This window comes from Erigeron canadensis, chromosome 3 (assembly GCF_010389155.1).
Source record: "Erigeron canadensis isolate Cc75 chromosome 3, C_canadensis_v1, whole genome shotgun sequence".
In the NCBI taxonomy this organism is placed as follows: Eukaryota; Viridiplantae; Streptophyta; class Magnoliopsida; order Asterales; family Asteraceae; genus Erigeron; species Erigeron canadensis.
In genome coordinates, this window is record NC_057763.1 from 21,251,041 (window position 1) to 21,302,573 (window position 51,533).

The 51,533-nt window shown below is 32.5% G+C and overlaps 4 protein-coding genes and 1 pseudogene across 4 annotated transcripts in view; 2 read left to right on the top strand and 3 right to left on the bottom strand.

Annotated features, from left to right (window-relative positions):
• LOC122592787 (putative tRNA (cytidine(32)/guanosine(34)-2'-O)-methyltransferase) overlaps window positions 1-770 on the top strand; it is a 5,443-nt gene extending 4,673 nt beyond the window's left edge. The window contains exons 11-12 of the mRNA XM_043765099.1: window positions 141-248; window positions 347-770. Coding sequence (XP_043621034.1) covers window positions 141-248; window positions 347-552 — 314 coding nt within the window. The 3' untranslated portion in view covers window positions 553-770. The remainder of the gene's footprint in view (window positions 1-140; window positions 249-346) is intronic.
• A 2,712-nt stretch (window positions 771-3,482) lies between these two features.
• On the bottom strand, window positions 3,483-6,226 carry LOC122591666 (probable disease resistance protein At4g27220). The gene is made up of 2 exons (XM_043763919.1): window positions 3,599-6,226; window positions 3,483-3,548 (listed from the first exon to the last, which is right to left on the bottom strand). Exons 1-2 carry the CDS (start codon window positions 6,224-6,226, stop codon window positions 3,483-3,485), a joined length of 2,694 nt encoding a protein of 897 aa, XP_043619854.1.
• A 10,359-nt stretch (window positions 6,227-16,585) lies between these two features.
• On the top strand, window positions 16,586-22,394 carry LOC122593568 (protein NRT1/ PTR FAMILY 5.5-like). The gene is made up of 5 exons (XM_043765994.1): window positions 16,586-16,656; window positions 16,732-16,798; window positions 18,980-19,194; window positions 19,941-20,452; window positions 21,117-22,394. The coding sequence occupies exons 2-5, from the start codon at window positions 16,774-16,776 to the stop codon at window positions 22,045-22,047; spliced, it is 1,683 nt and encodes a 560-aa protein (XP_043621929.1). The 5' UTR covers window positions 16,586-16,656; window positions 16,732-16,773; the 3' UTR covers window positions 22,048-22,394.
• An 11,196-nt stretch (window positions 22,395-33,590) lies between these two features.
• On the bottom strand, window positions 33,591-35,069 carry LOC122594247 (polygalacturonase-like). The gene is made up of 3 exons (XM_043766718.1): window positions 34,632-35,069; window positions 34,140-34,429; window positions 33,591-34,050 (listed from the first exon to the last, which is right to left on the bottom strand). The coding sequence occupies exons 1-3, from the start codon at window positions 35,067-35,069 to the stop codon at window positions 33,591-33,593; spliced, it is 1,188 nt and encodes a 395-aa protein (XP_043622653.1).
• A 1,043-nt stretch (window positions 35,070-36,112) lies between these two features.
• LOC122591667 lies at window positions 36,113-39,799 on the bottom strand (annotated as a pseudogene).
• Window positions 39,800-51,533: the final 11,734 nt, after the last annotated feature.

Below are 51,533 nucleotides of genomic sequence, written 5' to 3' on the forward strand. Positions count from 1 at the left end.
CAAAAGAAAATGATATATGTTTGGAAACAAAACTGTTTGATGTCGTTCAAATCTGCATTACATTATGTGGGCACTGGATTAAGCAATTTGCAGTTGTGACGCCATAAACGAATTATAACAACTTCAATATATTTGAGCAGAGGCATTTGCTGTTTGTGAAAACTATTCACCTCCCGAAGGGTTTAACGAGAAAGATTTGCATCACCTTCTTGAGAAAGTAGGAACTCCATCTGGTGCAGACGACTTAGGTATCTTAATTTACCACTTCTATACTTCATGATTGAATACTCTCTTGAAATTATTGTTTTAAAACTGCATTGATACGTTGATCTTTGTTAAATTACAGATTGTAGTAGTGGGTGGTTGGAAGGTCCAAACAAGGTTTATATACCTTTTCTGGCTTGTGGGGACCTTAGTGGTTATGACTCTGACCGTTCATATCCGCTCTCTAAAGCCCCTGATGGCTCATACAAGATATTGGATCCTGTTCAGCCTCCAATAGACCCTCCTTATAAAAGAGCTCTAGAGATGAAGAAAGCTTCTAACCATTGAGTTTGAAATGCTTTCCATTCATCCTTGAGTTTTCTAATCATACTACTGCATGCTACTATCCGATTATTGTTGCCATTTTGTACCTTGGTTAAACTTTTTGATCATCCAAGCCAATAGGACTAGAAGCTAAAAATTGTAGTTGCACAATTTGTTGGATACAACTTGGTGAATATTCTTAAAGACAAGTTATTAAATTTCGATCCGCTTCTACTTGTAAATAGTTCTTTTTTATCTTTCTTTATGCTCATGTGTAAATTGTCTATGATAAGCGCAATTTATTTTTAGAATATGTTAAATTATAGTCGCTTCATTATTGGGATGCCGATAGTCCTTAGAGGCGTCACTAAGATGTTATTACATACTTAAAAAGTTGTATCATATCGTTAAAGAATTCAGATGCTTGACATAGGTAATAACACTTTTCAGACGCTTGACATAGGTAATAACACTTTCCTTTTGTGAATTTAACCTGTTATAAGGCTCTAATCGGGCTTAATATTCAATATTTGAGTACCTTGGTAAATATCTGTCAAAGTCGATAAATTGGTTACATCATATCAAAATCTATAGGGTTTAAGGACTAGGAATGCAAATTTTTATGTTGTGTAATGAAATTCTCTATTGTTCATTGTATCTGATATATTTTCAAATCCCGGTTATCTAAAGTATATGACCAATCAAAACCTTGGAAACTAACAATGTAACGTTGGACGTGACAACTAGAATAATCAATACAAAGTGATTGGCTTAACATCTGAGTATACATATAGATTAAATTTTAACAGAGACTTGATCATGATAATGCTTAACAAGTGAATCTGATGGGATCTCAACTAGAATAATCAATACAAAGTGATTGGCTTAACATCTGAGTATACATATAGATTAAATTTTAACAGAGACTTGATCATGATAATGCTTTACAAGTGAATCTGATGGGATCTTACTAAATGGTAGAGTGAATATAACTAGGATCTCTACTAATTTGGTAAAGTAGATATAGCTAGGAACTGAACGGTAAAAAAGTCATCCAATGGTCCGACATTAAATTTAGGGCAAATAAACTGTCGTTATGCAATTTCCAAACAAATATATTTCTAATATTGTAGTTCTTGTCTAAAAGTAATTAACCAAACCACTTGTGCTTTGGCACAGTGGCCACCGTGTCGCCAAATTCTTCGACTGGTCCCAAAGGGTGCAAGTTCGATCCCCACAAGGGGTTAATTTGGTAGTTTACCTTGACGCTACCCCAACACGGGCTCTATGCGGGTGCCTTAGGCACATGGGACTAAGGGGTTCCTATCAACTTACCTTATAAAAGTAGTTAACCAGTCAAGTGTCTTGTAGACTAGCGGTTACGGCCTTTAATTTACTTTTACTTTTTATGTTATATGGTTTAATTAAAATCATGACAACTCACAACCGCTTTAAAATTACACACTTTACTAGATTAATCACTTCACAACGTCTTTAAGAAATGATCTTGGACTTACCTACTAACTATACCGTAAATGAACGGGTTCTCTGCTCGTACAACTTTATACATTACGGGAAGAATGTAAACTAATGTGTTTTGCTCTCACATAGAAAATAAAAGTTTGTCTCAAAGATTAACAATGGCATGCATTTTACTTTACTACAAACTTAGTCAATAAACATGTGGTGAATGTAGGCTATAACACATTTTTTGACCAAGTTTAAAACATGTGTTAAATGTTGTTGTGTTATGGTAAGTTTATATTTTGTCAATTTGGATGGTATGTATTTTGGCATGCATAACAATTAACAAGTAGAAGAAAAAAAACAACAAAATCACCATGTTTTTAGAAAAACAAAACATATCAACTTTCATATTTTTTATACTACTTTCTTTTGTAGTAACTTCATTTTTATATCCAAAGTTTGCAAAATTTTAGTCTACAAATTTTATTCAACAAATATTTTCATCATTTCCAACAAGACTACCTCGCATCTTTTTTGGAATTGTGCTTGCACGAGCTGCCTGTGAACTACTGTCTTTGGTGGGTGGAGAAAAACAATTCATGTTATTGATTCATCTTCATCCCTGAAAAAGACTAAGATTTTCCGTGACGGGGTTACCCGTACCACCCTTTGGACAATGTGGATATAAAGTAATACTTCACTCTTTTAAAATTTAAACGAGCCAAACTCGAGACCAAATTTGGCCCAATTGTTTATAGATTTGCTAATACATAAAACAAATCTTCTCTCGGTACTTACATCCTTCAATGAATAGTAAATTAAATACTGGGCCAAGACACAATTGAAAGTTAGTTAAAAAGGCTTAAGATGCAACTAGTAAGCGAGTGATTCATTTAGACATTTCACTAAACAATGTCCTCAAATTCGAATCCGTAATTCTCACTACACAAAGCTTGGAAAATACTATATATGAAAAAAAAAAAAAAAAAAAAAAAAAAAGCAGAAAATCCATGTTACTAAAATGGTTCATACAAACCTTCAGTTCAAGATAAAGAATTAACCTTAAAGCTAAAAAGTCGTATTCATTCTTATTCACTCTTCATCATCATTATTAATGTCTTCCAACTCTTTCTCATCTTCTTCTACTTTATGCCCTCTCTTTCACATCATTTATGAAGTTCTGCTTGTTGCTGAAAAGGAGAAAAAAAAAACATAAAAATAAAAAACAACAGAATATGGTATGAATTTCCATAAATTGTTAGAACTTAATTAGAAGTTAGAACTTTGCACTTAATTAATGAGATGATAATTAAACATGTCACCTTTCTCTTGTCAAGTCTCTTGCTTTTGCAATAGCATCATTGATGGGGTTAGGTCCATCCAGTAATCTTTCCACATCATTATGGCGATTCACAACCAATGTTTTGAGGTTGGGTGTTTCATGGATTCCAGGTCCCCATATATCCATGCTTCTACAAAGTTGGATTTTAACATCCACCAAAGATGGATATTTGATGCGACAATTCTCGCTCCCTGAGTAGAAGCTTTTGAGTCTATATAAATTGAAAAAGGATATCACGGTAAGGGAAGGGAATCCAATAACATTTTGAGACCCATCATCTCCACCATCACCACCCCAAATCACTTCCTCTAAATCTTCACAACTTTCAATTTTTAGTTCATTGAGATTGACAAGGCTTTTTGCTACACTCACCGTGAACACTCTTTCTAACTTATTACATCGGAAAATGCTGAGAATGACTAGGTTAGTAAGACTAATATATTCATCCCGGCATCTCCATAACACCTCCAACTTATTAAGATCTTTAAGTGTAAGGGCTTTAAGTTCCTTGAAAAACTTTTCCTTAGTTTTCCCTTCATCCCCAACACACCTTGTGCCATCATCCACTAAGCATGACACATTAGGGCAATCCTCCAACTGAATATGCTCTAAATTATTGAAACTTTCATCATATAGGGTTGGCATCATATTATTTATATTTTTAATTTCATTTAAAATTGTAACAAGACGACTACTCTCCATCAGTTTCTTTAACCTCTTCACTAACAAATTCTGAAGATGTCTTCTTGAAAGAACTAGATAACGACCTGACCATGAGAAGGAGCTGATGTTCGAAGCATTTCGATTGTATTTTCCTATTTGAATCACAAATTCTTTCAATTTTCCGAAATTGAAATCTTGTCCTTGAGGAGGAATATAACGGATACTTGGAACGGTTAAGTCCAAGTATGCCAGCTTTGGCAAGCTCATTATCTCAATAATACTTTCAGAACCTCCTTTGAACTTCAACTTAAATTCAATACGTAACTCCTCCAATTTCGACAGCGCTAATATAATACCCTGCTTTATGCGAGATAGATAGTTACAATGTCTAACATGAAGCACCCTTAAGTTTACTAAATGGGCAATCTCCTTAGGAATTTCATTGATTTTGGTTTTATCTAGAATCAGAATCTCAAGATCCTTTAAATCCCCAAGTATCGAAATTTCATGAAGAGATTTATTTCTACAAAGATTGAGCATACGAAGTTTTGTGAGGAGTTGAAATGATTGTGGCAAGGATGAGATATTATTCAACGAAATATCTAAAACCTTTACTTTTTTCATGCACCCAATGAATTTATTAGAAATCTTTGACAATTTACGATTGCCAAATACAAGGAAAATCTCAAGGTGTGGTACGTTCACCTTATAATTAGGGAGCTTGATGATGTGATTTTGCATGAGTGCAATTCCTTTGTAGCTTTTTAAGCTAGTGCCTGTTGGTAGCCATTTAGTTAAACCTTTCTGAGCTTTCACCAGAAATTTGTTATTGCTTTGAGATGCAATTATCAATGCCACATCACGAACAACATCATGCATTTTGGTACATCCTTTTCGTTTGCTATTTAATAACAAGCCAGAAGAAGTGAGGATATTAACAGCATTTTTAACCCTGCCTCTTGCATCCTCTATGCTATCCAGGTCATCAAATTTTTCTAAACCCACCCCATAACGTACCAAGTATTCCAATGAAATATCTTCAGGGAACATGCTACAGAGCAAGAAGCACGACTTGGGATCTTCACTTTTAAGATAGTCATAGCTTAGCTTTAACTGAGTATATGATTTTCGTATCTCCTCATCGATATTCGATGGTGCATGTTCTTGCAGTTGAGTAAGAGCTGATTCCCATGATTTGATGCTTTCATCTTTCAAAGCATTTCCGACTGCTTGAATAAGTAGTGGCAATCCATCACATCCTTTAACAACCTCTAAAGCAACTGGTTTCAAGTTGGAATCCGTCTCCAATCTTTCACCGACCACATGGTTGAAAAGAATCCATGCTTCTTCTAGTGGCAACGAGTTTAAACAAATACTTTGAGCATTCATTTCCTGGCACAATTTTTCGCTTCTACATATCAATAATATCTTACAATTCATGTAATTATTCCCACATGGAATACACAAGTTTTCCAAATTTAATCTTTCCCAAACGTCATCTAATATGATTAGAATCTTTTCCCCTTTCTTTATTCGCTTCCTTGCTTCTCCAATATCTTTTTTAATCTTCTTAACATCTACGTTTTGTGAGACGGTTGTAAACGCAACATGAGCAAACATATTATTCTTAACTACTCTAGCAACAATTTTCATGGCTAATGTCGTTTTCCCTACGCCTCCCAACCCATAGATTCCAGTGATCTGTATGCTCTCATCTTCAAGAGACTTAATGATATCCCCCAAAGCTGAATTGTGGGTATGAAGATCATCAAGATATTTGTTTTGATAAACATCTAGTGATCCGGGTGTAGGAGTATAAACAGAGAAGGACCTTTCATAAGTGTTGCCACTTTTTAGGAGCTGTCGTAGAGAAGGAGCCATCTTTGTTGCATTCTTACCATAATGATGAAGAGTTCCCCAATTACCACACAAACCAACTTTGCAATGCATCTTCTTCACATTAGGTTCCTGTTCAAGAAATTCCCCAACCTTGGATATTTCAGTGTCTGCATCCTTCATCCAATCTTCCACTTCACACGAGAATTGATCTCCTGTACGGATATTTATCTGTTCTTGAACCCTCTCCCTAATACATTTGAGTTTTTCAGCTTCGCGTCTGATCTTTCTAACATTTTTTGAGCAGTTCCACATGTAACCAATCTCTTTTCTAGCCACGACAAACAATAACCGCATCACTTTGACAGCCACTGCACTGTTCTTTGCCATTCCAGCCAGATTCCTATTTCTTTTTAGTGGGTTGGATAAACAAGTGACAGATCGATGATGATGATGGACCCGTGACGTGGTAAAAAAAACAAAACACTATGAAGATAGAATGATGCAGGGGATCAAAGAAAAAGAGTTACGAAGTGTAACAGCGAAAGCGTACAATGGTGGTGGTGGTTGTTTTGTTGATGATGGTGGTGGATGATTAATTCTTTGTCTTAGAGAAATGAAAGACAAAGTATATTATGGGATGGGTTTAGTTCTTGAGAAACAAAAACCAGTTTCCTTACTACAAAGGAGAAGGTTACTCTCTCTCTCTCTCTCTATATATATATATAATATATATAGCGAAGTCAGTATGGGGTTGTCCTCCATCTAAGCTTATCTAAGCTTAGATGGGGAACCGCTCACATTTGGTTTTTATAATCATGAAAATCATGGGGGTCATGTATTTGTTTTAAATTCAAACAAATAATAAAATATTTGTATGTGAGAGGTTCCTTATCTAAGCTTAGATGGGGAACAACCCCATACTCATTTTTCCCTATATATATATATATATATATAGGGAATGAGAATATAAGATTGTTAGGTACTCAAGCTTAGATGCCGGATACTCATATATTAATTTTTTAAACCATAAAAATCATGAGGACCCAGATATTTATTCATTAAATAATAAATAATAAAATATTAGTATGTGAGGGGTTCCACACATAAGGTTAGTGAAAACAGTTTATGTCCTTTAGATGATATAAATTAAAGGCCAGGATGATTAAGGGTGTTTTTGAAATAATAAAATAAACTAAAGGCAAATATGTCATTTTAAATGAGTTTAAGGATATAAGGGTAATTTTAAAAAGGGAAAAATGAATAAAAAGGTAACATTTTTATCCAAGATTCCTAATAAGGGAAACCTATTTAGGTTTCGTCTATTAAAATGATTTCATTTTTAAAAAGTTTCCAATAAAGGTAATGTCGTTAATTTTCATCGTTAGTCATCCGTTAAATCTTACATTATCGTGTCATCTCATTAAAAGAATCCACGTATGCATCTGACCTGTATATACTATGTATATGTAGTATGCATATATACTTGCATCTCCATCTATCTTCATCAACACCAAGCTTTCTTTTACCCATAAAAATGTTTTCAAAATAGGCTCCATGACGGGTAAAATCATCGCAGAATTATCATCATCAAATTATTCTAAATCTTCTCATTTTTCCACTTACGTGTACAAACAAAAAAACACCAAAACACCATAACATAAAATTTTCTAATTACCATGATGAGAATCAAACTAAAACAAAATCATAATATATATACATATACATATTTATGTATTATAAATTTATGAATTTTTATTTATAGATATTGTAATTTGCTCTTAGAAATAAAATTGGGGTAGCCAAAATAACTTCCGCCAATGTAAAATTAGTCTCATCTTATAGGTCAGTCGTAATAGCTCTCCCATGGTGGCTGGGTTGAAGACTGGTGGCGCCGATGGTAAAGTGAAGGTTGCTCGACTTGCTTGTGGTAAAGGTAAGTGGCGAATGTACGGTGGTGGTGTTGATATATGAGAGAGATGGTACAGATGTGGAATGTACGGTGGCGGTGCGAAAATGGGGACGACGGATGGCGATGAACGGGAGTGGTGATTGTGCGTCATGGATTTTAATTTCAAAGAATATTATGATTGAAAGTAAAATTTACGACCAAAATATGTAAAGATTAACAATAATTAAATGAATTTGGATGGATGGTCGAGAGAAGTTCATTTGAAGAATGTATGTATTATTAGATTGAAAATCTAGAAAATGGAAAAGAAACATACTTTTGGGAAAGAATATAAAAATATATTTTATATATTTTAGTGACGTGACAATCTACGTAGTACTTAACGGTTGATTAACGATAAAAACTAACGATATTACCTTTATTGAGAACTTTTTAGAAATGTAATCCTTTAAATAGACGAAAACAAAATGGGTTTCCCTTATTAGGAATTTTAGATAAAAATGTTACCATTTTATGGATTTTTCTCTTTTAAAAAAGCATCTAAAAAATAAAATAAAAATTTATTCAACAATTAAACGCGATGTTGGCTTGAGAAAAATGGAAAGGTTAGATAAAATTCTCAAAGTATGCATCCTTTTAAGAATTCGCTCTAAGATAAGAACTATTTCGTTATACCACGGATATTGATTAGTTAATAAAACGTCAAAGAATAATTTTTTTTTAATATATACATAGAAACAAAATATTATAAATATTAATATTTATAAATTAAGTATTTAGTAAGGTTAAAAGATTTAAATTATTAATGCAAAACCAAAAATATATAAATTAGTAAGACTTTTTTATAAACTAATATAAATATTAAGAGTACATTACACGGATGGTATAGGGATGAGATCGGTATGAGACCGATACCAAGCGGTACCAAAACCGAGAAATCCCGAAACTAAATATAGCCAAAATGAAATCTCGACACCATACTGAATTCATTTAACCGGTACCGGATTTTCGGTTCCATACCATATTTGTACCGAATTTTATATATGACTTTGTTTGCCAAACTCATATGTACAATATGATATGTAGACTAAAGACTTCTTTTAAAAAGGCACTCTTATCAAAAGTCTTTATGGAAGTGAAGAGCAAACAATGTCCAATTGCCTACCATTCTTAACTTTTATATATGTGTAGTTAGTACAGTGCACCTCAACTAAAAACACAAAAAGGGCATATAGTATACAATTAATGGAAGAAATTTCCACATTAGCCAAGGCTCATCACGAAGCTAGCTCAGATGATATACGAAATTATATATAGATATAGCTGCAGCAGTACACATACTTGCAATTATGCAGCAACTGAAATACTTGTAGCAACACTAATAACATGACTTGAAATCTAAAATTAGTTGCAGCAAAACAAAAATATATAAATAAAAACTTGCACCAAAATCAGTTTTGTCAACAGATTTTAAAATACAAATAAAACCCTTAATACTTAGCTTATTCCGTACTCTTATTTGGTTTTCCCGGTACTATATCTCAAATTACCTTTTTGGTACAAACTTTTGCGACTCTACTCGGACCATATCCCAAGTTATGTTACACTTTTTGTCCTTGGGGTAAGAAAATGACAAAAACAGTCCTCACGTGCACGACATGTGACTGACTTAATGAACTAATAGACGACCGTCAGAAATAGGTACCGTCCGAGTAGGATTTTGCAACTTGAGGTACCTTCCGAGTGGAAATACAAAAGTTTGTACCAAAATAGTAATTTCATGTAAAATTCAGATACCATCCTCGCCACATCATTTTTTTTTATATGTTGTTGGTCTATAATTCCACCTATGCATAGGTATATATCATCTCTGACTCTATTTAATAGAGAGAAACAAAGAAAAGGACTCGAACCTCGTCCCCTTTACTTTTAAAAAAACATGTAACACTCTACCTAACTTATCAAAATTAATTGTTGTTTATTTCTTCATATCTTTAATATAAGAAGCTAATGAGTTAACTTCTTTAATTGACAAGATCAACTGACTAGAGTCATCCTTTGTTTTACTTCAGATCATGGGTTCGACTTTCTAGAGTGACATGTCTTGAGGATTTTTTCTTTGAATCACTTGTAACGGCTTATGGTGTACATCTCGTAAGGGTTTCACCATTATACGGTGAGATGTCCCCTGATGTCAAATACTGACTGACGATTCATAAAAACAAACTTCTTTAATTTATAAATTATATATTTTATATTTTCCAAATCACATGTATCTATGCCTAATTAATAAATAGAAATTATAGGTAGATAAATTATTTCTTAACTAATTCAGTTTTTTTATAATTTTATTTTTTAAGGTTTGACAACGCCTTAAAGGGTTTGTTATCCAATATATATATGTATATAGCGTTGTTAAGACTACTCACCACATTTGCATTTGCATGTGGCAATATTTGAACTCTTCACCCTAAAAAAGTATCACAAAGTAAAAAACTCTTTAACCACTGAGCTATCATCCCTTATGGCAAACTTTTTTGTTATCATTTTTGTTATTGTATACTATCTACATGACTAATCGCTATCTTCAAGTGATAATTTGACATATTTTAGATCTCGTCACACTATCTTTTTTCTATGTGGCGTCTACACGTTGAACGTCTCTTAAAACTTGACAAATCATCATCCAGTCAACAACCACATAGACATCTCTTATGTTTAAATAGAAAATTAAAGAATCGGTAACAAGATTAGAACCTATGACTTCTAACATCTAGTGCTAGACACAAACCACTTGATGTATTAATATTGCTGTCTGCCTTTGATTATCCGAAAAAGTTAATTTTAGTTATTAATTATAATTTCATTAGTTGTTCCATCGCATCATATAAAATAATAAAAATGATGTTATACTCATTTTTATTATATCAACGATTATATAAAATTAAAAAAAGTAAAAATCGAAATAGTAATTACCGTCAAAAAGTTTTATGTTTGTATAAATATTCTTAAAAACTCTTTTAGATATATTTATTTTTATCTTTATCACAAAAAAGTTTTTATTTTTATATAGATACTAGTGTCCAGGCCCGTCTAATGAACGAGTAGTCTCAAAATATATTAATCAAAACTAAAAAATTGGAATTCAAATATATTCAATAGATATACCGAAATCAACTTGAAAATTCGCTAGCTAGCTGAATAGTCACTCCATCGGTCAAAATACTCCTAAAATTTGCTCATTCACCATTGACCGAGCCATGTATGATAGTGCCATGCAAATACCAAAAAAAAATAAATGAAAAAACAGGTAAGTTTTCTTGGTATGTATCTATATATTTAATTCAATTTTAAAAAATAAACTTCAAACAAATTAACCATAAGAATCGAATAAACATCTTTGCATACAAATCCAGGAAAATTATTCAGGATAAAAAAGGAACCCAACCAAGGAAATTCCAAACGTGGATCAAATGATTTTATCGGCTATTGCAAAAAAGTTAGGGAAACAAATTCTTGATAAAAAAAAGAAGAGTCGAGCCAAAAACCTTGCAAAACCATCTCCTGTTGTGTTAAATCCTAAACATAACGTGTTTCAAAGGGTTTTATCTAAAGGTATTATTTAAAATTGATATCATTATTTTCATAATATCCAAAGTATATCTGTTATAAACAAACTAAAATGATGAATTGTTCCACCATGCTAAATAATCATACTAAAACATTCAACACCATCTCAATATGTAGTATTTTTCCCTGATAGAATAACGACGTCTAAAAAATTACACCATTAATGAGCTAGTTTCAAAACAGATTAAAAATAATCATAGTCGATATATTAAAGTAATCATAATCTTACTCATAGCAAAATTCGACTTTTTATCTAAAAGCTTATAGAAAGATATAATCGTAAATCTTAAGTATACACCATTAATGAGCTACTTTCAAAATAATATCAAAATAATCAAAGTTAATAAATTAAAGTAATCAGAACTCTATTCATAGCAAATTTAGACTTTATATCTAAAAGGTTATAGAAAGATATAATCGTAAATCATAAGAGTTAATATAGCTTACAAATAAAATATTTAATATATAATATTTAGATTAGTTAAGTCATACATCACAACTTAATCAATACGAAAGCTAAAGAAGAAACATATGAAAATTAATTCCATATAAATATTGATTCCAGTTTACCTTTTTTTTTTCCAACTTTATTTAAACAAAAAATTTACAGTTTCTTATATTCTAAAAGTGTAAACTATATAATTTGAAAAATATATATCAATTCATCAACAAAGATCATCTCAAACGTTTTGACTTTCTTTGAGTTTAGTTACCATACCTATCAACCGAAAAAAACATAAGAAGATATACATGTTTGCCACTTATCATACTTTAGCGCATGTACTACAATACATATACATATACATATAATAGCACCACATTAAAAACACACACACACACACACACATATATATATATATATATGTATATTACAAGAGTATGAATTCTAGTCTTTTAAAAGCCTCTTTAAAACTAAAGTTATGTTAAGACTTCATCTTATGTGTCAATTTCATTTTATTTTACAATATATTAAATTAAATAAACACTTTATATACACAAAGTTAAAAAAAAAAATTAACAAAAACATATCCCATATCAAAATTAAATCCCGTACAAACTTAACACATATTTTTAAATTTGAAAAATATATATATTTATCAAATATTTATACATTTTATATCAAATATACATCTCATTGATAATTTGGTATATTAATTAGTGATTTACCTAAATATATTTATCTTATAAAACCTAAAATTTGTTTTTACTATTTTTTTTTTTGTGAACTCAACCTCATATTCCAATCCAAAACAAAGCAATGTAAAATTTTGATCTTTCATTCAATTAATTCTAAGTATTTTTCTTATTCGGTGTAATCTTTGATTTTTCATTCAAACTAATTTTTGATCCCAGTATTTTTTTTTTATTCTGTGGGTGAGCTAAAAACAATTTTCTTTTTATGTTTTAATGGGGTTTTCTATGTTAAAAATATTTACAATTTTTTAAATTTTTTTTCTAAATAGCCGCACATCAATGCAACATGCGATATAAAAACAACCCAGCCAACAAACATAAGGAAGAAAATGTTTCCAGAAAGTTACCAATAAATATAAACGATTTTATGTTGCACTTTCTGATATAGACGGGCAACAATGATAAACTCAAACTTTCGGGTTAACCACCATGGCGTTTCATACTTTCCATTTCGCGATCCCCATTTCTAAGCCCAATTTATTTAACAAAACACAATGTGAATACTTTTTGGCATATTTGTGGTAACTGGTAAGGACATCTCTCATCCTAACTTCCTAAGGCCAAACCCATTAGGCCTCCTCGACCATCATCCATCCTCGTCGACGAGGAAGATGTCATAATGTTTAGTAGCGTAATATTGTTTCTTGAGTAACATCATTTTTATTTAGTAGCGTGACTTTTTTTAGCAATGTCGTTTTTATTTAGTACTATAATCGTTTAATTATTAATGTAAGTAAGTAACTCCCAATGCCGTCTTCCACGGGTTTTGGGTCCCAATACCGTCTTCCACGGGTTTTGGGTCTCAATACCGTCTTCCACGGTGTATGAGGGAGGTTGAGATGTAAACAGTCTTACCCCTACCAAAGGTAGAGAGGCTGCTTCCATGTTCTAATATAGGTAGAAAAGGCCCTCCAGCCCTGCTGGGCATGAGGATCGAACCCTTGACCTCTGTCTCCAGAGGCAAGAGTTCCAACCACTGATCCAACCCAGCTGGTTTATTTATTAATGTCATATCTTAAATTATTAATGTTAATGTCATATCTTAAATTTAAAAAATAATAGTTTTGCCTAGTTTTGAGTTAAAATAAAATGAGTATAAAAAAGTGGAAGATGAAATGATAATGGATTGATAAACATTTACTATAGAGAGTTCTTGAATGTCTCATGAATGATTTGACGATAACTTAACATCTCGTTAGGGATGACAAAACTTTGGAGTTTTTCCCTCTAAATACTTGTAACGGCTCATGGTCAGCATCTCGTTGTCCAGGGTACGTGCAAGGCTTCACCATTATACGTGAGATTTCCCCGATGTCGTGTACCGACTGAATGTTCGAAAAAAACTTAACAATGAAGATGAGGTTAACATAATCATAGTTTTCAAACTCGAAAAGTCACGAGCCAATTTGTATGAGTTGAATAAAAACAAAGTGAAAACGAGGGGATTCGGTGGATAACTCGACGAGTCAACGTTTCTCTAGATTCGTCCGAGTCGATACGATTCATGTTCCGAGTGGATACGAGTCCTATGATTATTATATCAAAAGATAATTCTTTTGTGTGGTTTTAAATTAGATTTGATTTCAATAGTATTTTTTCATTTTTCTATTAATATATGATTATTATATCATATTTGTACCATAAATACTTATGTGTTATCATAAAAATATATGTTATCTAATATCATGACTCTTATGATTCAAGTTATATTGTGAGTCACGAGTAAAAAATAAACTTTTGAATCGAGTTTAAACTACAAGTCAACCATTATGAACATAATGTGTTTATTGGGAGAGACCTAATAGAATAGAAAGAAGATGGAGCTTATATTTCCACCTATTTTTCCCATATATACGTCCCTTAAGTATGATAATTGATTCCTATTATACAATGTATTATACAGTGAAAAATGTATATGAGATAAAAGAAGAAAAACTGAAAAATACCTCCTTAAGGAGCATGTTTAGATCAGTGGTTAATACTTTGGTTTTTGGAGACAGAGGTTAGAGATTCAATCTTCATCTCATGTAAAGACCAGAGGTCTTTTTCTACCATTTAGGTGGAATTTGGAAACAACCTCTCTGTCTAGTAAAGTAAGATCTGTCTACATATTAACATCTCTCATACATCGTCATATTATTGGGGCCCAAGACCCATAATAGACACCAATAGACAGTTCCCTTACCTTTATAGGAGAAGTGGTTGCTTTATGAAGCATGAGTCTGGGTTAATATATATGGTGTTTGATTATGATTTTATTACATAATTGCTACTAGGGGATGAGAATAAAGACATGTCTGACACTTAAATAAATGAAACAACTATATATTAATTGTTTTAATCCATAAAAAAAATATATGAACTAAAAATTTATTTATTAAAAAAGCTTTTAAAGAATTAATATGTTAAGGATTTCACACCTAAAATATTAACTTTTTTTTAATACATCACATATTTAAACAGCTACGTATTAGCAATTTATTCATATAGCTAAATTACCCCAAATATTTCGGATAGAGATCCTCTAAAGTTCCTTCAACTTTATTGGTAAAGTCGGAGCAACTTGAATCATTGGATTAAAATAAATGATTGATATTGAAAATTTAAGTTTGAATCTTGATCATTAATTTTAATCCAAACTTGAACATCTATCGAATGAGCTAATACCACCTTGGCTAATAGTCTAATACATTACTTATAGAGTTAATTATAGAAAGTGTCCTTGTCATGGACCTTTGTTTGCAGTTTTCATCCATAAGTTTAATAAATTACAATTTTAATCCAAAAATCTTTACTTAGTCAACACTTTTGGTCCTGGGCATTAACGTCTGTTTTATATGCCATCACTTGTTAGTCACGTGATGAGTAATTTCGTCTTTTACCACAGGACCAAAAATGTAAATATCATCATTGTCATCATCATCTATGTCTTTAGGGGACGACTTAGATGATGTTGATGTTGCTTTCACCAACCATAAATTAATGGGGGGTTTTTTGATATGTGTAAAAATGGATGTAAATGAGTTTGTGAAAACAACATCATTCAACTTAAATAATGTTAACATCATCTAACATTTTCTCATGTCTTTATCACCATCATTACATCTTTCTAGATCTTCAAAATTTGTCCAAATCTTCAATTTATAAAAATCAACAGTTTTTTTCTTACTTTTTTTTACCCAAAACATTATCATCAACAACAATACTAATATGCATCATCTATAAAATAAAACCTATAAATATACAAACTTAAAAATCTATAAAGAAATATTATCATTTTCAAACCTAAAAAAAAACATAGAAATCCAAACATATACATACAAAAAATGAAAAACCAAATCTTCAAACTTTTTCATCATCATCATCATCATCATCAGCATCTTAATTTCTTTTTCTTGGAAAAGAGATAAAGTTGATTATAGAAACTTATATATATATATAATATATATATATATATATATTATATATAATGCATGTATTTTATTGAGAGTTTTTAGGATTTTAAAAGAATTTTAAGGAATTTGGATTTGAGATGTTGTTCATGGTGTTGTACTTTGGATTTGGTTAATTTTTTTGAATTTAGATGGTGGCAGTAGTGGTAAACCATGAGGGTGTTGTAGTTTGGATTTCGATAGGTGTATAGAAATGTAAAACAAAGATTTGTATAATGATTTTAGCTTATTAGGTATGAATTTGAATTGTTGAATGATTGTGGTTGGATATGGATATAGATATAAATACATAGATATAGATCTAGGGAAAAAAAAATTTGGACTAAAAGTGTAAGAAATGAAAGATTAGAAATGACGAAAATACCCATCATATGGCTGACATGAAATGGGTTTTTAAACGGAAGTTATTATCGAGGACCAAAAGTGTTAAAAGGGACAAAGTGTTGAAGGACGAAAACTGCAAATGAAGGTCTACGACAGGGACGATTTCTGTAATTAACTTTTACTTATACTCGGATAAAGAAAAGGCTTGTTTAAATCATTTACAAAATCAAAATGTCTCCTAAATTTCCAACTGACGGGATCCCACAAAAGAAGAAAAGTTTAAATTGCTTCTGCTCTCCTCATTCCAAGTTTGTTTCTTTTTAAGAGAATAAAGGTACAGATTTCTATCATTTTATTGAACTTAAATTAAAATCTATGTGTAGGCCTGGAGGATACATTCATTGTCCCTCAAAGCGAACGCAGAAATGGCTTCCTTTGTTAGGATTTCAGGTGATTCATACAATCTCATGTTTCACATTTGTCGGATATTTATTATAGATATAGATATAGACACATAAATACAAATCTAGTTATATTCTTGCTTCTGTTTGCTCTGTTCTTAGTAGTACTCTTGGTATATGATGCTTTGCTTGAATTCTGAAAAGAACATTTAGATTCTTACATTTGTTTTTATCTGTTAGTATTAGTATTGGTATCTGATGCTTTTCTTTAAATTTTGAAAAGAACATTTAGATTATTACATTTTTATCTGTTAATTAGTAGTCTTCTTAGCATATGATGCAATGCTTGAAATTTTGAAAAGAACATTTAGATTTGTACTAGGGATATGCACGGTTTGGTCTAAACCGGCTAAACTGTTTAAACCGTAGTAATTAGACGGATTGGTCGGTTTAAAATTAAAAACTTAAACCGTTGGTTTGCCTTTTTAATAAACCGCTCTTATGGTTTGATTCGTGGTTTTAGACTTTTATTAAACCGATTTAACCAAACCGGACCATTTAATTATATCAATGATATATTTAATTTATATATATATATACATATACATGTATATATTAATATTCAATATTATAAATTATAAATAACAAATTATTAGTTGGTATAAAGTTGAACATATTCAAATTCTAGATTTAAAATTTTCAAAGATACGATTCCTAAATCACCAAAGTAATCAATATTATATGATTTATATTTTTCAAAATACTTTGTGTTTCATTTTAAGTATAAGTGAAACTTTTGCAATTTAGTATTACTAAAAGCTTTTATATATGAACGTCAAAAGTATGATAACCGTTTAACCGGACCAAACGAAATCGGTTAATTGGTTTTGGTTGGTTTGGTTTGGCATAACAATTTGGACGGATTGGTTTGAAAAAATATTAAACCGTTTACATTGGTTTGGTTGAGATTTTTAACAAAAACCGACCAAACCGGACCACGCACATCTCTAATTTGTACAGATACAAATGTTGTTCCTTTACAGGTTTTGCTATTATTTATTATAAAGTCATTAATGTCTTTAGTAATAGAAAATAATTTATTTTAACATAAGACTAGCGGCGACAATGTCATGGTGGGGTGACTGTTGGTGGTAAAGACGGTATTGAGTGGTATAGATAATTGATGTAAAAGTAATTGGTGTAAAGGGTTAATAAAGATATTTTAAAAAACAAAGAACTAATAGTGTAATTTAATTATTAAGGACATTTTAGACAATTCTTTCCATGTGACTTTCAACAATGAGTGTTTTTCGTATAATATATTTGATGTTATAATTTGACTTTTGAAGTTTTTTGTTAACAACTTTAACTATAAATATTTTTGTATGTGTTATACAATACTTGATGTAAAATATATAGATAGATTGAACTTTAGATGTAATTTTTCATTGATACAACTTTTATACAAATAAAGATACTTACGATCAAAATTAGAGAAGAAAGACTCAACAAGTCAACTTTGGACATTTAAATTGGGAAGGAAAAAGATGCTTTTTTTATTGGTAAAAATGTTAATTTAACTAACCTACATTTTACCTTAAGATGCCCTAAATTATCTTAACTACATTAATATTTAAAAAATATAAATATTAGTAACTCCTAATTCATCCTTAATTGTTTATCACCTATTTTTGTTAAACTTTGACTTTTTTCTATTTTGATTAGTCTTTCTTTGTCTTTCTTATTCTAGCAATCAACCCGAATTTAACCCGGATATTTTAATTAAAATTTTAAGATATATATATATATATTTTGATGTTGATACATCATAACTTGATTTTAAATTAGTCAATCTTTAGCATAAAAATTTAAAAAAATATGAGTAACTATTACAATAACAAAAAATAAAAGCATTTCATAATTTAATACGACAAAGAATTTTATTTATAATAAGAGATTATAATTTTTATTATGCATTTAGGGGTTATTTTTATTTAAAAACATTAAAACTATTTGACATCATAACTAAAAGAAAAACCCTTTGAAGAATAAATTTGGACTCATATGGTTCTTCGAGGTGTCCTTGCTGATGTGGCACTGATGTTAATGTGGTATTGATAGTGAGGATGAGATAAGGATGTGGGTATGCTTGGCATGGGCCTAATGGTACAGCAGGATTTCATAAAGTGATCGAGTATTATCGTTCATGTATCTTCTTTTTTGAATACAGTACTGTCATGGGCCGATATACTAGCTACATTTGCAATGTATTTGATGATGACCTACTTAACAAATGTTTGGAATCTAAGTACAACACATGCTGCTGGCATCATTAATATTTGGAATGGGATCACACCCGTGTTAGCCATTATTTTTGCATTCTTTGTTGATGAGTTCATTGGTGACTTCAATATGCTTGTGCTCTCTAGCATTTCCTATAGTATTGTAAGTTTTCTTATAGGGTTAAGTGCGCCATAATGTGACTAACTATGCACAATAAGTTATAGGCTATGTTTGGCATAAGCTTTTCAAGAGCGATTCAGGAGCTTTAGCTTTTTATTTTAAACTAAAAGCTCCTAAAATATTGAAAGCTTTGTTTGGATGCAACTGGATTTAGCTTTTATTTGGAGAAAAAAAAGCTCCAGAATGAAATGCTGGTTGAAGTAGCGTTTCAGAAGCTTTAGCTTTTCGATGGAGCTTTTACTCTTTAAAAGTTTCACAAATGCTTTTCAAAGTTGCAGCTACAGCTACCATACCAAACACTTTTAAAAAATAAGAGCTACAACTTACAGCTCCAACTAAAAGTTACCGCTACAAACTACAGCTACTAGCTACAACTACTTTTGCCAAATATACTCATAGTGTGCACAAACTATCAAACACCTCTATTGCATGCACAAACTTAGTAAAAATGTTCAAATCATGTAACATGATATACGTGACAACCCATATGAGCTGTCACATGCAAGTTTTTGATTCGTCGGCCATAGCTAGTTACATGAATTTGAACATTTTTGTTAAGTTAATGCATAGAATAAAGGTGTTCGATAGTTTGTGCACACTATAATTTTTTGTGCATAGTTAGTTACATTATGGCACACTTATCCCCTTTTTATATGTATAGTTGTTGTGTATAACATTTATTTCAGTAGCATAAAGAAAACCATGAAACTAAACATAAGTGTATTCAGGGATTAGGATTATTGACAATGTCAACACCCCCTGTTTTTGGCCCATGTAGCGACTACAAGGAGAAATGTATCGGGTATACACAAAAGGTTTTGTTTTATACTGCATTACCATTGATAGCAGTCGGGATGGCCGGTCACTTGGCCTCCTTCTCACCCTTTTTGGATCTACAAACAAAACGTGAACATGAAGAGGGAGCTGACGAGAGTTCTAAAAAGTTTTGGCAAATTATGGGTTTGATGATGGTGGTGGTTGTACCATATGTTGCAGGTTTTGCTGTTCAAATTATAAAACCATGGTCAATTCGGTTTGGTATTCCGGCCATTTGTACTTTGGTGGCAACAGTTATATTCTTGTCAGGATTTCGTGAGTACCGACATATAAACCCAGGGGGAAGCCCATTAAAAACCACCTTGAGAGTTTTTGTAGCTACTGCTCGTAATATTTCCCGACCAAATCCTAATCCTGAACAACTCAACAATGAAGAAGATGCTCGTTTGACCAACAGCCTAAGGTCATATGATTCTTTTTGTTTATCTATTACCTCAAAACAGAACGCTGAAATTATTTTTGAGTTCTTTAGATGGGAAAGATTTGCTGGCTGGACTCGTTGGGAAATAAGTCAAGACGGGTTTGGGTTGAAATGGGTCATCTTTTGAAACAGTCCGGACTGGCTTGACCCACTAACGCTTTTTTCTTCAATTTCTGGATATCTTATTATATCAATAATGCTTTTGTAAATTATGATAACGCAAAGAGTACTATCACAAAAATAAAACGACTATTTGAATATAGAGATAATGGCATCAAATGTCACAAACTTTCAAATCTGGGTTTTTGGATGTCAGGCCAATCAAAAATGTGCAAACCGACAATGTAGAAATGGACGGCTAGCTTATATGGTTGCCACATATTCCCGTATATATCCAATAGCCGGAATTTGAAAGTTCATTACATACTATGAACACCGAAGTAGTTCATATAGAAGATAACCTTTTGTGTATATATGGTTACATTTTGGTGGCATTATCCCTTGAACAAACTAGACTTATTCATATATGCAATGATACTATATAGCCGTTGGGTGACTCTGATTTACTTATTCTTGTAAGATAAAGAATAACCCAGATAGACTTTGATTTAACCTAATTCTCTTATGCATTTGTGATGAAACACAGCTGCTTAAACAAGGCTGCTATTAAGTTACCTGAAGAACAACAATCAAAAAAGTGGAAGGTATGCAGCGTGCATGAAGTTGAAGACACCAAGATTTGTATCCGTATGGTCCGAATGTGGCTAGCATTCATTGTGATTGGTATGGTGCTTTCTATCGGAAACACTTACTTTCTGGAGCAAGCTAACCACATGGACCATAAACTAGGAAAAATAAAGGTCCCTACTATAATATTTCTTTTGTTCCATAGTTTCACTAGGTCAATATGCGCATCCTTATATTCCTACTTCACAAAGCGTTTGGCAAACAAGAAATACGTTCCACCAGTCGGGATTGCCACAAGTATGGTTTTCTCTGTATTATGTTGCATTACTGCTGCAAAAGTGGAAACCCGAAGACTAGATCGGATTAGGGATAATGGCTTACTAGACAAACCTGATGCGACGATCCCAATGAGTATATTTGCGCTCCTTCCACAGTTTATGCTTCTTGCAGCCGTTGACGGGATTGGTAATCGTAGCATCAATAGTTTCTTCATGCACCAAACCCCTCAATCCATGCATAAGTATTTGGGTTATTTTACGAAGGGTGTGCTAGGATTAGGAAGCATGGCTAGTGTTTTATCAGTCTATATTGTAGGGAAAGTTAGCGAGAGAAACCAAAAGCCAAATTGGTTTCAGTTTTCATTAAATAGGAGCCATTTAGATCGATATTATTGGGTCCTAGCTGCGCTAAGTGCGGCTAATATACTCGTTTATATCATCATTGCACTTTTCTATAAGTACAAGGAACCACCAACACATGCAGATGCATATGATGATGATGAAGATGAAGATGAAGATGAATATGAAGAAGACGAAGTAGAAGAAGATGATGAAGAAGATGAAGCTGAAGATGAAGATGATTCTAAGAACCATTCGAAATGTTGTTGTTAAGAGCATAGGATGATCACCCCCGAATGTTGTTATATGGGGCTCTCATGCCAACCCCGAATTCGAGTTGGATGATCCCCCGGCCCCTCCCCCCATCCCTACCATACCACACCTCTCGGTTCGTGGTTCGATGAGAGACATTTGAACGCCGAGTTCGACATTGATTAATTTATTTTTTTATTAATTAGAGACGTGTTATGTGAAGCTCCAAGTAACAAAATGGAAGGATATGGTGTTTTAATAACGGATGTACTTGTAGTTGTCGTCTGTGATTTATTAATTTTTTCGGATACTCACCGTTGTTATTAAGAAACGAAACTATGATACAAGCATCAAGAAAGGTTTTTCTATGTCCCCGATTTGAATTTGAGATAAACAATCAGAAATCAAGAAGTACAAGTTTAAGGGTGTGTTTTAGTGTCTCCTAATAAAGAAATTGTATGTGTGTGAAAATGACGGTTATTGAGAGCGAATGTATGTGAAAGTGAAAGGTTAGTATTAAGAGTGAGTGAAAAATCTTTTCTTTATATATAATAATAATAATAATATCTATCTATATAAATATTAAAACAATAGTTATCATAGCATTTTAAAGTCTTCTACAATTTAAAGCTATTTTTAAAAATTGCCACATAGGCCTTTATCCTATGTGGCATCTCTATATTTTTTACAATATATAAATCTACAAAATTATATTATCTAAAACTATTAAATTAAATAAAAATAAAATCTATATATAAACAAAATCTTACAAAAATAAAAGTAAAAAATAACATTCTATATCATAATAGAAACCGTATGAATTTAAAATCTATTTTTAAAATTGGAAAATATTTGGTTTTCAAATTATTTATTTCTTAATTTTACTATCCAATATAACCAATATTATATATCACATTGTAATATAGTTTTTTATCCTTTTCGTGGTGGTGATTTTACGTTTTATAAAAACTATTATCAATTACTAGGTGAATTCAACGTAATTTGAATCATAGGTTTGTTTTTTGTAATCTAATTATAATTTGAATTTGGTTTCTAACTAAATCTAATTAAAGCTTTTCCACTTTTATGAATTTTATTATTTGATGAAGTAAGTTTTATGAAACTATTTTCTTTAAAAGAGTGTGATGAAATTCTAATAAGTCACATATCACTTTGCAAAAAATAAAAGATCGTTATGATTTTACATTATATTTACATTTTAACCTCATTTTATGTTCATTAGTATTGCATGAAATATAATATGTGACAGTTAATATGAATATTTGATAACGTAAGTTTTTATATAAATGCAAAGATTTTCATAAATAATAAGAGTTATATTTTGAATTTATTTATTTCAATAAATGTAAAAATTTCCATTTAATGATAATATAGATTTATATGTGCATGCCTAAATAGTGTATACTTGTTAAAAGTTATTATAAATATTCATATAACTAAAACAACATTTTTAAATAACCGCACATCGTGCGGGTAAAAGACCTAGTATAATATATAATAATATATAATAAAGAAGGATTGTTTTTAAAAAAAATTTTTATAAACAATTATGATGTGGCATGTTTACAAATTTTTTTCAAAATGTTTTTATTTTATTTATGATTATGATGTTATATTTAATTAATAAAATTCTTAAAAATAAATAGCCTATTAAATGTTTTTAAAATGTTTTATTTTATTAATGATGTCTACAAATTTATTCTTTTATCATAAATGCCTTTTTATATTTTGTTAACGCGATACTAATATATAAAAATTATGTTATTAATCAATTTTAATATCTCCAAATCGAGTTAAAATATATCAATAACAAAATTTATATACATTTTTAAAGATTTTTTTTGCTTTTAAAAATTTAGTTAAAATGTCCGGTTTGAACCCGGGCCAATCAACTAGTAAGTTACAAAATACATGTGTTTGGGGGGTTTATGTACATAAGTCCTATTTTACATCTAACCCCCTTTAACACTACTATTGTTTACACATTAAGGACAAAATACAAATAGACACTCTTTTTCTAACAATCTCCCGTTTTGTATCGATTTGGCAATCATGATCAAATTCTGTCTCGTCTTCTTCTACTACCTTTTCCTCTTCCTCTTACTTGAACTCCCCCCTGCTCCCCTTGCATGTCTGTTATAGAACCTGGGAATGAAATGCAAATTGTCACCATCCGGTCTTCGTTCAGTTAATCGAATGTTCTCTACAAAATCTACCGGAGGTACATTATGGGGTCCTGGGACATTTCTTGGTTGGTATCTTATTCTAAGTCCCTTCATCAACATAAATCACATTTTGAGGAGTATTTGGTCGTATAGCATCCTTCAACTTCCTTATATCTTCTCGAACAGATAAATGATAATATATTTTCTTGATAACTCTGTGCATGAGACCTTTTTGAGCTCTATTTTCTTCTTTATATGACACCACTTTCATTCAGTGGCGAATCCAAAACTAAAAGTTACGTAGGTCCTATCAACCTTAACCCGATGACATGTTTCAGGAGACAAAATGCACGGGTCATATTGATGGGTCGGGTCGTGTCAAGTTAAATTTTAAACGTAAATACTCGTATAAACCATAAAACTAAATTGAAATAGTACATAGACAAAAACTTTGTTTAATTTTTTCTAATTAGCATTATGAGTTATGACATCAATACAAGAGTTAGTTTGTTTCAATTTTTAAGTTTTCGAAATCCTTGAAATTTTTGTAAACCTTTTGATTTAAAAATCTTTATAAATAGTATTCATATAACTTATTACGTACATAGAATTTTTATTTCTATTAAAATGATACTGGTAAGCGTTATATATATACTAAAGATATATACTTATTTAGTTATTAGTTATTTGTGATAAGGCATAAACTTTTTGAAAGCTATTTAGAGGCAAAACTAATAGACTTTAAAGTCAAAGGGTATAAATAAAAATTATCAATACTACAAGGTTAATAAAACAAAAAAGGTAATAGAAATATATATGGGTCATGCTGTCATGGTCATCTCTTACATCTCCAACCTGCAACACTTTTGCCTCTATTAAAATTCAAGCTCAAAGTTATTACTCTTTTACAACATTAACAGGTTTAATTTGCATCCAGTCATTCATATAAATCGATCAAGCTAGGTCCTAACCAAACCTCAAGGTAGGTCCTCGAGTAATTATCGCATCACTTTTTAAAACATTTCAACACTTAGGTAGGTCCTAGGACCTACCTAGTATAACACTAGATCCACCCCTGCTTTCATTATTTGAAGAGCATATCTTAAAGTTCCGTCATACTTGTGAAGTTCTCCGACTCGAATGAAAACCTTCCTTTTAGCTTCATTTCTGAATATGAACCCAAGACTAGCCTTTTTATAAAAGTGCACAATCAAATCTGATTAAGATCAACTCCATCTAGTATTTGATTGGGGGCCAGCACATTAATCTTCCTCTTCATTCTTTCTGACCCATCTGGAAGTCATGAAAGCTGACATGTTGAATTACACTTTTGATAAAATTTCTGATTGCATTATCAGCAATTCTTTCTGCTTCATTCTTGACCAAGGCATCCTGAAAGAAGTTATAGAGCCAAATGACATCTTCAATAGCAAGATTAAAGAAATATGCTCTTATCACATCAAACACTGGGATCCAAAGCTGTCTACGCTTGTATAATCTGATCTTTACAAGACTTTTTGTTCTGTGTTCTTTCTGAAGAGCCAACTCTTGCTCATCTTTGATCTTGAACCTCTTCATCATTTCTTTATAATCTTCTTTTTGTTTAGGAGTCATTTTTCTGCCTTGTATGATGCATATGGCTCTTCAACTTCATTGTATTATGTAGCATTGCAGAATATTGGTTAGGTTCATTCTGTTGGCACCACGTTAGGTGATTGTAACTTAGAGGACTAATGGTCATGGTTGCAAATATTAGCTGTATATCAGTGATATATGGGATATGGGCCTTCAACTAATACGATACATGGGTTATCGGCTGAACTTATCGTTTTGGTCAAATGTCGGTCAATATCGGCCATTATCGGTCAAATATCTGTAAAAAAAAGTTAACTTTAAAAAAAAAAAAAAACGGGGTTAAAACCAAAAATAGGGTTTCTGACTTTAAGATTAAAAGGTATGTAAAATTTACTTCGTAACATAGCAATTATGATTAAAAGGTATGTAAACTTATGTCAAATTGTATATATTGTTAGTATATATATATATATATATATTAGATAAATTCCTTTACAATTTAGGGTATCTAATATATCCCCGACATATCCGATATATCGCATATCGGGGGTCGGCTGATACGATATCGAAACCGATATTTACAACCTTGCTAATGGTACATACATTAAACACCAAAGGGGTTGAAAGTGTAAATGCTCTCATTATAAATAAAGAGTCATTAACCCTAAGTTAATGTTAATCTCAACACATATTACATCCTAATTTTCGTGTGTGTATTCCTCTCTAATTCGTGCATCATGATCCAACTGAATTACTCATCCCATTATTACTCAATCACCTTGTTATGGGAACTCGAAATCATAAGCAATTATGCTTTATGCTCTTACAGGTTCCACAGGACGATTGGAAATGTTATATCACTAGAATCGAATCATGTTTATTCCAACATGTGGTATCAGAGCCATGTTACGAACTATCAGTCATGATTTGGTTCAAATTCCATGTTTTTCGTGAAATCAAAAACGGCAGATTATGAAATTCGTGCTGACATCATCACGAGTTCGTGCTGACGTCATCACGGACTAAAGATCACTTCGCGCTGATGTCATCTTCGTGCTGATGTCATCATCACTTCTGCAGCTCTTCGCGCTTACGTCATCACACGAAATTCAGCTATCTTCGTACACGAACTCGTGCTTACATCATCACGAGCTTATGAGAACTTCGTGCTGACATCATCAAGAACTTATGACACCTTCGTGCTGATATCATCACGACTTTATGAAATCTTCGTGCTTACGTGCTCACGACTTACTGATATCTTTGTGCCTATGTCATCACGACATACTGATGTTATCTTGCTTACATTAACACGAATTATTAGACGACTTTGTGCTTATGTTATCACGACTTACTGTTATTTTCGTGCTTACTAACTCACGATTTATTACTTAAGTTCATGTTATAAGGAAGACGATTTTAGCTGATGAATGTGTTCGTGCGTACTATTTTACCCAATAATTTTGTGGCTAAATTTGTCTCTAATTTTTCAAAAATAAATTTTTCTAAGACATTTTTGCCATAGGACCCCGCCATGGACCCCGCTTCTAGGGGCGCTGCCCCCGAACCCCCGTAATGTTTGGGGGCTTCTCACTAATGTACATGGCATTATCATTTGTGCCCAAAGGTCAAATGTGATTCTCATGGTTCATTCTGTCCTTTTGCATAATGAACACTTAGTATATTGATTTTGCCTAAATGTGATTTAATATGCTTTGTGTGCTATAAGAACTTAGATATTATATAATATACACGATTAGTGAGAATATACACGATTCTTAATTTTGTGCCCAATGGTCAAAAGACAAGCGTTGTGTTGCATGACCTAATGCTCATTTGTACTTAAATATTAGTTACTTCTGCTCAAAGATGATGTAAATTCTAAGTAGAGCCTTATGTCAGTTTATTGTTTTGGTGTTTACAATAGGTTACTTATCACTAGTTTCATTAATATAATGGTCTTAGTCTCATTATTCTTAGGAACATTACTTTAGCCTCTTATGTATTTTAAGCATTACGTTAGTTCCATTACATTTAGAGACATTACTTAATAAGCCTTAGATATCTAATTATGTTACTATAAGGAACATTATTATTAGCCCTTAGTTAGTTTTAGGCATTACTTTAGTTCCATTACCTTCATAGATATTGCTTAGTCTGTCTTAGATAGCTAATTATGTCACTATAATCTTATTGCCCTTAGCTTTAGGCATTACTTCAATAATCTTCTATTACTTGTATCCTAAATTTTTTAACCTCCTTATTTCCAATGTAGTACCTAACTTAGGCATTGAGCCACTTATTGATGCAAACTTTGCTTCATGAAAAGATTAATTGCCTCTAATTTTGGAGATGCTAGACCTTGACTATGTCATTCGCCAGAATGAACTCACTGCTATTACTGCTAACTTTTTCGCAGATCCAAAAGCGAATTTTAAGAAAGTGGGATAGGGCGAATCACTTGTCACTAATGATGGTCAAGAACTTCATCAATCATAGTATCTGAGGGAATGTATAAGGCGTTTGCAAGTAGCTTAAGAGCAAAGGAAATAGCAGTATATGTGAACACGTAATGAATATGACTGACATGACTCATAAATTTAAGAGTCCTAACATGGAAGTCTCTGACAATTTTCTTATGCATTTTATGATGACCTCATTGCTTGCTAATTTTGACACCTTCAAAATTAACTTTAGCGCCATGAAGGATAAATGGCCGATGAGTGAACTAAATGCAATGTGTGTGCAAGAAAATGTTCGTCTTAAGTAGGGCCAACCTAACGTGTTCAACTTACTACTACTGCTAATTCCATTAAGAGGAAAGATATGACAATAATAATACTGCAAATAAAGTTCAAAAGGCTAATCATGGTGTTGTTGCTTCTAGCTTTAAGTTCTTGACGAACAATCCTAACTGCACATTCTGATTGTGCCCAGATTGCCCTAAAATCAAGGAGTAGCTAGCTAAGAAAGGTAACTTATTTCATGTAATACTTGATTTATTTATGAATACATGTGTGAGTGATTCTAGTTCTATGGTTCATGTATTTAACTCAATACATAAAATCCATACAATCCAAAAGCTATCAAATGACCAAAGAAAGCCTAGAGTTGGAAGGGTTGATCTCTTATATGTCGAAACCATGGAGACTTATGTTTTACATATAAACACTGGAAAATGTATTAGACTAGTAGATACCTTATGTGTTTGGAGAATTTCTCGGAACCTTGTATCTATTTTTCTAGTCTAAGACCTTGAAAGTTATGTAATAATTCATGGTTACGGCGAGATTGCCATTACTCATAATAATGAATTTCTTGGTCATAGTTTCTTTGATGAATTGTTGTGTAAGTTAGAACTAGATCATAATTTCTCATAGTCTTTATTGTCTCCTAATATTGATGACATAACTAAAATAAAGACAAAATCATCTAAATAATTAGACAATTCCTTCATAATGTGGCATAAACATCTTGGCCACATTTCACGAGTTTGCATGATACGACTAATAAAGGATGGAATATTACATTCTCTTGACTTTTGTGATTTTGAATCATGTATTCAATGGCTTAAGGGATTAAGAAAGGAGCCACTAGAAGTTCCAACTTGTTGGAAATACTTCACTCTGATGTTAGTAGCCCCTATCCTGTAACCATCTCAAAACATACATCACTTATTACATTCATTAACGATTATTCACGTTATATGTACCTATATCTGATATGAACATTAGAGACTTTTATTGATCTTAAAACTTTGGTTTTAAACCAACTTGATCATAAAATAAAAGTTGTGAGATCAAATAAAGGAGGTGAGTATTATGGTTGATATAATGATACTGGTTAAGCTTCCGGTCTTTTGAAAGGAACATGGCATAATAAACCAATACACCATGCATGTTCTCCTCAACGAATTTATGTTGCTAAAAGGAGAAATAGAACCTTAATGGACATGGTGAAAAGTATGTTTGTCAACACTAACTTACCTATTTTTCTTTGGACTGAGGCTTTACGCGTAGCTGTTCATATACTCAATAAGAGTTCCATTAGAATTTGTCCTTAAGACTCTCGGACAGAAAGGAAACTGAGTCTAAAATATATGAACGTATGAGGCTGTACTGCCAAAGCACAACTCTATAACCCTAACTTAAAGAAACTGGATCCTAAATCCCTTACTTGATTCTTTATCGGTTATTAGTTTTACTATTTTTCCTACACTACTAGCATTATTGACACATAGCATGCCACATTTCTTGAGAACTAAGAGATCAGTGGGAGCACGACAAATCATAACTTAAGATTTGCAATAAGTACAAGAAGCAGGGGGAACCACTCGTCGGTTATTATTACTCCTCCGATAACTCCTCTTGTACCTAATGTTGTTCCTAATGTCACTGATCTGCCTTCTCCTAATCAAAATCCTAATCCTCCTAATCTACTAATGATAAAGCATCTTATTATTAATGCTAAAGCATCTTCCTTATTGAACCTAAAAATCAACTCAAGAGATCATCTAGGTCACACAAGGCCATAACTTTTGATGATTTCATAACTTATTTAACTGAAGTTGAGGACATTGGAAAGCTTGCTGATCTTATTCCTATCAAGAAGCCATTAATAGCGATCAGGTCACTTAGTAGAATTAGACCCGAATGGGAACGTCAAACGCTATAAGGCCATAACTAGTTGCGAAGGGTTTTACTCAAAAGGAAGGAATCGATTATCAAGAGACCTTATCTCCTGTCTCATAAAGATTCCTTAAGGATCGTCATAACATTCCTAGCTCATTATGCTTTAGAGTTACATTAGATAGATGTCAAGACTACTTTCCTGAATGGAAACTTGGAATAAGACGTATGCATGTGAACCTGAGATTCCAGAAGGTAAAAAGCACATGGTCTGCAAGTTAAATAAGTCCATATATAGGTTGAAGCAAGCATCACTAAAATGGTACTTTAAGTTTAATGAAGTCATAAACGACAAGACTTCCTAAAGAGTCAAGTGGATTAATGCACTTATCTCAAGATCAGTGGGAGTAAATTTACAATCCTTGTTTTGCACGTGGATGATATTCTTGCAAGTAACAACTTGGATATGTTGCGTGAGTCAAAGCATTTACTATTCGCAGAATGTCGACATGAAAGATCTCGATGATATCTCTTATGTCATAGGTATCGAAATACATCGAGATAGGCGTAATGATGTTCTAGTTCTTTCTCAAAAGACTTATACTGAACACATCTTAGAACACCATAACATGCAGCACTACACACCCACTATAGATCGATTAGTAAAAGGAAACATATTTGATTGTTTATGAAGTCCGAATATTGAGATTAAAAGGAGCAAATGAGGATGATACATTACTCGTAAGTAGTTAAGAGCATTATGTACGTTTAGGTCTGTACTCATTCAGATTCGCTTACATTACCGGTATGCTTGAGAGTAACTATTTAATCCCATAATAGCACACTGAAAAGCGGCTAAAAGGTTCTACGATATCTCCAAAAGACCAAAGACTACATATTAACTTATAGAAGAGGTGACAACTTAGAATTAGTGGGATGTATTAATTTCAATAAGAAATCTACTTCTGGATTTATATTTATGATTAGCTGGCAAACCCAACTTTTGACGGATTCATAAATAGAAACTGACTACAACCTCTACCATGATGGATGAACGTTCATAATTTCATGTCATGGGATGTTGTTATTGAACTTGGTTAGTGGACTCAAAGTCGTCAACTTTATTACTAGACCATTGAAGCTTTACTGTGATAACTCAGCTACCGTAACTTGCTTGAACGGTAACAGTTCTACTGGCGCTGAGATGTATCTCGATACGAAGTATCTGTTTGTGAACGGAATGAGGAAAATGTTCTCTGTATTGAGTACATAAGTACACATAAATATGCTAATGGATCCAATGACCGAAGGTCTTCCTCCTAAAATCTTCGTAGAATACGTGTCGAAGATGAGACTTACTAAAAGACCCATTATGATAGCATGTTGTACTTATTGGTCATTATTATTATGTTAATGAAAATTTTTCCTCCTTATTCAGATTTTGTTTGTCTATTAGATACACTTCGAGCTCATAACAGTGTAAAGACATTACATAACAAAATTTGTCTTAGTCAATTGATCATTGTTTATTAGTTTTAAATTTGAGTCATAGTTTGACTAGTGGGGGTCCTGAGTTCATGTTCTTCTCTACGACTGTACTTATTGGCTATGATTTCGGTTTAAAACAAAATGAGTATTATCCTGGCCGGACTTACTGAATACTCATAGATAAATGATTGCTTGGTCAAGTGGGAGAATGTTGGAACCACGTTAGTGTGACCGTCACTGATCATGTATCATTTCTGATATGATAATTGACGATAACTGAAATCCCTATGTCTAGTAAATATATAATGGGCTTATTTACCTTTAGAGACGTAGTATAATGTTTCCTATTAGGTGATTGTAACTTAGAGGATTAATGGTACACACATTAAACAGCAAAGGGGTTGAAAGTGTAAATGCTCTCATTATAAATAGAGAGTCATTAACCCTAAGTTAATGTTAATCTCAAGACATATTACACCGTAATTTTTGTGTGTGTATTCCTCTCTAATTCGTGCATTATGTTCCAGCCGAATTATTCATCCCATTATTACTCAATTACCTTGTTATGGGAACCCGAAATCAATAGCAATTATGCTTTATGCTCTTACAGGTTCCACATGACGATTGAGGATGTTATATCACTAGAATTGAATCATGTTTATTCCAACAAGTTCTTCCAGTTATCTTGCTCTATAAGCCCGTTGTTTTGGTCTAATCTGAATGTTCCAAGTATGTATGACATTCCTTACATAATAGCCTTCAATAATTCTTCTCATTTCATGAGGTGGCACACTTGAATCTTTAAATGCTCTTGTGGTGTTCAGTTGTTTCATGTGGATTGTAAAGTCAGTGAACAATCGTGTCAAAATATTCCTTATTTTGATGTGCGACTACTTTAATGCCTATAATATCGTTAAAGAATTCAAATGCTTGACTAAGATACTCCCTCCGTCCCAATTTAAATGTCCACATTTGACTTGTTGAGTTTTTCTTCTCTAACTTTGACTTTAAGTATTTTTGTTTGTATAATATAATACTTAATGAAAGTTATATCAATGAAAATTACATCCAAAGCTCAATCTATTCATATATTTTACATCAATTATGGCTTAACACACACGAAACAATTTACGGTCAAAGTTACGAAAAAAAGACTTCAAAAGTCAAAATAGGACATTTAAATTGGACGGAGGGAGTACTATTTTTGAGCATGTGATAACACATTGCCGGTTGTGAATTCCACTTAGGCGCAACGATGTGATTAGGTTCTAATCGGACTTGATACTCAAACTATGGAACCTTGGAAAAAATCTGTCAAAGTCGGTTTAATTGGTTAACTCATGTCAAAACTGTGTCAGAATGGTCAAACTTTTGAAGTACTGTTGATATGTTTGGAGTATCTCAAAGATTATCTTTATGTTTTTAATCTATTTCTATACACATAATTTCAAAAGTTATTTTTATATAAAAAATTGTGATTTCGAGTAACAATTTTTGCAACCTTCCCGTAAATGGGTTGATAATTAAGCTTTTATTGATTATGATACAGAAGAACAATTTACAATGGAATGTGGCAACCATTTTATAGAATAAAATTGATGGTTCAGCTAGTTTGTAAGCTTGTTTGTAGCATCTTCGTAGGCTCTAATTTCTCAACTCTTAAAATGAACTAGTCTTCAATAATTCATTAGAGACAGCCCGTTGGATGTTGTATGCCAGATGCAGTCCCGGCAGCATAGGCACATGATGACATCACTTGTTGATCACCATTGCCACGAATGTAGTTTAGGTTTACATCTTGTAGTCTTATTGCACTGCATGGGTTCCCCTGGCTACAATCCAGTTTCACTGCAACTTGACTGGCTGATGTTCCGTGGATATCCTGATACACTACGTTACTGATCTTTATTCCTGACACCTGATTGGGGCAGTTATTGTTATTCGGGCAGTACCTTTGTTCAATGATAATCGGATTTTGAACGTTGACCATGGTCAGATGCTGGAAAAGAACACCAGTTACAAATCCATGGCTAGCCCTTGCCCATGTCTTTATTCTCACACCATTCTGAGTTCCTCGAAAAGTTGCTGTTGTCACTGTTACGTTTTTGACACCTGGTTCATCTAATTCCCATCCTAGACTCCCAATGCTATATAGACAACAAAAATGCATACATATCATCTAGTAACTCAAATTGGAGCTGTTTTATAATCAAAGTTATGTAAATACAATTAGTACCTGATACCATGACCTGGACCACAAGCCACCTTTTCTATCCAGAGATTACTGTTACCAGGACCTATAGAGATACAATCATCCCCTGTTGCAACTTTAGTACTCGATATGGTGACATCAGTCGACGCCATTAAGTGAATTCCATCTGTGTTAGGACTAACACTAGCTGCTGATATACTTACTCCCTGTAATTTGACTGTCGTGCATGCGTCTAACAGAATGTGGAACTTCTGGCTGTTTACCGACTTCAACCCGCTTATCACTATGTTCTTCGAATTGTATATTCCTAGAGTCTGCATACAACCATATCCTTAAAACAATTAATCAGTTCTTTACTCTATACTTAACCGTTTACACCTTTATATTTCAATCCTTAAACACATATATTAGTTTTACTATTTTACCCTTAATATATATAATTTATATATAGGTTTTGGTTCAAATAAAACTAATATTGAAGCAAGGTTCATGTGAAACAAGTATTAAAGCATGTACCGTGGCTCCTTCCGGACAGCTTTTGTGGGAGGTTTTGCAGGACCAAAGAGAACCCCCTCTGGCATCAAGCGTACCGCCAGAAATGGTAACATGGTTCACTCTATGAAATCTGATCCAGTCACCAGAGCTGGCAATGGCGTCATAGTTAGAAGGAGCAACAAGGGTGCCATAAATGCGTATCGTGATGGCACTACTATAGCATCTTTCACCAGCAAAAGTAATGGGAGTTGCTATTAAGTAGTTCCCCGTGGGCACGTATATTGTGGCTGACTTGGTTGTGGAACATGCAGCAGACCAAGCACCGAGAAAGGCCTTCGTGCAATCCGTGTAGCCATTTCCTTTGGCTCCAAAACTTGTCACATTGTATGTAGCCGTTCCTGCTTCAGCTGATGAGACTAGAAAAATGATGACAAGAAAAATAGTTTTCAGGTTATACATGTTTAATCAAAAGAAAGATGAAGAGAAAAGTGAGTGCGAATGCGAAATGTGTATTTACATATAATATATGCAAATATATACATAGATAATAATGATAAAGATATTAGTATAATGATAATGATAAATGATAATAAGACTTAATAAAAAGAATAAGAATAAGAATCCTAATAATAATAGCAGGATATATTTGATTAGTAATTGTGATTAGTTCATGCATTACAAAAATGACAAAGTGATACGAGAGTTTGCATAAGTTGGCAGATCGTGCATATTTAGTCTATGTAACCAAATAATCCTACAATGAAATTGCTTGTAATGTATGATAACTATATTTATGAATTATGTTCATTAAAGTCATAGGATAATGATCAATATTAGTAGCATAAGAACAGGAAAGCCATGTGGCCCTATATAGAAATCACGTTTTGAGTTTCTGAATTATGTGTAATTATCAAAGATAAAGCTAAAAACTCATGAAACTAACTTTAGAATGTCTAATTTTTTTAACCATTGTGTAATTGACTACTTCAAACACTATATAATTTTGCAAAACCGATATATATCTAAAATGTAACTAGAAGATGACTTTGAAGATATATTAAGACTCTGCTTACCCAAACATCATCCATGAAAGAATTTCATCGGTTCGGATCAATGTGTCTAATCCAATACAACAATATTACAGCAAAATCATTATTATAGGAATGTATAGTTTCATCTTAAAACTTTAAAACCCAAGGGTTAGTTACGATAAACGAGGCGTCTTTCAATATTAATGTACATCAGGAGACATACCCGGAAACACAACACATCATGTACCTCTCTTGTATATTATACATAGACTATATGCAAACTTGATTTCCAAAACAGCTTATTCAGGAGCCCTTTGAACTAATTAGACCCCGGGGAAATCTCTTTTTGGGGCATCATGACTTGATTGCCACATTCTGTGACTCGGAATACCCCAGAAGCATAAACATACTCACACTTGATTTATATAGCTAGACCCCACGATCAGATCATGATTTAGATATTGTGTACAATCATGATACATTAGTCTCGTGACGGTCTCGCTCAAAAACTGTGATTTCTCCATTCCAGCAGCACGTAGCAACTACATTTGATATGACAGGATGGAATGCCACAGCTATGAGATCGCCTGTTTTGGTGTTGTAGAAGTAAATGCAACCATCTGAGGAGCCACAGACGAGCTCTTTTCCCATCCAGGCTGAATTTACATTTGATGGGAAACCCGGAAACACCATGGTCTTCGTACCTTTTGTACTTATCAAGACTAAAGGGAGGTTTGGAAGAAAAGATTGCTATGTAATTTCCATTTGATTGCACCACAAAATACTGATCGTGTGGATGATGTCGTATACATGGAGAGGTGTAAGCTTCCACATAGATCTGAAGAAGACAACAAAAATCTTAGTTTCACCAAAGTGCATTGTAACAAAAGAGACAACCGAAGTATTGGATCAAAAAAAGGATAGCTTTAGGTGTGGGTCGAAATAGGCTGGCTGACATGCGATATATGCTAACAGAAAAACTATATGATAAATCTATTATGAGGTTTTTATGCATTCAGATAACATTTGGAATGCCCTCCACCTCGGTTGACCTGTTTCCTTTCGAGTTATGTATATATTAGCCTAACATATTTGGCCTATTTAAGGTAAAAAATAAATAAAAACATAACCCATGTAGTCCATTTGCAAGTACATTTTAGTCAAAATCAACACCTCTGAACATGGGTAGAAGGTAAAGAACCGTAAAATACATATACATTATCACGCTGTACCTAAGACCATGATGATATCAAGTACAAATAATGTATCTCAGCCTCTTCCAATTATCAAGATCCTCTTGGCCATGGTCAAATAACATATAGATTAGCAAGTTCCATACATATGTTTCAAGAATAAATCAACTGTAGACATCATAAGAGAAGCTAAGGCCGGGCACCACCAGAGCCATATACACTAATCTAACAGAACCTAAAAAACTACATAAAAAATTTTAGGTGACATAATGGCAGATTGAGTAAACTTCGCAAAATTAGGTTTGGGTCCTACAGATAAAGTTTTTAGGACGAATCAAAAATAGGTTGGGTTAACCCCTCCACACTTTTTGTTATATTACAAGAACTATTTTCATCTCATGACCCAATTATTTTGGAACGGAAAATGCATTAAGCAAGTTATGAAGTGTAAACGTTTGAGTATGCTATGGTTGACTTTTTTAAACCAATCCACCCTTTTGACCATTTAATGGGTTGAAATTGGTCCATGATGAAGCAATTTCAGAAGCTCGTTAGCCAGAGCAAAGTTGTGAAAGTCGCTAGGCGCTCCTAGGTAGGTTGACTAGGGAGTTGGGAGTACTCGGGTCTATGCGGGAAGTACTGGAGGGGGAGGGAGAGGGGGGGGGGTTTCAAAGCCGTCAAGGAGGGAGTACTCGGAGTAAATCGGCCGACGCGGGTCAACTCAACGCCCTACCTTGTAGCGAGTACTCGGGGAGTTTTGTGACAGTGAGCCAGAGAAAGTACTTTGGCCTAAGCCATTTACGTCACACTTTGTAGTTTGTAACCAAGAACTATGGAAGATTGAGTTAACAACTCGTAGGACCAAACTAAGTGATGCTCCATAAAGGGTTGACTTTCAAATACATATGCATACAGAGACACAAACATGTGTTAGTATACAACTATACATAGGTTCGAATTAGAGTGCATATACAGACTTACATACTTGCATAAATAGACACACATATTTTAATACATGTTTTCTGCGCCAGTTATATATCCCACAGTGATTGAGTGACATTATTAATTGATCTTATCATAACTGACAAAACTGCAAGTCTGTGTGTAAAGCAAAGTCAGTTGAGCATATACCTGGTTTGATAAAGGAACCTCTCTTAAGACATCCCATACGATAATAGTGTTCTCGCTAATGTTGCTTCTGGTTTCATCACTGGAAGAAATAAACCATCTTGTATCGTTCATGAACTCCAAATCGAGAATCGGACCAAGGCCACGAAAATACTGATTCACTGCATTCCCAGTTCTAATATCCCATAACCGAATGAGGCCTTTTGATCCCCCAGATAAAAAGAGATTGAAGTTATTAGGATGAAATTTAGCAACTCCAACAACCTGATCTTCCTTAAATACACCTACGGGCGGTCGTCCGTCGTCGTAAAGTAGTCCCCGCGAAGCTTTCGGGGAGTCTTTAAGCCTTTATCAACATCGATTAATCTTGATGTGCAATCATATCCACAAGAGAGTAAAGAAAGACCTTGCTCTGACCACTGGATGTCTTTTACTGCTGCAGTATGAAGGTTGAATACCCGAGCTTTCTTCTCTTCTGTGCTCCACACATTCCATACATTGATGGAAGACATACTAGCAGATGCAAGCAGATGAGCTGCAAACTATCATAGTGAGCACATCAGAACAGTAAGCATCAACTCTGAATATCACTTTAAATTCAGTTAGTACTCGTAAGGAATACAGAAAACAAAAAAAATAGAAAGTAAAGCAAATAACACAACACTAAAGTAAAACATCCTAGTTTACTAGAGGTGGAAAAATGGATGGATGGGTGGGAGGAACTGGGACAATGGGTCAAAATGAATTTGGATTAATACAAGGTTTATTATTCGGCACAGGCCAGATCTGACCGATCCAAAATGCTTTCTGTCAACAACGTTTTTGTGCTATGATGTCTGTTAACCATGCTTACAGAGTTATATCCATCTGATAGTAATCTAATCTTTGCAATAAATGGATTTAGATGGTTTTGTCATTTATGCATTAGAAACTTTGGGTGATGCTGGACTTGTATGACACATTAAGCTGTTACCATGTAGGCTACCCATGCGTTCCATTGGAGATAAAATATTAACTCCACTAAACCCAATCATTAGTAGATGGGTTGAAACTCAAAACCACCACCTCTAAATTTAACCTCCATAAAAAACTATATCCAACTAAAAAGCATATGATCAATCACAAATCAGCATGGGTTGTGGTAGACTTGTCAACAGATTAAAGTACCAACTATCAAGCTAAGTTCATTTCTCATGAATTCGATGAAAAGAGTTATATCTGATTTTGAGAACCAAAATAGAGTAAGTATTAGCTGAATTAGCCAATGCAATTCAGGTAATCGTATACTAGAATTTCAATAATCATGAGTTGATCTCTTTATCTGGCATGGAGGTCAGACATGTATGTACAAAGTCTAGTCATACGCCACTGTCAATAAGCTGGCTTTATAAGGGTTTCAAAAAGAGCTACATGATCCAAGACTTGATAGAAGAAACAGGATACTCCTGAAACTGTTCTGTTCAATAATGTCAAAACAACACTTACAATAAGTTTGTGACCATTGTATCGCATTCACAGCCTTTGTATGGCCAATAAAGGGTGTGGACATCCTCTCAAATGTACTGCCAGAATTAGCATAGCCTTGTGTTCGATACCTCAACGATGACAAAATGTCTTTCCTAGCCTTATATATGAATCTGAGATACTTCCATAAACTGAAATTTATAAACAAAATGAAAACAAATCATGAATGACCTCATGAACACACTTTATTTCATATAGATTAGATGACCACATACTTAAGCAAATAAGGAAGACTATACGAACTGGATTTCCCATTGCTAAACATAGTTTGTTCCATAAGGATCTCAACATAGTTCCTGAGCGGTCCAGACATTATCATATAAAACACTTGGCAATAATCAAATTGTTGAATTGCTTTGAATGCATTTTATCTATAAATATATATACATACACACACATAAAAAGATCGAGGACACTTTATTGCTTGGATAAAACAAATGTAGCAATAAAATTCAATTGTAAACCTTATACATCTTTTTAGTTCCAAAGTCTTTCTGCTAAAAAAAGTGCCATGTTGTTCTTATGGCCGATCCCACTTAAGGGGTGGTTGGTATGAGTGAATCAAAGAGAATGGAAATGTAATAGAGAATGAATATAGTGAAAAGAGAATAAGTATTTGGAAAGAGAATCGATTCCGTGGTTTGGTACAAGCAGAGAATGAATATATAAAAAATACTAAATTTTAAATAATAATCAAATTTAATACATATAACATCACTAAAACAAAAAAAAAATTTAAATTCCCATCAATTCTCTACATTTCATAGAGAATTGAAGGAATGGAATCGATTCCCTATTCTCGATTACCTTTCTTATTCTCCATTACAACCAAACATGACAAGTGTTTCTCATTCCATTTCCACCCTTTCCATTTCATTGTACTAAACACCCCCTTAGGTGGGTTGGTCATAAGGTTTCCCTTAATGGGTTCTTTGTGTGGAGGTCAGGGGTTCAAACCCCGTGGTGTACACAAGCACAGAATTTAATATTTTTATAATAAAGACAGAGTCCGAACATCTTAATAGATTACGATAAAAAGAAACCAACTTTAATGTTGTCAAAGATTGCATTATTTTAAAATCTAATCTTACAAATCGTAACTAAAAACACAATCTGCTTAGCAGGTCGCTAACCCTTACTCAATCATCTGTAGACTTATAACAAGAATCTAACTAAAGCTTGTCCCTTTTAGATATAAACATAAAACTCATACTCTGTAAATAATAAGTATTGTCTCCACATGTAATCACTTTCCTAAACTTATCAATAAACCTTAATTATATCATTTCACATAAAGACCCGTTATGAAAGCTGAAAGACGCAAGCTGAGAGACAGAACCTCGGGAAGAAAAAGTCTTTTATTTTCAACCAATAAAAACAATAGTCAAACTTTGAATACATTTACACACACGTTTTCAGTCTTCTATTGAAAAAAAAAAAAACAACAAAGACACTTCAGAATCTTACAAACATTACAGGGTGTTTGGCCTAGCTTATTTATGAGGGCTAATTACTTTTTTAGCTTATATTTCACAAGATAAGTCATTTGGGTGTTTGGCCTAGCTTATTGAATATAAGCATTTGGGCTTATATAAGCTTCTCCAACAATGGTTTTCTAGCATAAGCCATTTCAATAGGTAATAAATTAGGTAAGCTAATCCAAACACTATTAAAAGAGCTTGTAAGCTTATAAAATATAAACATAAACAACTTGTAAAATAAAAACATAAGCATAAAAATATAAGGTGTCTTATCCATACTTTTGGTTATCGAAACAACCACGGAGACAAAGAAAAAGGAATACACAAAAGAATCAGTGAGTGAAACACGATTTCCGGGATGGTGTTTGTCCTTCCCTCACATTGGTGGAAAGAATGTTCGTGGACAAGGGCATTAGACAATATTACGAAGTCTCACTGTCAGAAAACTCCCTTTTGCAAGATAAACATGATGAAAATACGTTGCAAGCAATTAAAGTACGACATCCAAGGGAGATATTGACCCATAATTACCTCACTTGATGTATCATGAGGTATGCAACAACATATCTTATCCTAGGCAAATTTCTATTTAGATGGTGCTTGTTGTTCATATATATATTTAGCTTAAGCTAGTTTTTTTTGTAAGGATTAGAAATAGAAGTGTAGCTTGTAAGTAGTTTGATTCCATATAAGTTTTTGTTCCACAATTATTTATGTATATATATTCTTATTGATTCATCCATAAATGAATTCATTGAAAATTACATCTTCTTGTCATATTTTGTTGTGCATCTTTAAGTTTCTTTAATTACGAGTACTTTCTAATTATTTTCAAGTTGTGTAATGTTTCATTGTTTAATTTGTTTTAAAGCTGATTAAATCTTTCAAGTTTATTTTTCGATAACTAATCAGCCTAGAGTTAATATGCACAGTAGCTTTCAGAAATCTGAAAAAAAATGTTAAGTCGTATTCAACCTAATAATTAACTTGAAGTTTTTTGATTGTATATTTTTCAATTTATTTTCTACTTTTTTTTTATTTATGTCGGTATCATCATCATCATCATGACATTATTAGGGTAATTTATCACTTTTTATTAACTATTTAATTATTATGGCCAATAGCCCAACACACACGAAACATATAGAAAAAACAAGTTAAACAAAAGAAGATTAGTCACTAGTCTTTTTAAATTCTAAATGTTGTAGTAAAGTCATCTTTGCACATTACTTAAGTTGAAATGGCATAATTAAAGTCCACCTTCTCATCACACATCTATAGTATATGGAAATTAAAATAAATAAGTTGACATACTTAATTAATTGAAACATCATACGTTATATATCATACATCATTGATCATACCTCATACCTCATACCTCATGACATCTTGCTGTGTAAATTCAGTGCCTCACCTTAACTATTACTTTGATTTAAATGGTCACTTGCGTGTGTATGGGGTTTAGGGGCCTCAAGTTCCCATGTTCTAGAGTTAGTTTTTTTCAAACATTCGGTCGGTATATGATATTGGGGAACCTCACTGTATAATGAAGTCTTGCACGTATCCCAGACAACGAGATGTTGACTATGAGCCGTTATAAGTATTCAGAAAAAAACCTCAAGGTTTTGTCATCCCTAAAGATCGAACTCAAGACCTTGGATAAAATCGATAGTGCCTCTGACCAATTATACTGACTTTCATTGGCTGTTCTAGACTTAGTAATGTAATTTTTTCTCTTCGGGGATCTATTCATTAAATGAGTTTTTTTAACACACTTAATTGATACAACGTGTTTTTGACAATATTCGTGAATAATTTACACTATCAAAAGACAATAAACGGTTAATTGATAGGAACGGTCTGATCCCATGTACCGAATTGATACCCACATTACCCCCGGCAGGGATAGTGTCAAGGTTAATCAACCACTTAAATTCAATTCTGCCTCTGGCAAGATTCGAACCCAGATTGCTCCTAAAAGGTGGCAGCTGGTGGCCAACTCTTCTATGACTATCAAAAGACAATATGTAATTATGTTTATCTAAGAGTTTAGAAAACTAAGCTTGAGTTCATTTTTACTTTTTATCAATCAATTTTCATTTGGCAAATAACTATGTCGCAATTGTTTACTTGAATAACTTAATTTTGAGTTAATTTGACAACCAGAAAAACATACACTAATTAAAATAAATAACCACAAGCTATAGAACTCAACCTCAAATGCTATGGGACATCTAGACTTACAAACCACCAACTAATTTCATATTTGACCGATGTGAGATCATATCAATATATCTTCTCCTTGGACCCAAGTCATCACTTAATATTTTATTTTTAAACAAAAATTTTATAATAAATTTAAATTCTAATAAAAACACTGATAATAATGTCAATAAAAACTTCATGAGTACTCATGGTTAGTTGCGGCATTTAAAATGCTAAACGATATATTCAATTCGGACAAATTAATGGACCAACTTTCGGCTTTTAAATTTTTGTTTTTAATGGCATTCTATTCTATTTTTACTCCTAAATTACACATATATCTAAAAACCAAGGCTTTGTAACACCCCAATATTTTAAGGTAATAGAAAATTAACCCTTTTCGTAGTTTTGGCATTAAATTAATTTCCTAATATTTTATTTTGAATTAAGGGGTTAGTTTAGTTGGAACTTTAGTGGATAGCGGGTATAATACCATTTTTATTTCTAAGGAAAACATGGCAGATGGGTGATATCCCCAGCCAACTTCAAATGGTGATTCATAAAATCACTAAGTCTTTTATTCTTTTCAAATTTTCTCAAACCTTCCTTTCCTCGAAATTCATCAAGTAGTACATGCAATTCACCCTCCTAGATCAAATTAATCAATTCAATCTTCAATAAGCAAAATCCAAAAGTTAGGGTTTGTGTGTGTGGTGGGTGGTGGTCAAAAATTTAGAAAGAAAATAAGGAAGAGGAATTTTTGATTCAGGTATAACTTCTTGAATTGTTGAGGTATTGATTTCCATAACCCTAGTTTTAGTTATTATTGAAAATTAGGGTTCTTAATCTTAGAAATTGGGGGGTTTTGTTATTTGAGATTTTCAAGTAAAATCCTAATAAATTTGATTGAAAAATGGATAGTTTGTTTGAAAGTGAATGTTAATAATGAAAATCCACCATAGTAAGAATCTCATATTTTGTGGTGTTTGACTAGTGATTATGAAATAGAGTTCTATTGTGAAAATTTGGAATTTGTTGGAAAAGTTTTGAGTAGCCAAACACCTCAATGTTAGAATTGATGAATGCAAGTAGATGTTTATAAGGAAGTTCAGTCATAGAACTCATAGATGTTTATGTGTTGATTTATGTATAGGTGTTGAAGATTAATTTGTGAGCTTGTTAGCCTTATAGTGTCAAGTAGCCAAATTGAGGTAAATGTGTATACATATAATCATGTTCTTGTTATTAGAGATCATAGGTGGGTAAATTCCTATGACTCATTATTGATTAATTTGTAAGAACTAGTAGGTGGGTAAATTTCTACTAGTCGTATTGTATGTAAGAGCTAGTAGGTGGGTAAATTCCTACTAGCTACTTTGTCCATAGCCATGTTGAAAATGAATGTATGATGTTTGTTATGAATGCAATGGCTAGCTTGCTAGGCTTTATGTGGTGCTTGATGCACATTGTTACGGTAACATGATTATGATTATATGTGTATGCATTCACTAAGTGTTGCTTACGTTTTAGTTGTTTAACTCTTTTATAGGATTTGGTAGTAGCAAGGGCAAGGAAGTAATCGAGTGAAGGTCAAGTTGGAGGTTTTTAGCCATCTCAAGGTTGGCAATTTGGGTAACTAGGGTAGATGATCCCTTTGATACATGTTAGCTCTTGATACATTTTCATTTTTGGTTAATCTAACTTTGGTAAATTCTGGAAATTTGGTAGATGTGATGAAAATGTAAGTTTTTGGTAAAATTTGTGAATGACTTGACAATTATCCAAATTGGGCAATTGACCCGTTTGTTGAACTATGTAGTTGTAAATCGTGTATAAAAGGTAGAATTTTAGTGTAATGGTGTTTTTTTACATATTGTGAATGGTTCGGAATGGTTTTTGAAAAGTTGGAAGTGAAATGGTGTTTTTGATTAAACTAATTTGAGTAAATGTGCAGGAGAATTTGGTTTTTGAACAAAAAGGTTTCCTGCAGGTGGTCTCACTGCGCCGCAGTGGGAGACATTCCCAGCTCACTGCGCCATAGTGAGCTTTCGATCTTTTGTTGCCGAGGTTTTCCACCGCGCCGCAGTGGAGGTGTTTCGCCTCACTGCACCGCAGTGAGCTTTCGAGCTTTTATTGCCGAGGTTTTCCACTGTGCCGCAGTGGAGGTGTTTCGCCTCACTGTGTCGTAGTAGGCACAGAAAAAAAAAATTAATCGATTTTGATTTAAAAGGTTTGGGTTCTTAACAGGCTTTCGAAAAACTCCCTATTCATCCATCCTTACAAATGTGAAAAGTAGGACTCGAACCCAAGTGAATTCTTCCAAGGTCAAAAACCTTACCAATGGGCCACCAACCTAATTGGCTTTAACATTTATAAGTTTAAATTCGGTCAAAAGTGATTTTTTGTTCCTAAAGGCAAATTTGGATCACTGACATACCATTGAAATATCATCGTGCCACAAAGGTAACACCCGATCATATCCCCACTAGGCAACAATGCTAATACACCAATTCAGGAAGAAACTCAATAAATATGAGAAAAAAACTGTATGTATGTTTTGAACCTATGACCTTATGGTCACTAGATCATATCCGACCACCAAAATACCACTAAGCTATTAAGCCATAACATTCAACTTTTAACATCTATAGTTTGCCCAAATGTAACCTTAACAGCGTAATCTTACATTTTATATAATTTATACTAGTCTTTAGGATCGTCCGATGGAAGAACAATCTCAATATATGTATATACATCAAGGATAAATATCAAAATTATATACATAACAAACAAGTGAAAAATAACAAACATGAACAAAAACAAATTTAAAAGAATAAACCTTTTTGTAGTAGAAAAAGTCATAATCAAACTACAATTGACAACAAACTAAACTAAAAGAGATGGAAAAATAACAATAACATAATAATTCAATATTAAATAAAACAAACATGAACAAAATAGCAAAAATAAAATTAAAGTGATATATAAAAACCGTATGTTTCTTTTGTTGAGAAATATACTGAACTTGATTTGTTTATTAAAGATAGGAAGGGGATGAATAATATGAATGAAAATGATTAATAAAAATTTATGTTGTAAAGAGAGAGTTCCAGTGTAATTAGGAGAGAGTCCTAGGTCTAAAAAGAGCTTAAGGGGTGTCAAGTGTACCCCCAACCACATCTTTTAGTTATAGGATAGATTCTGTTCAGGCCCTTCCGATTAACGAATCGTCTCAAAGGTAAATATCAACTTAATAAATAACAAAACAGGTGGAAAAAAAACACATGAATAAAACGAAATTAAAAGAATAAACTCTACACTTTTGTAGTAAAACAAGTCATAATCAAACTACAATTGACAACAAATTAAGTTAAAAGAGATGAACAAATAACAATAACATAACAATTCAATATCAAATAATAAACAAACACGAACAAAATATCAAAGTAAAATTAAAGTGATATAAAAAAGGCATATTTTTTTTGTAGAGAAATTCACCGAATTTGATTTGTTTATTAAAGATAGGAAAGAAATTTATGTTGTATATGAGAATCAATCATTTATTTAGTATATATACAGTAAATATTAAAGTATTAACATGTGAGAGGTTATATACCTAAGTTCATATAGATAACAACTATATATATATATATATATAGGGGTGGGTTATTTTAGGACCACCTCTTATTTTAGGACCAATTAGGACATGTGTTTTTTGTAACTTACACACCACCATCATCATCTACTACGATATACAAGGATTTTTTTGTAAAAACACTAAGACTTTCCAATGATGGGCCCACGGAAAAATCATGTGTAAGTTAACTTACACATGATTTTCCGACAATGCGGTGGCCGAAAAATCATGGTGGTGGTCGGAGATGATCATGATGGTGTGTAAGTTACAAAAAACACATATCCTAAAATTGGTTCTAAAATAAGTTGTCCTAAAATACCTTGCACTTATATATATATATATAACGTTTGAAGATAAAGAAAATATATATATAGTTTCTTTATTTTGAAAACCATTTTTTTTTTGTAAGAACCATAAGAACTCTCGAGTTATATATTTGTTCATCACACGTGAAATAATATAAAAATGTATGTTGTAGAAGAAACTTTTTTAAAAAACCTTCAAAGCAGTGTTTTATGAACTTGTGAACAAATTTGTTCATGTTTTTTGTTCACATGTGACAAACGGTTATATATAAGGTTTTGAAAAAAAAAATTCTTCTGCAACATATATTTTTATAAAGAATATATATATATAGTTTCTTTATTTTGAGAACCATTTTTTTTAAAAAACCATAAGAACTCTTGAGTTATATATTTGTTCACATGATTTATTTTAATAAATATAACAATTTCATAAGGGAGCTAATTATTACGGAGTATTACATAAATACATATTAATCTGACAAATTACATAACCAATGTTCATTGACCGGACTTGAACCATTTTAGGAGAAAATTATATAAACAACCATTCAAAGTTGATACTAGCAAATGTATTATGACTAGTTCGCTATGATATCCAATGCACGTACGGCTGTTAATTGACCGGTCATGGTCATTAGTCATTACAGATATTAGTAGCAATATTAAGTATTATTTCATCTAGTCATTTACTAATAACTTTCATGTATATATAAGACCCTTATTTTGAGAATCAAATTTTTTTTTTTTTACTAATAAAAGTTATTAGTAAATGACTAAATGAAATAATACTTAATATTGCTACTAATATCTGTAATGACTAATGACCATGACCGGTCAATTAATAGCCGTACGTGCATTGGATATCATAGCGAACTAGTCGTAATACATTTGCTTGTATCAACTTTGTATGGATGTTTATATAATTCTCTCCTAAAATCGTTCAAGTCCGGTCAATGAACATTGGTTATGTAATTTGTCAGATTAATATGTATTTATGTAATAATCCGTAATAATTAGCTCCCTTATGAAATTGTTATATTTCTTAGAATAAATATTACTCGATCGTAATATGATATTTCTATATAAATTATAACATAACAGATGGAGGAACACATGAGAAGTGATAAAGCTACAACAACTTTTAGCCATCTACATTAATGTCTGTTTTATATAATTATACACTCATTTAATATATATATATATAGCTAATAATTGTTATAGATTTATCCAATCCCAGAACATATGGATGGCCTTTTGTTTATGATTTTATAAATAAAAGAGCTTGCTTCCCGAGACTTGGCAGAGTAGAGTGTGGATGGTCTTTGTTTATGATTCTTTAATTCATATATTACAAGTAGACAGAAACAGCTTATCTAAATTATTTAATTTAAATAATCAAATCAAATGGCTTTAAATTTCCAACTGACCAGACACCACAAAGGAAAAGAAAAGCTTAAAATTTTTTCTTTGTTACATTTTTCTCAGAGATCAAAGTTACTTACTTCATCGTTTTATTGAACTTTAAAATCTATGTGCAGTGGAAGATACATTCATTGACATTCAAAAGTCAACGCAGAAATGATTTCCTTTGTTAGGATTTCAGGTGATTCTTACAAACCCAAGTAACACTTTAGTTAACTTTTTATAGATATTCATTTTACTTTTTGTTTATAATTTTTAATGGCAAAATATATTCTATTATATACCAAGATGTTCTACCAAACTACTTTCATGTTTTCTCTATAATGAGTAGTAAATGTAGTATGGTATTTGATGCTTTGCTCGAAATTTTGAGAAAAGAAAATTTGGAATTTTACAATTACTAATACTATTCTTTTACATCTAAAGTTAGAGTTATGTTTTGAAATTATAATCAAGTTAGACAAAACCGATGCAAATGTGAAATGTGTTGAAAATTATTTCATATAAAATACAAAATCACCTTGCAATAATCTTTAAAACCTAAAATTACATGCAAAAACACATACTATAATTATAGTGACATTGTTAAAGTTAAGATATTCAAGAGTAATTAATAATAATATAGAAAAAGCAAACGAATGTTGTAAAAAAATATATATTTTTTATATAAAAAAAGTCATATTTTACATTCCAATGTTTTATACCTGTAGAAGTGGATTATTTGTGTGTGAGAGAGAGGGGGGGAGAGAGGAGGGGGGGGGGGGGGGGGCGGGTGTCGAGAGTTCTGGATTTCATTTCAGAAATGTGTGATTCGAGCTCCACATATTGTTCAATTGGATATCACTGTGTTGTAGCGAATGCTAACTGGGGGGGCTTGTTGGTGTATGTCACCCTTCATGATGGAACACGACCTTCGTGACAGAGCCGATCCTGCGTGATGAAGGTATCCGCTGTAAGCCTTATCTAAATATGGAAGAGATTATCTCAATCTCTTCCTCCTAAATTAAAGAGATTTGCTCTTATCTCATCCTAAATACCAGATCTGGCATATTATTAAGAATATTCTCTAAAACCCTAAACTTATTCTCCAAGATTTCTATCCCTATATATATGGATGAACCTAAACCTAAATTCTCATTCCCCTTCTCTCCAGAAAACATATACACAGATCTGGACGTCCTCTTCTCTCTATAAGAGATGCTCCAGCAACCTACAATAATATCCTCACATATCAGCAACATGCGGCGGGACGATGACTCTTCGTCCCGAAGCCTCCCACAGCCTACAATGATTAAGCAAAAACATCCTTGGATATCGGATATGATAATATCCTTCCATGAGCATTCTAAACACAATCAACCAGATCTATAATCATTGGCACGATCTCGATTGGCCATATATCAACTCTACCTTCGGGGAATCGCCAACAAACAACCAAAAACACCCATCATCCCCTCTTCAAAATCTAATCTCGGTTTGGTGTACAATCACTAACTACTAACAACTAACTCGTTATTCATAAAAATAAATAGTATGAGTTCGTATTCATGTTAATCACAACTCATAATTATGTAATTAATAACACAAAAGAATAACATAAAAACGAAGGAAATATTGACTAAAAGTACTGGATTTCACTCAAGACATGTGTGATTCGATCTCTACATATTGTTCAATGGATGTCACTGTGATGTATTGAATGCTAACTACAAACTACTAACAACTAACTCGTTATTCATAAAAATAAACAGCATGAGTTTCTATTCATGCTAATCACAACTCATAATGATGTAAATAACAAAACACAAAAGAATAACATAACAACGAAGGAAATATTGACAAGAAGTAGAATAAAAATACTACGTTCAATTTATTGGCAAATATTAGTGGACAAATCATGGTGGTTTGAAGAAAATTAAGTTTGTAATTGAAATAATCCATAATCTATAATTCAATACTATTATATAAAACAAATTATCCCTTCGGTTCTTAATTTTGAAAAGACCACATTATCTCTATTCTTCATTCACTAATTTAAACATTTTTATTAATATATCCATGATACTCTTAATTACATAATTTACAACATAAATCTCTCAACCCATAAATAAACATGTTAACCCTTCTTACATTAATTATTTTTACATTCACCACCACACCACACTACCATCACCGCCTCCACTACTGCCGCTGTCACTACACCGTCGTTGCTACCACTATCGCCGCTGCATTAGGCGGGTATACATCTAATTAAATATTGCAATATTAACAACCGTAGCCCCTAAAGCTATAGTTATTATTTTTCTGTCTTTCAAACTCTACTATATCCTATAATTCATTTAATTATATGCCCTGACATTTTTCGGTCCGATTGGTTTATTCAATGATTTAGTTATTTATTTCGTTCATATATAATTAGATGAAGGGTACGTAATGAAGAAACAGTAGTGTATGTGTAACACCTGTCATTTAAAAATATGGATTTCCAATAACTTTCGCCTAACAGCGTTAAAAGAAAGCGGAATTAAACTTTAAAAGACCAAACCAAAAGAATCTGTTTGGTTCATTTAATATTTGGTGTTACTAGCCATATCATCAAAATAGGTTCAATCGGAAACCCATCGTTGCCCAATATTAAACAACCGATCACAATATCAATTCATGACATAAACATCTTAACATAAATCAAATGTCTAAAGTGAGCAGCCACTATGGTTAAACTATAGTCATCCTCAAATGCAATCTACCCATGCCTCGCATTTTAATCATCATCTAGCTCAAGCATGCTAAACCTGAGTGAGCAACACATTTCAAGAAACAAGTGTTAGCTAACGAATTAACTAAGTAAGATAAGACGTGGTTTATAAAGCATTTGTCCATTTAAAACTTTATAGAAAAGTCATTTGAATCGTTAAGGCACAAATCACATCATACATTACATCTCACATAACATATCATCACATCAAGCATCTTCATATAGGATGGGTCATCCTAAAT

Bases quoted from the DNA above. Each gene is read 5' to 3' on its own strand.
- LOC122594247 (XM_043766718.1), bottom strand. From the start codon at position 35,069: ATGTATAACCTGAAAACTATTTTTCTTGTCATCATTTTTCTAGTCTCA. The intron at 34,430-34,631 runs GTACATGCTTTA...GGTTGTATGCAG, and splicing joins GCTGTCCGGAAGGAGCCACG to ACTCTAGGAATATACAATTC. The intron at 34,051-34,139 runs GTACTAATTGTA...TTGTCTATATAG, and splicing joins GGTCCAGGTCATGGTATCAG to CATTGGGAGTCTAGGATGGG.
- LOC122593568 (XM_043765994.1), top strand. From the start codon at position 16,774: ATGGCTTCCTTTGTTAGGATTTCAG. The intron at 16,799-18,979 runs GTGATTCATACA...TTTTGAATACAG, and splicing joins TTCCTTTGTTAGGATTTCAG to TACTGTCATGGGCCGATATA. The intron at 19,195-19,940 runs GTAAGTTTTCTT...AAGTGTATTCAG, and splicing joins CTAGCATTTCCTATAGTATT to GGATTAGGATTATTGACAAT.
- LOC122591666 (XM_043763919.1), bottom strand. From the start codon at position 6,226: ATGGCAAAGAACAGTGCAGTGGCTGTCAAAGTGATGCGGTTATTGTTT. The intron at 3,549-3,598 runs GTTATTGGATTC...CAATTTATATAG, and splicing joins GAGATGATGGGTCTCAAAAT to ACTCAAAAGCTTCTACTCAG.